Here is a 52803-nt window from a genome sequence, read left to right as displayed (position 1 = left end):
GGGGAGGGGACCACGCCCCTCATTGGCCACATCAGCCCCAGTGGACCTGGGTGGCCGTTTTTGCAGCTTTTGTGTCTCTGTGATCAAGATACCCAACAAGAACGACTTGGGGGAGCTGCTCTGGGGTCACAGTCTGGAGGTCTCAGTCCATCGCCTGCCGGTTCCATTGCTGGGCCCAGGGTGGGGCAGAGCGTCCTGGCCCAGGAGCCTGGGAGCAGCAAGCCCCTGGGTCACGGTGGCCAGGAAGCAGAGAGAGAGCAGAGGAGGGACCACAGGAAGAGGCACCCTCTGGGCACGTCCCTAGTGACCCACTGCCTCCAGCCGCGCGCCACCCGCCTACAGTCACCCCCGGTGAGTCCGTCCAGACGAGGGTCAGGTGGCAGCTCTCGTCATCTAACGCACAGGCCAGGGAACTGGCTGCAGGGAACAGAAAGAGCAGCAGCCGTCCCCAGCCCTGGGGTCCTGGCCTCGTCCTGCTCATCCTTCCCTTCAGCTGCCCCCAGATGGTGTTGCCTGTGCAGAGCCAGGAAGGGGGTCGTTGGCTCAGCGGAGCTTCACCTACTCGGTCACCCAGGGTTGGAGCCTGGGTGTCACTGTGTCACCTGCTCCTTCACTGGGCACTGGGGCTGCTGAGAAGAGCCAAGCACCAACCGCAGGGAGTCCCCAGGCTTTTGGGGCAGAGAGAAGCGAGAAGAGAGAAGCCGTCTCTGCTCCCAGATGGCCTGGTGGGCCCACCAGGGTTCTGTCTCTGCCCATTTGCTGTTACCATATCAAAATGCTGGAGGCTGAGGCTCGGGAGGCTGAGGCTTGGGTGGCTGAGGCAGGAGGATCACGAGTTCAAAGCCTGCCTCAGCAAAAGCGAGGTGCTAAGCAACTCAGTGAGACTCTGTCTCTAAACAAAATACAAAATAGGGCTGGGTGGTCATGTGCCCTGGGGTTCAATCCCCAGTACCCGCCCTGAAGTGACACCCCCTTTCTCCACTGAAAAGTATTAACTGGGCCTCTCCAGAAATCTCCACCATGGCTGATTTTAGGACTGTCAGCAAAAGAGTCTCTGCAAGAGCTCAATGTAGATAAACTTCCTATTTTCACGTTGCCCTGTTTTACTTGGCCACTGGCCGGGAAGATACCAGCACTCCAGGAGCTGGACACCCCTTACTAGTTGTTCACAAACGTATCCAGTATAGGACTTTGAGGAACTGTGCAAACAAGTCCCCTGGCCTGGAGCTGGGCTTCACAGAGATGTCTACATTTTCAAGATAAGTTACAACTGGGCTCCATGATAACAGCTGGCAGGGGGGCACAGAGGGGAGAAGCAGCTCTCCCCTTCTCAGGTGCTGACCTTGAAGGGTTAACTTGCCCAGAACAGTGAGAGAAAAAGCTGCTTTTATGTGAACTTCTGCAGACTGGGAACTCCTGAGGCCCCCCTTACAATAAAACTCTGAAACTGCCTGAACTCGGGGTTCAGGGGGCTGATTGATTACAGTAAAAGCTGTGCCCCCTGAACCTGGCTGCAGCCAATTAAAACTGTTTGCTGCTGTCCTCGGTGTCTTGCCTCGTCTGTCCCCACAACAATCCCCCCAAAACAAAATGCAGAGACGGGCGATGGGTAGAGCAGCTGTCCTGGGGCAGCGGGGAGCCCAGGCTGTTGGAGCTGGCAGGGCGGGACCTTCCTGCAGCATGGTGACGCGGAGGACCAGGGCCAACGTGCCAGCTCAGACTGTCCTCCCCTCTCATGAAGCCACCAAAGTCACCGTGGGGCCCCACCTTGGTGACCTCATCTAATCCCCAGGCCCCCTGAGACCCCACCTCCAGGCACCGTCACCACATGGACTTCGGGGTCACACCCAGGTCACAGCGAGCTGGGTCAGGGGGCAGTGTCTTTTTTTTAGGAAACCTGAAGGAGAAGGCCCTGCTTGGCCCGAGGTGACTCACGAGCAGCTTCAGCGGGGACCGAGGTGTGGCTCTGACCTGAGTCCCGAGCTCGTCCTGAGCGTTTTCTGAGGGTGGGACGTCAAGGACACAGCCAGGAGGGCCTCCTCTTTCGCTCTCTTGGCCGCCAGGGGCAGTGTCCACCGAACAGGAGGCCAACCCTTGCGTGGTCAGCCGCGGGCCTCTGGCTGGCCACTTCTCCCTCTGAGCCCGTCTCTGCCACAGTTACCCAAGCCACCACGTCACTGAGCCACTCGGTGAAATCCGAGCTCACCGAGATCCTGGGGTTCAGCTCCCACCCAAGGTCCTCCCCGCCCGACACCCCCCCCCCCCGCCCCGTGGCCTCTCGCACGGTGCCAGGGCCCTCTCTGCAGGACGGGAGTTAGTAGCATCCCCGGTAGCTACCTGCCAGATGCCAGTGGCTCCCCCGATTCTGTCCAACTTGTGAAAACAGAGTATATACAGACATTGCCAGATGTGCCCTGGGGGACAAAGGCCACCAGTCTATCCCTGTGATTCTGTCCTTCCCCTTCAGCCCTGGAAAGGACGTTAACTTCTGTCCTGCTGCATTGGAAGGGCCCTCAGGAATCACTGGGCAGATAGAAACGTGGGGCACAGAGAGGGAAAGCGAGCAGCCTCCTGCCACCCAGCATGGTATTGGTAGATTGAGGGGTCAACAGAGAGAAAGCACCCCTGACGGGACTGTGAAACGCAGGGGTCTCTGTAGCAGTTCACGCCTTTCCTCCACAGAGCCCCTGGGTGGGTGGGCAGGCCGCTGAGGACGCTGCGCCCACACCGGGGTCTAGGCCGGCTGCTCCAGTGGTCCCCAATTCCAACTGCAGAGAAGAGGGGATCCCAGGAGGAAGAGGAGGGACCCCTTCCTTTTTAAGCACAAATAGACCCTGCGCCTCCCTTCTGTGACAGCATTCGGCCACAAGGGAGTCTGGGAGATGCCGTGGCCTCGGGGGTACTGTGCCCCACTGAAACTTGGGAAGCGAAGAGAAGGATGAACCCTGGGGACAGGAAGCAGCCTCACCTGTCCAGTCAGGGTGGACGCCCAGAGGGCCCTGGGTGGAGATTCTCTCTCTCCTGCCAGTCCTTTTCTAAGTCGATCAACAAACGCGACAGTAATGTCACCTCAGTCAACGGAGGCTGCCGTGCGTGCTGGGCTCGCGGGGTCTGGCCCTGGTATAGCACCTCCTGCCCCTCGGCTCCTGTAGCCCAGGGCCAGCGGGGGTGAGGGTGACAGGACTGACTTCCCAGGGCAGCGACTTGCCCGAGGTCACAGAGCTAGCAAGGGCAGGGCCGCCCCCCACGGCCACCTCCTGGCTGCCGCCTCCAGGTCCGTGAGGGTCACTGACACGTGGGAGGGTTGGGGTGGGTCAGCTGGAAGGGCCCTGAGGTGACTGTCCCCGAGGCCACCCTCCTCAGACAGGAGGCCCTCACTGAGACTCAGTGGGGACAGGCCCCATGTGTCCCCAGGCCCGAGCGCCGTCGCCCTCCTGGGGCCACGGGAGCTGCGAGTGGGCTGCTTGGCAGAACGGACAGAGGTTCCTGGGGTCCTCCTGGAGGAGAGGCCATCGGGCACTAGCATGTGGCCCATGTCACACCCTGAAGAGTCCAACGTGGCTACGAGGCAGGGGCAGGGTCCCTCCCTGAAGAGGGGACGGAGGCCAGGCCTGGGGTGAGGTGGGGGCAGGAGGACAGCCTCGAGGTGGCGCCTCTGTCCTGGGACAAAGGAAGCAGGGACGGGGACGTGGCCCAGCTGGGGCCGGCGGGAGAGGTGGCCCTCGGGCGAAGTCAGCTCTCCGAGCCGGGGCCACTGTCTGGGGTCCCACCGCCATGAGCTCGGGCCCCAACTCTGACACTTGCTCCTTATAACCTGCGTGGGTCACTCTGCCCGTGCGCCTCGGTGTCCCCCTGGGACGGGGGTGTGCCGAGGAACCCAGACACCAAGGCTTGTTCGCCACGTGACGCTGCCTGAGTCCCCGGCACCGCCCGGGTGGGCTGAGTCCTGGGGCGAGGGTGGCTGAGCCCTTGGCTGGAGACTGGGAGCACCCAGCGCTGGCTCCGGGGGACCCTGGCCCCTCGGAGGGCAGGGGGCAGGCGAGGCCAGCACCGCCTCTGACCCCTGGTCACTCTGCCCTGGGCTCCCGAGTCCTCCCCGAGTCCCCAGGCCCCTGCGGGGGCACGCTGGCCGGGGTCACCTGCAGAGCAGGACTGTGGCCCCTCCTGCTGGAGCCAGGCGCTCAGCACACACCGCGGAGCGTGACTGGGGACAGACCGGGCTCCACCAGCTCCTCGTCTGTCTGTGTGGCCGGCTTCCTGCCCTGTCCTTGCCCCAGCGTCCCCACTCGTAACACAGAAGGTGGTGACCTCCATGTCCCTTCCAGCTCTGGATTCAGCAGCGACCCTGAGCCCCCCCCCACCAACGCCGTCGGAGACACTGCAAGGGGCCACACGGGAGGTGCCAAAAGGGGCTTTTATTGTCACCGCCGGGATAACAGGGTAGAGGCCACTGTCCTGCTGTGAGGAGAAGTGTCCCGAGGGTCCTCCGCGTCTCGGGCCTTCACTCTGGCTGGACGGTGGCAGCACCGTCCCCGAGAGCAGAGGCCATAAAGCCAGCCGCCACGGATCAACCTGCAATGCCACCCACGGCAGGTCAGGACCGCGCCACAGCAGCGACGGCCCCTGCCATCGGCTGGACGCCCGATGGAACCCGAGGCGACCTGGCTCCTCCGGTCCCACCGTCCCCACTCCACTCTGGGGAGTCTTAGGTCTTGGAGAGAGGAGTGGCCCCTGGGCTCCCCGTCTTTCTCTGGCCTCTGGGGCTCAGCCATCGTCACTCCTGTCACCTCTTTGGGACAGAGGCAGGTTTGAGAGGACCGAGCAGAGCCCTGGGCTGGAGCCAGGGTCAGGGTGCAGTCCTGGTCAGGACCACGGATCGGTCTGAATCCAGGATCAGGGCTCAGTCTGTGGCCAACGTTGGGGCTCAGTCAATAACTGGGATGAAGCTTTGGTTTGTAGCTAGGATCTAGGCTCAGTCTGCGAGTGTGATCGAGGCTCAGGGCTGAGTGTATTCAGAGTGGGGACACAGTCTGGGGCCGGGCGGGCCTCCCTCTATGAGATGAGGCTCAGTCACCGGTCGGCGACAGGAGAAGCCCCGCCTTGCGTCTGCTCTGCCTCAGGCCCCTGTGCCCCGGGGTGCAGAGCCTGGCCTCACCTGCAGGTGGCAGCACCACAGGCCTCCTGGCCCGTCCTCCTCAGACGTTGATGGGCAGGTTAGACAGGTTGGCTGAAGAAATAAAACCAGTAACAGGCCTCAGGCTCTGTCTCCAGACCCCAAAAGCCACCGCTCTGCGGTGGGCCAGTCTGACGGTCTGGGGGCACCTCAGGCACATCACACCACCTCTCTGACCTCAGTTGGTTCATCTGCAAAATGGGTACAATGACAGCGCCTGCCCCACAGGGCTGCCGTGAGGACCCACTGAGTCAGCCCAGGCAGGGGCTGTTGTCATAGAAAAGCCACCTCCAGGGTCCTGACACTCTCATGGCCCCAGCCACGTCAACAACCCTGGCCAGGTCTGGTGACCTAAAGGCTCAGGAGTCCCCCAAGGGTCAGGAAGAGAAGCCGCAGCCCCAGGCCACGCTCAGGATGGAAGGTCCTGCTTCCCGGAGTCCCCAGCAGGTGTGCCTGGGGTGGGCGCAGAGGGGCGCCTGCCCTGGGGACCGCCCCCCCGCCCCCCGGGCTGTGACTTACAGAGGAGGTTCTGAAGAAGATCCTCATTCAGGGTGCTGAGGAGGTCTTGGATCAGCGGGCACACCTGAGGGCCAGAGAGGGGACGGAGGGGACGGGAGGAGGGGAGGAGGGACGGCTTCAGCCCACTGCCCCCACAGACAGAGGCTCATTTCCAGGGATCTGAGGACCTGAGACTCTCAGGATTCTAGAACCACGGGATTCTAGTAGCCTAAAAGTTGTGAGGCCCAGGGAGCCGGGATCCAAAAACCTTCTCACGGAGAATTCTAGAACCTCAAGAATCTAGAGCCAGGAGTGTGAACATCTCTGGGCCAGGCCGAGATCTGACACAGCACGGTGCCGGGGAGGCTCCCTGGGGACTGCCCTTGGCATGCTGGGGCTTTGGCTTAGTGAGTCCCAGGGCCACCTGAAGGTGGCTTATAAACCCAGATTCCTGGGCCCCTTTCCGGAGTGACTGGTCCAACGTCTGTGGAACTCTGGGCCCAGGAATCCTGCACATGGTACCCAGGGTTCTGGATGACGCACATACGGAAAAAATAGACCCATTCTTTACTAGGTCTAGGTTTATTTTTTCAACTAATTAGAGAATGTGGTACATGATAGTCATTTTTCTTTGATGGTAGAGTATAAAGTTTCCTTTTAAAAATAAATGCATTTAGGGGCTGGAGTTGTGGCTCAGTGTGAGCACTTGCCTGGCGTGTGTGAGGCCCTGGGTTCAATCCTCAGCACCATATATAAGTGAATGAATGCATGAATGAATGAATAAGTAAAAAAGATCCATTGACAACTAAAAAATATTAAAATAAATAAATAAATGCATTTAGGGCTGGGGCTGTAGCTCAATGATAGAGCGCTTGCCTAGCATGCAAGAGGTACTGGGTTTGATCCTCAGCACCACAAAAAAAATAAATTAATTAAATCAATGCTTAAAAAACAAACAAACAAATAAATGTTTTTAGATATGGGCATGGTGTTACACTCCTTTAATCCCAGCAACTTGGGAGGCTGAGGCAGGAGGATTGCAAGTTCGAGGCCAGCCTCAACTGAGAAAGTGAGCAAGACCCTGTCTCAATATAAAAAACAAAAAGTGTTGGGGGTGTAATCATGGTAAAGTGCCCCTGAGTTAAATCCCCAGTCCCCCCCAAAAAAAATAAACCAAAAGACTTAAATTTGCTTTTTTAGGTAAAATTGGGTTGATTAAAAGGGAACATTGGCTAAAAAGGCGAATTGGTAGTGCGTGGATATAGCAAATGGCTCAAGTTGGGGACCGGGTGATTTCGCTTGTGTGGAACCCTGCCTCGGCCCCCGGCTGGGTCACAGAGGAGGAAGCTCCAGCCGAGTTCCCAAAGAGGGTCTGCACCTCGGGGGAGACATGTCCCTGTCCTGCTAGTGCCGCCCCGCCCCGCCCCCAGGCTGGCTCTGGACCCCCGGGGAGGGGACTCACTATATTCTGCAGTAAAGGGGACACAGTCTTTTCCAGGAGACCAGTCACACTGTCCAAGATCTTGTTGACCAGGTAGATTTGTCTGGAAAAAACAGGAAACTGATAACCCGGGCAGGGGCGTGGGTCGGCCCACGGGACACCTGAGGGGCCTTTCTGACCCCAGAGGGAGCCCACGTGACCAGCTGTTCACCCAGCACCTCAGGAGATCCTCAGCGAGAACCCGAGACCACTTCACTTACTCATTCATGCTGTGTGTCCAGAGAGAGCACCAGCTGTATGCACCAAGCACCCAGCTGGGTCCTGAGGACAGGGATGGACCCAGACAAACAGCCTCTAGCCCCTAAACAAGTCTCACCCAGGAGGCTCCCAGCCTCAACCCTCAACGTGACTGCCGCCCCCTCCGGGCAGCCCTCCCAGATTGCTTGGAGCTCCGGGAGGGTTGGCTACCGAGTGCCCTGTTCTGTGCGGGACCCCTTGGTTTCCTTGAGAGTCCTTCATTAATGCCCTGAAGCTTGTCTGCCTGCCCCTTTTTCTGGGGGTGAGTCCCACGAGAACAGGGGACCTTGTCTGTCCTGGTCCATCCATTTTCCAGAGCTTAAACAGTGCTGGCCTGGCTCATAGCTGGTGCCCAATGTAATTTTTGGCTAAAAGAATGGAAAAGGTAACACGCACATACATGTGACAAGTTCTCTGAAGGGCAACAGGGGACTCTTATGAAAGAGAATTGGAGGAATCTTGCTAAGATCCTGAAGGATGAGAAGGCACACTGGGGTGGAGTGAGGAAGAAGGTGTAGAGCATCCCGTGCAAAGGTCCTGTGGCAGGAAAAAGCCAGCATGTCTGGAGCAGGGTGAGGTTGAGCCCAGATCATACGGAGTCCACATGGCCATGACATTGAATCCAAAGTGCAAAGAAAAGCCCTGAGAGGATTTGGAACCTCAGAGTGTGTGGACATAGAGGCAGATGACAGGTTGAATTTCCTGGGGCTGCTTAGCAAGGCCGCGAGCGTCTGGATTTGCATCCTGGCATTTCTAGCTAACATCTAGCTGTGGAGCCTTTCTTTGGGTTTAGAGGTTCTTTGGGCAACCTGTGGTTGGATTCCTTGGTAGGGGGAGGTGGGGTGACCTGTGGTCATGGCCATCAGGATTGAGAGCCAAGGACCCAGCCCCAGCACTCAGCTTCCAGACTATTCATCTCCCCCAGCCACCAGCCAAGGTCACCCTTTATCTCTTACCCTTTTGTCTGGGCCAAATCTGCTTTTTTAAGCACACAATTTAAGATGTAGGTTTTGTGGATTAACAGGGAACAATGATTTAAATAGAGGGATTAAGGTTTCCAGATCTCCTTTCAGTGATTTTCTAGTGGGTGGAGAATGATTTGGGGACAGTCTGAAATCAGTCATTCAGGCATTTATTCCCTCCCTCTCTTCCTCCCAACCAGAGGCAAGAAGGTAAATACAATTTTAATTGTTATCATTACTGAGGGACATTTCATAACGATAAAGGGGGTCAGTTCTCCAAGAAGACCTGACTCTCTTAAACATGTATGCACCTACCAACAGAGGTTCGAAGGCATAAAGCAAACACAGAGTCTAAAGGCAAAATAGGCAAACTCATGATGATGGTTGGAGAGGCCAACACTCCTGTCTCAGTGATGGAACCCACCAATCAGCAAGGCAGCATGGGGCTGGGGATTTTGGAGAGCCCTCATTCCAGGCTCTAGGCAGACATTTGTATTTTCTCATCTGTTTATCTCAGAAACCTATGAGCAGGGATCATTATCGCCCCCGTTTACAGATGTGAAAATAGAGATTTACGGAGTTTAGGTTGGTCTTAAGTTACAAATTAGTGGCAAAGTAAGACATTTGAATCAAGGCCAGTCTGACCCCAGATCCTGAACTCCCCCAACAGCCTACGCCACCCGCCAGTATTGGCTGAAGTTAGGGGTCCTCAAGCCCCCTGAGAGCCCAGTCCTGCCAGGGGGACAGGCCTTACCTGTCCAGCAGGGAGATTGAGATGCTGTTTGAGTCGATGGAGCACTCTTCAATGACCTTAACGGAGAGGCCGGAGCTGATGTCAGTGTCAAGCCTGATTCCAGTCAGGAGGTCCAAGGACACCTGGAGGTCGACCACCTTGCCAATGAGAGGCCTGCGGGAAATAGGATTCACAGTGGCCAGAGGCCTGGAGGCCACTGGGACGCGTCTGACCATCATCCAGGTTTACAGGGAGTGTGGGCGCGGCCTGGGCGATGCCCCCCGGGCCGCGTTCTTTATGGGACTTGCACGTGTGTATAGGGCTTCTTCTCTGGGCCATGGTGGATTCCCGGGTTGGGGTCCGTCCACCACGCTGTCTCTCTCAGCGTTGACTCTAATGAATACTCACAGCTTTACAGAGACATCAGCGGTGATCGGGATCCTCAGGTGGACGCCTTTGCCGTCACTGGACAGGTCAGCACGGATGTCCAAGATGGAGAGCTTGCCGAGTTTCAAGCTGCTCAAAATCCACAACCCACCCTTGTTATTCATCCCACAGCCATTCCCTGAGAACTCGTCCACGCCAGCAAGAATGAGCCTGGCCCTCAACTTTGTCCTCTTTGGTCTCACTGTGGCCCTGTTCAGAGTCCACTTCTCTCCGTTTAGGGCACAGCAGGCTGAGGCTCAGGCAGATGCCACCTCCTACCCCCACCCAGTAAGGGCCAGAGCCAGAAATCGAATCCAGAACTCTCTGGCCTCAAAATTCCACATACCAAGCTGCTACCTGGGACTAAGTGGCGGAATTCCTCTCCCCTTACGGGGATTTGGACTTGGATCCCTGGCTGTATTTATGAAAACGAAAAGTCTTGTTCTTTGCAAAAGGGACTTTAGGCCCCAGGAAACAGGTGGACGGATCAGTATGTGGAGGATGATGAATAGGGACCTCCTCACCTTGACCCTAAAATCACAGAATGTGGGACCCCAAGCCCCCAGGATGCCCAGGCCAGCCCTGCAGCCCTGCTCCTGTGTCACTCAAGCGCTGGTGGGTCTGGCCCCTGAGGAGGAGAACCAGCCTGTCCCTCTGTCCTCAACTGTCCTTAAACTGACCTCCCCACAGATAAGTATTCCCCTTCAATCGAGTAAAGATCACCATGAGGCTCCAACGCACTTCAGCAGCTTCTGCTGACCGGAAAGCAAGCCGCTCACCAAGTCCTGGGAATTTGAGGTCAGTTTCGAAACTACGGATTCCTCCAGGTCAGTCTTGAGTTTGGAAAGGAGACCTGCAAAAGTTGGTCACCGTTTACCTGATGAGGCCGCTACTGTGCTCCAGGACCCATAAGAAAGTTCACTTGGTCGTCTAATCCATTCAGTGAGAGGGACATTGTCATTCCCTTCAGTTTACAGAGGAGGAAGTAAAGCTTCAAAAAGGTTAACAAATATGTCGTGTCACATCCAGGGAACCCCTTGTCCCCCCTCCCCCGTGATACCTCCCTACTAACGTAGACTCATCATTTATCAATGAAGCAGTCAATCAATTGGCTGGGCAATTGATATTGATTTTATACCCCTGTTTCTACGGGTGACTTCGGAGCATATGGCTGTAAGCGAGATGATCCCAGAAGTTTGAAAACAAGTCAAACAAAACAAGAGAATAAACTCAGAAATGGGAAATCTAAATTGAAGGGGTGTGGGGGAATATGGCCCCAACCCATCAAAGTGGCAGACAGAGGTCATAGAATGACAGCTCTGTAGTAGGCCCAGGGAGCAAGAATTTGCACAGGAGTGAGAGGGCCAGTGTCATATACTATACTCAGTCTCCAGAGTATAGAGGGATGAGACAGAATAAATGACATGATAGATGTTGAATGGTACCTATGAAAATAATTAAAGATAAATATGTAGAAAATCATTCAAATGAGAAACAGCAAAGCAATTACTAACTCAAGGAAAAACCGAAAGCTATATAAAGAAAAGAAATGTAATTGTAGTACTTCAAGATGGCTCTGCCTTGGACCGTATCTACCAGTTAGATGATGCAGAGATGCCAATTTAAATGAAACTGGTGGTGTGACTACATCTGGTCATATAACTCACTAGGTGACCTTGATCCAGACACTTGTACCTGTGACCCTCAGTTTTCCCAGCTGTGAAATTAGAGAATGGGCTCTTTATGAATCTTTGAAATTTGCCCAAGTGTTGACAAAGTTTGGAAGGCAACCGTTTGCAAAAGTTACCTCTTCCTGTAAAAACTACTTGCCAGTGTGTTGTTAGTGTTTCCAAAAGATAAAATGTTATTTGGACAAGTCAGCATAAAATGGAGGTATGATTCAATGTAAAGGTAGAGCTAGGTTTATAGATGTCTGGACCAGGTAGGACTACTTTCCTTAACTTCTACTGAGTTAACACAAATTCATAAGCAAAGGTCAAACACCCAACAGAAGAATATGCTCAAAATATGGACAAAATACTTAAGTTCAAATACATGAATGGATAGCAAATGCATGAAAAATGGAAAGACTTTTGTAATAAAGAAGTGCAGAGTGAAATAAGTGATAATCTTTCGTCTATGAGCCTGGCAAAGCATTTCAACTTGTCCAGACCTGGTGCTGGCAGGGGAGTATAAAAAAAGATACTCTCACAGCCTGTTCCAGAAAGTGTTAACAAGGAAGGTTATTTGTTAGCCTCTGTCATTATTTAAAATGTGCATTCTTTTTGAACCTTTGAAATGTATCCTAGGCATATAGGCTAACTTTTCAAACGGTAACTTTTGCCTAAGGTTGTCTTCCAAACTTGGTCAACACTTGGGCAACTTTTAAAGATGCACTTTGAAGAATGTATCCTATGCATATATGGGCAAACATTTATCAGGACATTGAAAGGATATTTGCAGCACTGTTCCTAAAAAAATAAGAGAACCAGCCAGGATTTGACCAGCTCTACCTTTCTTAGCAAAGGACTTACAAAGGGCACCCCCTGGGGGCAGCCTCTGGTATTGCAGGCAGAGTGTTCTGGGGGCTGGTCTACGGTTCACTGAAGGTCACCCACCAACTCACTTGAGGTGCATTCTGAGGTCCCCAGACCCCACCTGGTGAAAGGTAGATACCTACCACCGCCCACATCCTCAAGAAGAGATGCCGAGGCCCCAGCGAGCAGGCCGCACAGGAGAACGAGTTTCCAAAGCTGGAACATCTTTAGTTGTGACCCCTAGAAAGTCATGGGAGGGACAAGAGTGAGAACTGCCAGGAAGAAAAGGGACCCTCAAGGCACACCTGTCGCCGCCTCCCTGGACCTTCCTCTAGGATAGCCGTGGCCATCTCCTGGTTGACGATGGGCAGCCAAGGTCAGGAAGCTAGAGGGGCTCGCTCAGGCCTGGCTGGCGGGAGGAGCTGGATCCGAAAACCCAGACGGGACTGAGTCCAAGCTCTTACCCACGGGGCCGGGGGTGGGGGGGTCCTTTTGCCCACGTCTCTACCACGTCTCTTCTCTTCTCTGATTTGTCACCTCTGTCCATCCTCTGGGTCTCTGGCCTCAGTAGGACATCCAACCTCTGCCCTCGGCCTCTTCCCAGAGCCGAGGTTGGGGGTCCCCACCCCATCCCCTGGCTGCCTTTGTTCTCTAATTGGGGTCCTGGGGTCTGCCTCTCCTCCCAGACTGTAAGCGCCTTCGGGGAAGACCCCACCTAGCAAAGGGGCTTCACCTACCACAGTAAGACAAAGGAACTGGTTGTCTAAAGTGTACACAGACCAGTGGCCACCACCTCGTGACTGTGCCCCCCCCCGTTGGTTGGCCCTTCTCACGAGCTACATTTCTCTAACGTTGCCATATTTGAAATGTCGCTGCTCCAGGCAGCCCCGTCCCTCCGCCTCTTGTCCCCAACGCTGCCTGAAGACGCCCGGGTGGAGTGTCGCTGGGGAGAGCCCCACTCACAGGTTGGGAGGAGGATGCTCACGAAGCACTTGCTCCCCTGCCCGGTCTCCCTGGATCCTGCTGGGCGATGGTGGACCTTATATAGCGGTGACAAGAGGAGAAGTGAGTCCTGGTTCCGGGACCATCCAAGAAGACTCCAAAGAAAATAACCCAGAAGGAGCCAAGATGCTTCCAACTCAAAGGTCACCCAGGATGCTTGAGTTGCGCTGATGGATCGAGGAGAACCTTCTGCCAAGTCCAAGACCAGGTCCCCATGAAGCCTGGACGCCGCCCAGGAGGTGACAGGTGCGGGTGGGGGATGGGGAGAAGACGGAGAAGGGGTGCTCCGGCGTCACTTGGACACAGGCTCAGAGAGGGGGAGCCTGAGGCCTTCCAGCGGGAGCCAGGCCGAGGTGCAGCACGGTCAGACCTGCTCTGCCAGGTCCCCCTGCGTCTGCGCCCCGGCAGCCCCTATGGGCAGAGGCGACCTCAGTTGAATGTGGCCATGACCAGGAGGTCACCCCACCCCCGCCGGCCTGCTCCCTCTGGTGGCTGGAACCTTCTTCCTGGGAGTGGACGTGTCACCCCAGGTGGGGCCCTGGGGCTCTCCTTCCTCAGGGCCTTGAGGTGCTGGCCTGTCCCTCGGACCCTCAGCATCTCCCTCTGGCGTTCTTTCAAGCCAGCCCCGAGCTGGGGTGGAGGTGAGACGTGTCCCCAGAGGCGCTCAGCAGTGGTCGAGGGGCAGCTGGACGGCCGCGAGCCGCGAGACTGCATTCTGAGCTCAGGGACATGCTGCCTCTTGAGGTCCTTCCCCCATGAGGCCTGCCCTTTTCTTTCTCACCCTCTCCCCGTCCCAAGACCCCAGCTTCGCCCTCTTGGGGCCACTGTGGGGGGGCTGGGAGCTGCTTCTCACAGGGATCACCCAGGACATGGCCACCCCCCCACCCCCCCACCCCCGCATCAGCCGCCTCTCGCGGCTGAGCTCTGCAGTGACACTGACTACACGCTCTAGTCCCCTTGGGCGGGCTGGACCCAGCAGGTGGCACAGAGGAGGTGACGCAGGCCAAGGCCGTTACCCCCAGGAAGCTCCACGGCCTGTTCCTAAGGAGCGTGTCCCAGGGTCTGGCAACCCGCTTGGCCCCAGCGACATGAGGACCAGTCCTCCCAGGCCCTGTCAGGGGCCCTGCTGTAGAGCACGGGACGCCCAGCGGTGGCCTACACCTGCTGGACCTGCCGTGGGGAGAGACCACGCTCCTTCTTCCTCCAGACCCGGCAACTGGCAGAGTCAGACTCCTCCCACTAGCTGTGCTCCTCGTTCAAGTCCTCCCCTGTGGATGGGACCAGGCCGCACGGCTCCGCCCCACGGAGGGAACGGGCCTCTCCCACGCCGTCGGGACGTGCCAGCGTCTCTCAGCCTGACGGGTGGGACTGAAAGAACTCTCCCCCACAGGGCACTTGGTCTCCGTGGACGCCTGGGTTTGCTCTCACCCTTAAAGGCTCCAGATGGAACTCTGACGAAGCCACCAGAGAACAAGCTGATTCTGGGGAAGTGGGTCAATATACATTTTTGAGGGGACAATGGAATGATACATATTTCGAGGACAACATCTATCATCTGAGAGCCTGGATCCAGCAATGCCTGAAGCCATGTCTAACTCCTGGGATTTTCAGCTCAAATAAAATCCCTCCTCACTCCTTCGTAGCCTTGAACCCATGTGCCTTGGATGGCAGCCACCGAGACCTCGGCGGCTCTGACCTCGGCCCCTGTGAACCCACATGGGCCTCCCCCCTGGAGACGTGGCAGAAATGAAGGTGGGGGCGCTCGTCCTGTGACCTCCTTGCTGGGCAGTAGGGAAGCCGAGTCCCTGAAGGGAGGGGACCAGGCCGGGCTGCGCGCTGACCCTGCACCTGCTTAGTTCCTCTTTCATTGCTTTTTGTTGTTGTTTTGCTGGAATTTTCTACTCTGAGCAAAAGACACAAACGAAGAAAACCAAGAAAGGATTCGACGAAATCCCTTAGGAAAAAGGGTTCAAGCGCAGATGCCTGGGTCCCGCCCTAGATAATTTCCCAGGGGCCCTGGGGTGGAGCCTGTGTCCAGGCTGCCCAGGGTAGGTGACCAGGGGTAGGTGACCAGGGTAGGTGACCAGGGCTAGGTGACCAGGGGTGGCAGCAGCTGGACCCAAGACTCACAGGTACTTTCCACCCTGGGTTGGGTGAGCTCCGTCCCCACCGGCCTCCAGCCCCGGCTCAGCCTGGACACGCCCCTCAGCCCCACGGCTCATGGACACAGCCCTGTTCCACGTGACCTGTGGAGGCACAGGCCCACACGAGGGGACAGTAGGTGATGACAGCTGCCAATTATTTGTCCCCAGATGCTTTTCCTGCTTCGTCTTGTTTCACCCCTGGGCACCCTCACAGGAGTTACTGCCTCTGTTTTTTAGCTGAGGAGGATGAGCCTCAGATGGTGGGGGCGGGCCTTGCTCGAGGCCTCAGACAGGGAAGGACCCAGCTGGGAAGTGAAGCCGGTCTGCCCCTAGTCCAGGGTGAAAATGCCTGTTCTAGGCTCAGGCTGCTGGAGCTGCAGTGAGTCACCCCCTTCTGTCCCCAGGGTGTGCAGGCTGGTGCCTGGCAGCCGTTTTGTGCCTGACACTGGGCTTGATGCTGTAGCTGCCCTCTTGCTGGCCAGGGCACACGACGACTCCGCGGTTGTTGAAGAGTCTTGTTTTCCAGTTGGGAAATCTGAGGTTCAGAGAGGGAGGTGGCCGGCCCAGGCCTCCCAAGGGCAGAAACAGGGCATTTGGGCCCCAGGGAGGGCCTTCCGCCCACATCAGGTGGCGGCCAGCTGGCAGGGCAGTGGTGCCCCGAGGCTTGAAGATCCTGTTTTGCCCTGGCCGCTGGTGTCTGACTTGGTGGTAACGCCTGGTGCTCTGGGCCCGCGTCGACCGGAACAGCACAGGAAACTCAGCCTGGTGCCCTCTTGGCCTGGAGCTGCGGGGTCTCAGGGTCCCTGCCCTTCTGCTCACCGTCCCCACCACTCACAAGGGCCTGTCCTCCCTGTGAGCAGGACGGCCCTAGGGAGGCCAAGGCCCCGTGGCTCCGGCAGCTGGATCTCCTGGAGCTGACCACGCGTCACACTGGGACACACAGCAGGTGGCGGCCGGGACCCAAAGCCCAACCACCAGAGCCCAGGTGGCCAGCTGAGAGGGCGAGAGGACGTGGGGACCTCGGTCGCCTCGTCTGTAAAACACCCCGTGTGGGCTCAGTGGCATGGGGACAGGCAGGACCCTGGGACGGGGGCTCTGAGGGGGCTTCAGCACGGGCCCTGGCTGGGCAGGCGGCTGATGACCCAACTCAGTCCTGACCGTCGGGCGGCACTGACCGGGAGACACGTGGCCGAGGCCTGGCACGGGGCAGCCCCTGAGGACCAGAAACCACGGTGGTGGGGGTGGTCGGGATGGGGTCAGCACCCTGGGGCCCTCGGGGGCGGGCGGCAGGCGGGTGCTGTCAGAGGCCCTCTGAGGCCCAGGCCGCTGGTCTGAGTCATCCCAGAAAGAGCAGTGAGACAGGTCCCTGCGTGTCCCTCCTCCTCCTCCTCCTGTCCCCTCTCCAGGACAGGAAGTCTCCTGCTTGGAAGGCGCCTGTCTCTCAGGGACAATGGCCCCAGCCAGGGGGTCGTGGGATGGACTTCTCTTTGAAAATCTCCAGTGAGGCATTAAGGATTAGCTGTCCCAGGCCCAGGACATCCTGCAGCTTCCTGGTCCCACTGGCTGACCCCGCCCTTAAATGAGGAGCTGCTAGTTCTAAACACGGCTCAGCTGCCTGACTAGAAAGGGTCTAGGAAGTCATCCAGACCATTGAGACCAGAGAGGGTGAGCCACAGGGCTGAGGCCACACAGGACCTGGCGCTGGGCTGGACTGGGGCTCAGGGCTCCTGACTGCCGCTCTGCGGCTCTGCCCCTCAGATTTCCCTTCTCCCTGAGGACAGAAGCCACCCCAGCCCTTCTCCAGCCGATGACAACACACAGACCTGCACCCAAACCTACCCATCGAACGAGATTCATTTCTTTTACTATAAATAGATCAATAAAGTCTTGTCGACGTTTGCTTTTGAAATCAGGCAGGTATAAGAAAAGCACCCAATTTATAATAAGTCCTGGTTTCTCCCACCTGAACCACCCTCCAGGGAATTCTTTGCAAAACAAAGTCCAAAGTATCGCAGCTGTTCAGACACCTGGCGGTCCCACAACGACGAATTCGGCAAACGACCTGACGCTCACGATGTCACAGTCTGAAGACCGTTAAGTAAGGTTTCAGCAGTTTTGACAGCGTTCAGCCTTCTTTTCTTATTTTGGAGGTGACACATTTTATTTTTTTAGCCCTTAAACATTTCCTTCAGATCTTGTCCCTAGAAAATGAGGTGTCACCTCCCACAGACTGACTGGTGGGCAGAGGATCGTGCCCCGCCTCAGGCTGTCCCCTGGAATTATTATTATTATTATTATTATTAGGTCCCTGGGATTGAACCCAGGGCACTTATCCACTGAGCCCCATCCCCGGCCATTTTTTATGGTTCATTTAGAGCCAGAGTCTCGCTGAGTGCTTAGGGCCTTGCTGAGTTGCTGAGGCCGGCCGTGGACATGCCATCCTCCTGCCTCAGCCTCTGGGGCTGGGACCGCGGTCGTGGGCGACAGATTTTCCCCTCCTGCTGCTCTGACTATCACGGAGCCCAGCCTTGAGGAAGGCCCTTGGTAAGCACTGAGAACCTGGGCTCTTGAAAAGTAAAAGATATGACATTAGGGAGGTGGAGGCAGACCACACTGAAGAGAAATGAATCCTAAACCTTGGAGTAACTCTGAGTGTATTTGTCTTGCAGGGTGGAGAAGTGGGGGGTTGTAATCAGGGTTTAAGAACTTTCTAGCTGTGTGGCTTTGGACAAGTCACATCACCTCTCTGAGACTCCTTTTCCTTATTTGCAAAACAGAGCCCAGGACAGCCCACCTGCTGAGGCTGGTTTGAGATTAGAGTCCAGTGCCTGGCACACAGGAAATGCTCAGGTGAGAACTCAGCAGCCCATGGCTAGGGGCAGGACCAGGGTTGGCAACAAGGCAGGGTCTCCATCTGGACTCTGCCGCTTACCAGCTGAGTGACCTTAGGCAAGGCAAATCACCTCTCTGATCTGCTATCTCCTCCTTTCTAAAATCAGTGCTCATCCTGGCCAGGAGGGACTGGGTGCATTAATAAAGGAGCACCGAGAAGAGTTCTGGAGCCTACGATGGTGGCCACACAATTGCAAGGGGGCAGAGAAGCCACAGGAGAATATCAAGGCCCCGTCCCTCCCCAGGGGACTCTCACAGGACTCCTGCCTGTGGCGGCTCAGTGCTCAGACTCCTCTGTCTCTTCTGAGCATCCCCGTGGCCTTCTGTCTGTCTCCAAACTTTCTTTGCATCAAATCTTCCTGACACCAACAGCCAGGCCTCCAGACGTCCCATTGCTGCACACTCTCCCTGTCCTTCAGAGGCCTCTCACAGGACGCCCTCCCTGACTCACCCACCCTGCCCTTCCCACTGTCTCTCCCTCCCTCTCCCTCTCCCTCCCCTGCCTGCCCCCACACCTCATCATTGCCAACTCTGGGGGGCCAAGCTCTGTCTGGGATTCATCCCTTATTTCCCATCATGGATTACAGAAAAGGAACAGAAATGTGTTTGTCCATTGCATCTGTCAAGATCCTTTGGGTTAATTGTAGTGGAAAATACAACCCAAACCGACTTTAGTGTGAAAGGGATCACTGGTTCAAGTAACCTGAAGGTCTGCGGATTTCAGGCATGGCTGCATCCAGGAGCCTGAAGGAACCTTCGCGACCATGTCTCTCTCCATGACTTGGCTCTGCTTTCTTCTGCACTGGCTTCATTCTCAAACTGACTTAGCCTCAAGAGATGGCAGAGATGGCCAGCCACAGCCCACACCTGTTTCCTGACATCTCTTTAAAAGTCCTTGAACCGATTCCCATTGTCCTGCTGAGGTTACACACTCAGCTTGAAATCGATCGCAGTGGCCAGGGCGAAGGAAGACACGTGTCCTCAAAAGAGCTCTGCAGAGGAAGCGGAGCTGGGATGGTCAGAGGGCAGGAGGGGCCAGGGAGCAAGGCCAGGGACAGGCTGCTTTCAGAGGGGAGGGGTAAGGTCTGTGCTGTGGTCAGAAAAGACCAGGCCGCCGGGTGCGGTGGCGCACACCTGTAACCCCAGCAGCTAGGGAGGCTGAGGCTGGAGGATCACATTGGAAGCCAGCCTCAGCAACTTCGTGAGGCCCTAAGCGACTTACTGAGACCCTGACTCTATAGAGTCTAAAAACAGGCTGGGGGTGTGGCTCAGTGGTCAAGTGTCCCTGGGTTCAATCCCTGGTACCAGAAAAAGACAGGCGAGGCTCACCAGGGCCCACGGTTTCACGGGTGTTGGCCTCTGAGGACCTGCCCAGGTGGGTTTGGTGGGGTGAACAGAGGAACGGGGCGAGTGGCGGGGACATGTCCCAACATGTCCCAGCTGGAAGGCTGGCCCCTGACCAGTTGTCCTGGCCTCTCCCGCCCAGCCTGGCCCTCTGCCCTTGACCCTGCATTTTAATAAGAGGCCCCAGTTGGTTCCTGGGTGGGTTCAAAGTCGAGAAGCCCATTTCAGGGACACTGGCCCAGAAGGGGGAGACGGCAAGAGGGAGCCGGAGGCAGGGACCTCGCCCCTCCTGAGCCGAGGCCGGCGCAGTCCCAGCGGCTGGGCGGTCTTTATTCTTCGCAATGAAGCATGTGGGGGGTGGGTTTGTTTGACCTTCTGTCAGGGGGTGACACGCGGGACACTGTGTCGGGTTGCAGAAGCCCGATTCCCATCCAGTGAGGCCCGGCTGTTCTCACTTTGGGAAAGAAGGACGGTCCTGGGGAAATGCTCCCGGGGCCTCCCTCACGGGCCTCAGCCTCCTTCCTGCCTTTATTGCTGGGCCTCGAGACTCGGCCAGCTCTCCTGCTCCCCCGTCCTCCCCCTCGTCCCTGCCTGGCTCCAAGATGTCCCCCGCACAAGGAGGCTGAGAAAGCAAGTGTTCTCCTGTGTGTTCCTGGCACAGGCCCGGGGTGCCAGGCTCAGTGCCAGAGGGGACGGAGGACATCCTCTCCTTGCAGAACCTGAGACCCCGCCCTAGTCACCTCCAGAAGGCGGCCTTCTGGGGACACTCCATTTCCCCCAGGTCTGCGGAGGAGAACCGGGGGGAGCTGAAGGAGCCCCACAGTCCATCTCCATCCCTTGAGGCACCAGGGGGGAAGCCCAGGTGAGAACATGGGGACTCAGCAAGGACACAGCAGGGTGCCCGAGCCCCCGAGCCCCCCACCCCTCTGACTCCTGCCTTCTGCAGAGAGAACAGGGTCCCAGGCCCAACCCTGACTCCTCCAGCTGCTGGAAGTGGGCGGGGCCACGCACCTCGCTGAGCCTCCGTTTCCTCCTCTGCCAGGCAGGGGCCAACAGCCCGCCTCAGGCTGGGGTCCCAGGAAATGACCCGGGCTGGGCGCAGAGTGAAGATACGCAGTGGTTGCTATTGTTAGCCTGGGACTGAGGCACAGTGGGGTAAGTGTCATGCCCACCAAAGAACAGGATTCAAACCCAAGAATTCTGCTTCCCCAGCCCAAGGTTAGTCGTGCCGTCCACTCTGAGCCCCAGTCTCCTCATCTTCAGAGGAGAGAGGACCCCACAGCTGATGGGGACAACTGAGAATTACATGAGCTCATGAAAGGCAAGTGCCCAGTTTAATGCCCCGTGCAAAATCTGCTACTACAAAAAAGGGCTGAGGATGTGACTCGGTGGTTAAGTGCCCCTGAGTGCAGTGCCCAGTGCCAAAAAACAAAAATAAAACAAAACCCCCCTGAAAACTACTGCTCTATGCAAATAGCCTCATAACCTCCGTGGGAGAGGCATGATTGGCAATGCCATAGCGCCACCTGATGTTCAGTCTCGTAACTGCACCCGTTCCATTCGCTAAGCCCCAGGGGCTCTCCCCATTGCCCAGAGCAGCCCCAGTGGCTTGGGGCCTTGCTAACTTGCTGAGGCTGGCTTTGAACTTGCAATCCTCCTGCCCCAGCCTCCTGAGCTGCTGGGATTACAGGCGTGCGCCACCGCACCTGCAGTTTTCCCCCTCCTGCTGCTGCGACGGGCAAGGAACCCAGTCGTTGGGCTGAACTGTGTCCCCAGCACTGAGTGCCTTAGAGTAGATGTCCAGGTCACCGCAGCGGAATGAATGGGTGAAAAGGAAAACGAGGGAAAGAAGGAAAGAGCTCAATCAACCACTGAGAACAAGAGGGGCCAAAGCCACTCCCACTGTCAAGGGCTCCTTCAAGCTGGGGTGCCTTCCCCTTTCTGAACATCCCTTGTCCCCCCTGAAACACGGGGAGGTCGGGCGACAGCAGTGCTTTTTCTAGTATTCAACCTACAACCGAGATCGAAGGTGTGGACCGAAGATCAGGGCAGCGAAGGTAAGAAGGAGCGCAGTGAACAACCTCAGAGGTGGGTCGTTCTCAGGGCTCCGTGACAGTGTGACAAGACCAACAGTCACGTTGCCGGACCCCGGAGGGCCTCGGTGACTGCTCAGTATAAACAGAAATGACGCGAGGGGACTTCCAGAACTGGATCCTGAAGGCGTCACGGGCTCCCAGGAGACATTTGCTTTTGAAGCAGAAGCCAAGGCAGGTGTCCCGGTGACAGCCAATGACAGCGGCCAGGCAGGTGAGAGAGGAGGCTCCACGCGATCTGGCCCAGCTGTCAGTCTTCCCAGCTAAGGCCCCAGACGTCTTGGGGGCAGAGAAAAGCTGTCCTGACCCACGGCATCTGCAGGGCAGCCTCAGTCACGTTGACACCGCTAGGTTTTGAGTGGTTTGTCATCAGGATCGGCATCAAGACACCGCGGGCTGCTGAGGTTGCTGTCAGCGACACCAGAATCAGGACAAAGCAGAGGCGCAGGAGATGTCTCGATGCACATTCTGCCACTCAGCGCCCCACGGAGCCCATGCACTGCTGTGCAGATGGCAGGATCGCGACGACGTTGAGGAGCAGTTCTGGTCATCGATGCGACCTCAGCCCCATCCCAAGCCAGTGGAGGTGATTAGCAGCTTTTGCATTTCTGCCACAACCTGCTCGGCCTTTAATTCAGAAACCAGCAAGGGGTGATGGGGGTTAGAAAAGACAGACACACACGCAGAGAAAGCTGAGACCGGTGGGACATCATTCCCTGTAGAGGATAAGGACCCAGAGCTCAGCACGTTTATCATATACGTTTTATCATCAAAGGGTTTTCTGTGAGCAAGTTTCTTCAAAGCAAGCTGGAATAGGGACGGAGTCTAGCAGCCAGTTATAATGATCAACCTGCACTCCCAGTTCTCTAGCCCTGAGCTGGTGTCTGAACTCAGGGTCAAGACTGATAGGCCTGTGCCCTGCACAGAACCTCCTTTAAGCAGAGGGTCACCATAGCAACCGGGCAGTCTTGATCTGCACTCTTGCACAGGAAGTTCCCAGCACAGGTGCAGCTCCTGCTATAGGACAGTCAGAGTCTGGGATTCAAATCACCGCTCCTGGCACATTTCCAATTTTAAAAATCAGAACACCAACATAAGTTCATGTGGCTTTATCGTTCCCAGGCCAGGAAGCCACAGTGGGGGGAGCTGCGTGGTCTGGGCCCTGGACCATCAGGTGTGGTCGGAGGCCCTCTCTCAGGCCAGCAGCAATCCCGTCACCCCCACTCCTCTTCCGGGCCTCCGAGGCCATCCTCCTCATCAGGGCCTCAACCCCGTGCTCCCTGCTCAAGCTCTAAACTGACCAGACCCAGTCTCTTCCCCCTGCCCCACGATCTCAAACCCTTCAATGTCTCTTTGTGACGATGGGAAAGTAGATGAGTTACTTATAACTCAAAATGGTTATTAAAAATTTTCAGAACTTCTCTCAGATATTTAGTAACAGAATAAATCAAACTCATCGAAGGACACACGAGTCCTTCCGTATGGCCCACATAACTGGGTGCAGGGCTTTGGGTGGGAGGGCCTCGCGGAGGACTCTGCTGCCCCTTCTGCAGGTCAAAGAACCAGGGCGAGGGGGGAGTGGGGAAGGAGGCCCGGCCAGACCCTGCCAGGCCTGTGGGAAGTGGTGAGGGGTCCGGACAGCTCTGGGCACCATGAGAAGTCCATGGCGGGGCTCCAAGCAGCGGGGACAGGTGACAGGATTTGCAGTGGGCGGTGGAGAGTAACTAGAAGGAGCCAGGGGGGAACCACAGAGAGGCTGAGGGGTGGTCTCAGGAGAGGTGATGGGCAGGGCCAGGGTAGAGCAGAGCAGGAACTGGTGAGGTCACAGGAGGTGGTCCTGACACAGTGGATGACCAAAGGGGTAGGTCACCAGAGGGACCTGAGGGTCCCCACCCCAGGCACTTCCCTCTAAGGCGGGACTTCCTCCCTCTGGCCCCTCCCTGGCAGTATAGACAGGAAGTCCTGCCCTCCCTCTGCTTAGCTCCTCCCACCTGCGGGGCCCTGGAGACTGGGAGAGGCCAGGCCCCTGGGTGCTGGGGACTTCGAGGCCACAGAGGGGACCTGCTCAATGCCGCTCTTGCTCCCTCGTCCTGGACAGGCGTCCCTGTTTGTTCCTTCCCAGTGCTGGGGCTCCACCTGGGCCTCTGCAGGCCAGGCGGACCCTCTGCCCTGAGCCACACACACCCCAACTTGAAAGCACCCCAATTGTGCAAAAGGAACTTTCATATTTCTGGAACCCCCAAGGCTGGAAGCAGCACAGAGCCCGCTGGGGAGCAGCCTGCCTCTGCTCAGCGAGGGACCCGCTGGGCACAACCTTGTCCAAGGGACCACCAAGTGTCCCCCCCACACACACACTCCATCCCTCGTTCTCAGTTCAGCCCTGCTCAGAAGCAGGGTTCCAAAAGCTCATGCTTTAGGAGTCTGTCCACTCTGTTACCAGTCACAGTGAGCACCTCTTGAGCACCTACTGTGTGCAGCCTCAGGGCTAAGTGCGCCAGAAGGAAAGGTCAATGTCCTCACCCCATCTTAGAGCAGAATTATTATCATTGTCCTTTTTTTAGGTGGGGACACTGAGGTTCAGAAACACTCGAGGCACAGTGAGGGGAAGGCGGGGACCGTGGCAGATCGTGGTCCTCAGGGTTTGAGTTGGAGGTTAGAGGCAGGGCCAGCAGCTGGGGGAGAAATCAGGTGCGGAAGGTCATGCTGGCCACAGCCAGTGGGGCCTGGGGACCATGCCCTGGAGCAGCTGGAAATTGAAAGTTGTTTGGAGTCAACACTGATTCCCACCATGGGTTTGCCAGCCTCTACCCCTGCTGTTCCAGTTCAGACCTCAAATGCTTCAGATGAGACAGCATCACCGGCTTCAGGATGCCCAGTGCATGAAGGGAAAATGAAAGGCTGTCCAATGAATGCAGAACCCTCTGGTCCAACCTGTGAGAGCAGAACATTCTCTGTGCCTGCCCGCCGAGATCGTGCATATGAGTGTGTGGAGTGTCCTGTTACAGGCGCTGCTGCTGAGAATAAGGAGGACCTGGATCCTCCAAATCTGATGCCACCACCTCATCAAACACCAGCTCCAGATCAGCGCTCTGCATTGTCTGCCGGAAGAGCGGAGTCATCCATTCCACAAGCAGACTCAGAGGAAAAGTGGGTTTATCCTTCTGAACAGATGTTCTGGAATGCAATGTTAAGGAAAGGGTGGAAGTGGAAGGAGGAGGATATTAGTCAGAAAGATATGTATAATAAATATCATTAAAATTCACAATCAGAACAATGAACAGGCCTGGAAGGAGATTTTGAAGTGGGAAGCTCTTCATGCTGCGGAGTGCCCTTGTGGTCCATCCTTGATCCGATTCGGAAGGAAAGCAAAACAATATTCACCGAGAGCAAGAATTGGTTCCTGGATGGGGGTATGAGCTGCCTTTTGACGGGCACGATTGGACCATCAGTCGCTGTGGCACGGAAGTTGGATATGTGATAGATCATTACGATGGCGGCGAAGTCAACCAGGACTAGCAGTTCACCTGCCTGGACGTCCACCCTGCCTGGGATGCGCTTTCAGCAGTATGGGACAGAATGAAAGTTGCTCGGTGGCGCTGGCCATCATAACCACTGTTTTGTTTGTGATGCAAAGTGGAAACTATTGTTTTTTTCTGAGAGATACATAAAACTATTTTCCCCAAACCGAACTGCACTCGTGATGTGGGTCATACCCTTCACCCTCCACTTAGCAAAGGGCCCCTGCTCCATTCAGTTTTGAGCTGCATTTTACCTTGCGGTTTATAGCAAGTGGTTTATAGCAAATGGTTTAAGTGGGAAGCAGTCCCTCAGTTTGTCCGTTAGCTGCAATATTGCCTATGTAGTTCATCTAGAAAAGTCTGAAAAAGAGTTTTTAGAAAGCGAGGAAAGCCACTTCTTTCTTACTGTTTTCTCAGGAATATTTGAGAGGTGATACCTGAAAGCCAGTGTACTGCTCGTGAGCTTTTACCTGGTCAAATCTCTTAACTAAAATCATTAATAGAAATGAGCAATGTCTTTTTAAGAAGAGACTATTATTTCCGAAGTCCCTACAATTTAGTAGAGACCCTGAACCAAATGCAAAGCCATACCCTTGCACTCCAGCAAGACTAAGGCGTGTCTTGGCTCTCAATTCTTATTTATATGCATTTTTTCAGACTGGGCCTTGTTAAAGAAGTTTCAACTCACCATGAGGTGCTGATGCATATGCTTTGAAACATATATTTTTTTTAATTTTTAAAATATTTTCCTGTTGTTCTAATATGTAACTCTGCTCCCCCAAACAGGTCTCTTCCTTGTCCCTGGAATTTCAAGTTGTCCCAATTTTGAGTTCCATTTCTTCCTCCATTGGAAGCCTTCCTTTGGCTTAATCCAGATTTAAAAGTCTGGCTCAAGTCACAGTGCCAGTGATCATATTTAGCTGAGTATTAACATTCACAAGAAGAGTATTTTTCTCAGATGTAGTTAGGTTTGCATTAATTCACTGTCTCAATTTTCATGTTTTAAGGAAGCTTTAAGCTTGGTGTTGAGATTCCCAAAACTGATTGTTCTAATTATAACAGCACGTTACAAATGACTGTTTTTTCAAGTGTTGATAATATTAAATCCTTTAATTTATCCTGAATACTGTAGTGTCAAATCAGTGGATGAAATTGGCAGTCTGCGAGTGATTAATTTGGTATGGATTTCTTGGGAGTGTCAGTTTTGTGTGGAGTTTCAAAAATCCAAAAAGCTTACGTTCTACATGTCAAGAGTATTTTGTACATTTTTAAATAAAGCGGATAGTTAACGAAAAAAAAAAAAAAAAAAAGAAAAGAGACACTAGAGGCCTCACAAGTGACATGACCAAGTGACAGAGATAGGATTCGGAACCCCTCCTCCTGACTCCAGATCTTGCTCCTGAATGACCTCATGAGGCCACCAACTGACACCTGTGAATGCAAAGCCATAAGCAGGTGGGAAGGGTTATGGCAGCGATCTTTGTTTATATACGCCTCATGGTCGGGTTGCAGACTCGGCAAGCTTTGCTCTTTGTACTCCGAGTTACGTTTATTCGGCTCTTCCACAGTTGCAATGTGCAGATTTTAGGAGCTTGTGTAGCTCTCAAGAAAGCGCATGGTGTAAAGCACCTGTTCCTGGGCAGCACTCAAGAGCAGGCTGTGAGACATTGCGGTGGTCCAGCGGGAGAGCTCCTCTATCCCCAGGAGCTGGGTGCCTGAGATTAAGGTCCAGGTGGTAAGACGCTTTCTCAGAGGCTCCTCATGCAGGGAACCCCACAGCAGCTAGGTCCTGAGCCCTCGCCCTGGAATTCCCAGACCTGACAGTGCTCTGCCATTCTCTGTCACCGCTCCCCACAGCTTTGGTGCCAAGGATTGAACCCAGGGATGCTCAACTGAGCCACATCCCCAGCCCCCCTTGTTTTCTATTTTGAGGCAGGGTTTTGCTAAATTGCGTAGGGGTTAGGGCCTCACTAAGTTGCTGAGGCTGGCCTCGAACCTGTGATCCTCCTGCCTCAGCTTCCAGAGTCGCTGAGACCACAGGCCTGCGTCACCACGCCCAGCCCAGGCTGTCTTTCATAGGAAGAGACGGGCTCTTCCCTCCCGACTGGCACACGGGGTTTCAGGAGCCTTGGGGGGTGTTGCTGTGAGGGGACAGTGATGTGGCAGGATCTAGTTTCCCTCGAATGTCCGGCCGTGGGCCTCATGTCTAGAGCCAAGGACGTGCTCTGAGAGGACGACGGGGAGCCTCCGGGGTCACTCTCTGGCTGTGACTGTGGTTTCACTGGCTTGGGTCGAAGCAGGAGGTGCCTTGAATCTTTGCAAAACCTGGATGGCAACAGGAGCCAGGCCCCCTCAGCCACTGCCCCAGCCCCCTCCTACCAGGAACATGGGGGAGTGCGAAGACGTCACTGTGACCACCCGGGTGTCCAGGCCCTCTCTCTGCCTGGGCCGGTCAGGCAGGGTCTCCTGACTGACCTTGGCCAATGAGAGAGCTGACCCGCCACGTGGTGTTCCTGGGATTCTCCAGGGCCCCCCTCTCCTCTGGGAACTGTAGGATGCTTTTGGGGGCCCCTGGAACTTGTGACCCGAGGCCGCAGGGAGCCATGAGGACACGGCCTGGAGTTATCAGGTCCACACCTCAGCTGGGTGACCTTGGCCCAGTGACCACCGCCTTTCTCTGTGCCTCAGTTTCCCCACTTTGTGTGAACCCTGAGGGTCAGGGAGATCAGGCGGCGGAGTCTCAGTTCAGGGCTCGCCAGGCACTTGGTGCCCAGCAGACGAGCGCCCGCGGGAGGCTGGGGCGAGGGGAGCCGCGCTATCCTTCCCCTTCCACCCTCCTGTGGCCCCGGGGAAGTCGCAGCTGGGAATCAGGAGGGGAGGGGACCCTGGTGTCTGGTGACCTTGAACTTGTGGTTTCTGCGTCCTGGCCCTCCCCGTGGGCTGAGGCGCGGAGGGGAAACTGAGGCAGGAAGGACCCACCCAGGGGAGTGCAGAACAAAGGTGAGGAGAGCTGGAGTAAGCCCTGCTCAGTCCCCGGATGTGACTGAGCAATCCTCCAGCCCCATGCAGCTGCGGCTGCCAGGCCCCAGGGCGCAGCCAAGGAGGGAAGGAATCAGACCCCTAGGCAGCCGAGGGGCTGGCCCGGTGCAGGAAAGGGAGTGTTTTATTGAAAGCCAAGATAACTCCTGGTCAGACCCGGCCTGAGGCCCAGGCCTCAGGGCCACCTCCTCCCCTGCAGAGCCGGGGTGGGGCACTGGGCTGACTGCAGGGTACGGTTTGCCACGGGGCAGTGGCTGGATCCTTTCTGTCAGGTGGAGGCAGGTGGAGAAGAGGATTGGAGGCTGGGAGGGGCCTGTGTGGAGGCCTCAGGGCTTCAGGGCCAGGGACCGTGTCCAGGCCAGTCCTCTCCAGGGCTGGTTCTGGCTTCTTCCAACCACTTCTCTGCCTCTGTCACTCAAGCGCTGAGCACCAGAAGGTCCTTGGGGGGCAGAAGAGAGAACCAGGTGAGCAGGTGGGGCCGGGGGCTCTGGCCTCAGCCTCGGCCAGACACCTGCCTGCTGCCGTGGACAGGGCGAGTGTGACTCAGGGGAGCGGTGACTCCGAATGGACACCATGAAGGGGTCACGTGGGCCTGGGGCCTCCTGTTCAGAGGACCTTGGGCAAGACACAGCCCTCCTTGATCCCCATCCCCCTCCCCTAAATAAGCCCCGCGGGCCTGAGCCCTCCGCAGTCACCAAGGTCCAGTCCACGGGACTACACAAAAGTTCTGCAACAAAATAAGGGATGAAAGTAGAAATCAAACCTCAAAGAACAAAAATAAGTATCCACGAGTTCATACTGACTAAGTCAATAACTGACAAAGTAAATGAATAAACGGGGGAGGAAGGTCAGCCCCTCCCAGTTAGGCCAACAGGACAGTGATGAATGGCAGACAAGAGCCACAGCCAGGGCCCAAATGGGTGGCGAGGGGGGGAGGTCCTGTGCGGGTGTGAGTGGGACATGATGAACCCCGTGACAGATGATCACGGTGCGCCACGGAAAAAGCACTTTTTGAACTAGAACTCGCCTGGCACGTGCGAGGCCCTGGGTTCCATCCCTGGCACCACATAAAATAAATAGATAAAATAAAGGTACTGTGTCCCACTGCAACTGCAAATTTTTTAAAAAAATAATGAAAATTTTTAAAAGAAGGTGGGGGAGAACCAGCTACTGATGGGTGACACAGTGGAAAATTATAGCTTTTCAGTTGGAGAGACCTGGCAGGAGCCACCTCAAGCGAGTGATGGAAACAAATGGGTCCCACACGGTGTCCCTGACAGGGGGCAAGCGCACAGCTCCAAGTTCCCTCCTGGGATGTCCTTGCCAAAAACACATGGCCTCGGTCCAGCCAGAGAGAATGTCACTCAGTCCAAGTGGAAGCCCGTCCCACTCACAGGCCAGAGCTACCAGAAATGTCAAGGTCAAGGACGAGGAAGAGCCAGCAGTGTGACAGGTGAGCCTTTTGCAAAAGGAATTGTCAACCTGGGACAAAGGCCCCTTGGTTCCGTCTTTGGGAGTCCCAAGGATGAATCCTGAACCCAGAGGCAGCCCCCCGCAACCGTCCTTATCATATGCTCACACGGACGTGGCAGACCATTCCAGAAGCTTACCGAGTGTCAGGGCTCAAGGGCACTACAGGAGAGGCACATGTCATCCCAATCACAGTCCCGTGGGTCAGCACTGTGACCAGCTTTTTTTTTTTTTTAATAGAGGAGAAAACTGAGGCCCAGAGAAGTTAAGTAGCCCACCCAGAGTCACCCAGCTGGCAACTGGCAGAGTCGGGATTTGAACCCAGACTGCTGGATTCCAAGCCCTATTCTTTAGCCTCAGGGCTCTGCTGATGCCCTGGTCAAAGCCATCTTTGAAAATAAAACTCCAGAAAGAAAAATAAATAAAACTTCAGAAAGATTGGAATGAAAAACAACAACAAAAAAACATGTTCTAAGGGATGACTTGTGGGCTGCGCGTATACTGAGGATACGCCTGTGTTCGTTTAATGTCCCTGTATTTTCCAAATTTCAGACGCTGAGCACATGTGGTCCTTAGAGTGGTGGCAAGAGCCCTTCTTCTGAACTTCAAGACACCTGCCGTCTATAATTAGCCAATGTCTTCAGGGACGTTTGCCCAAAGTCCTGTGTCCCTGCTGGGTTTGGAAGGCCCCGTATCCCAGGGCCTTGCAAAGTGTCTGGACGTAGTAGGTGCTCAATAAAGGTTTCCCAGTGAGCGACCCACCTTCACCTTTGGGGAAGCCCGTGGCTGAGGAGCCTCAGCTTTCCACCTGGAGCATGGGGCAGCTCTGAGTGGGACTGTGGGCTTGCCTTGAAGGACTCTCAGTGGCCCTTTTCTTTGTTCCTCCGTCTCGTATGTTGGAGGGAGAGGCCTCAGGACCCCCTTCTCTCCCTTTCCCCAATTACTGCTCGGACCTTTAGCTGTGGCCAGAGGTGAGGACAGAGGGCAGCGGGGGACACAGTGCTGTTCCCCTTACCTCCAAGACGTCGATGTCTGCGTTGCTGAAGTCGATGTTGAGGATTTTGGGGAGAGGGACCCCGGAACCCAGCACCGCTGAAAAACAACCACAGCCACACGGGGTCAGGCGAGGTCAGCGCGGCCAGGAGGCCCCCAAGCCTGGCCATCTCCTCGCGCCGGCCGCCCCTCCCGGCCAGAGCACACGGTCGCCCTGCCTCCCTGTGGGTGGAGCGCCGACCCCGAGGCTGTCCTGCTGGCCCATCCTCGCAAGGTTCCCTGACCCAGGTGACTGGGCCACCGCGGGACCAAGTGCCTCCAGCAGAGAGACGGCAAACTGTCACTGTCACCCTGCTGCGCCGTGGGATCCCTGCAGGCAGGACGGTGTCCCCAGCACCACAGAGCCCTGGACACAGCACAGAGGAGGGGACACGTTTGCTAAGTCAAGGAAGGGGCTGCCCGTGGGGACCAGCAAATGACGGGGACGGGGTTTGGTCCCGGGTCTCAAGTTGTCAGGACCAAGTGGACCTGTGACCCTTGTTCTAGAAGGAGGGACGGGAAAGGAGGGAAGCAGGGAGGGGTGGGCAGGGGACAAGGCGCCTGGACCCCGCTGGACTTTTCGGGGGCTCTCGGGCTCTCCCGGTCCCGCCCCTTCTCGGGTATTGGGTGGGGCTGGTGTCTTCTGGACCCACTCCAAGAACCTAAGAAAAGGGACAGATGGCATTTCAGGGAGCTGAGAGGACGTGCCCCAGTGCACCGCCCTCAGGGACCAAGCAGGCCTGGAGCCTCTGTCTCCTGTCCCCTGTCACCTCACCCGGCCCCCGACACCCTGCTGTCGTGCACGGGCTTTGTGACTGCTCTTTCCCTGTCCCGGGGACTCAGCCTTCTCTGGGGCTGGCTCACAGAATAAGGCCCCGTCAGGCATCAGGGTCTCTCTACATGCGCCCTGGCTGGTATGGGAGGTGACATCAACTGGGACGTGCCAGCCCGCTTTGTCCCCAGCATCACAGCGCTGGATGAAGCAGGTTGGGGCTGGGGTCCCCGATCATCTTGGGGTCACCCAGCTATCCCAGCCTCCAGGTGACCCCGCGGTTCCGCGAGAAGCCCCCCAATCCCATTCTAGAGACACTAGGTCTGTTCTACTCTTCAAGACGGGGAGGGAATCTTCTCAGTGATAATGTGGCTTCCCAGGGGACAGATGCTAAGTTAGGAGGTTGGGGACACTGTGGGGACAACCTCAGCTCTGTCTGCACCGACTGAAATTTTTAGAATCAGAATGTGTTACCCGAGCTGTCCCTGCCTAGTTCAGAAGAAATTGTGTTTAAAAAGGAGCCAGGCGACATCTTACCCCTAGAGAAATGGAGGAAAATAGTGAAGAAGGAAGTACACCCGGGTTCAGGTGATCGCCCCGGGAGGTGAGACTTTCAAAATATATTGCTCCAGGATCTGAAGCTGCACACATTCAGTTTTCATGGGTGATCAGAAAAACAAGACGGTCAGCCAGACCAGAAAGCAGCGAGATGGATTTGGAGGCCACACCACGCGATGCCCCGTAAGTACACACAGCTATTATTTGTGAATTAAAGTCAATTTTTAAAGTCGATTTTTAAAAACCTGAAAAATACTTGCATTTGGAAGCTTAAATCAACGTTTCAGGTGCAGCCTCAGAACTGCCTCTGAGGTGGAATGTCTGCGAGTCCCCCGTGTCCTGCACACCTGCTGTCCCCAGGTCCCCAGGTCCCTGGCCCCCAGCCCTCGCTCACCGTTCATCGCGGGCATGAAGGCCAGGTCGAAGATCTTCCCAACCAGCACCTCCATGAGGCCCACCTGCAGGGACAGAGGACTGAGCCGGGGCGGGGGCTTCCCGGCTTGAAGGCCCCGGGAACCTGGGGCTGGGGCCCAAGATGAGACCCAGAGCTGCTCGGGAGCCTCTGGGAGTCCCGGCCACAGAGCCCCGGACCCGGAACGGCTCAGCAGATGGCCCCAAGGCCACCTGGGTCACTGCTCCCTGTGCTGGCGGGAGGTGACGCTGGCGGGGCCCAGGGAGGTGGAGCGGCTCCCCTGGAGGCCGGGGCCTGGGGGGAGGGAGGCCGGCCCCGAAGCACCCTTCCAAGGCCCTGCACCCTGCGGCCAGCACCCCAGGCTCCACCCCAGCTCAGCCTCCTTCACCTCTGACCCTCAGCTCCTGAGGTCAGCCCACAAGGACACAGCCAGGGTCAGGGGAGGCGCCCAGAGGCCCGGCCTCCTGCGCCTTCTGAGCCGTCCTGTCACCCGCGCGTTCTGCACCTGTGGGTCCCACCAACCGCGGATCCCAAATATTTGAAAGCAACTTCCCTCCGTCCTGGATGGCCCCAGGCTCTCTTGTCATCAGTCCCACAGTACACTCTGACAACTGTCACCTGTCACTTAACACCGGGAAGCCTCCTGGGAATGTGGTCCCCATGTGAGCGTCACAGCGTGTTTCATAGACCAAGATGGCTTTAATGTCACTAGGCCGTTTTGCCCTATGAGACCAGCACAGTCTCTGGTCCGTCGTTGACAGGAATGTCCTCTGTGGCCCATGAATGCATTTACGTGGCACTGACATCCTGGGGCCACACAGCCATCCTGAGATGGAAATGCTGCAGTGGAGCAGGCCCCAGACAGACGCCACGCCCTGGTCCACACGGGGACCTTGGTGTTGTGGGGGACCCTGGGCCGATGCCCCCATGGATGGCAAAGGACAGCTGTGTCACCTCCCTTAACGTCTCTAAACCTTGGCTTCCACGTCTGAAGACAAGAGGGACTGACCCTCCCTTACGCTGGTCGGGAAAGTCCTTCACGTCAGAGATCTGCTCAGCGCCCGCCACTCAGTCCCACCGCGACTTCCAGCCCACTGTCCCCTCCGGCCAGTCACTGAACCTCCCTGACGTCAGCTGCCTTATGGGAAAGTTGCCCAGATCCTAAGAAGGCTGTGAGGACCCAGTGAGAGACTGCCCAGCCAGCTGAGCGCCGGGACAGTTCTCCATCTAAAAATGAGTTGGGGACACGGATTTCACGGGCTGCAGATGTCTGAGTTAGAGAAACTCAAAAACAAGGAACAAGAGATGAATCTGCCCGGCTCACCCCAGGAAGCAGGCAAGGGCTCAGCTGTCAGCTTTTCTTAAGAGAGAGAGAGAGAGAGAGAGAGAGAGAGAGAGAGAGAGAGAGACTGACTCTGAGGCCTTGGTGAGGTGCAGGGACCCAAGAACAGAGATGAAACAGGACCCGGCCCTGGAACCTGAATGTCTCAGAGTCACGGCCCTTGGAAAGAGGATTCCAGAACCCGGGAGTAAGAATGAGGATAAAAACAAACCACACCCTGTTGATCTAAGAGGAGGAGACTGAGGCTCAGAGTGGCCGGTAATGCTCAAGTCACACAGGGGTCAGCGGCCTCCTGACTCCCCTAGGACATGGCTGTCCCCACAGATGTGCACTAAAGGTCCCCCATTAAAACAGATCAGTAGGTGGCCGACCCCCTGCCCTCCCCCTGTGTCCCCGTTTCCCCATCTCTGCGTCCACGAGGAGGCCGGCCACCTGCTGGAGTCCCAGCCTCTCTGGCCCCCGGGAGAGGCCGTCCCCAGAGGAGCTTTCCCCAAGCCTGAGATGCTCCCCGGGGCCCGATGTGGCACTTACGTCAAAGTTGCCCACATTCGAGGTCCGGAGGTTGAGGTTGGTCCTGCGGGTGATAAAGCAGCCCATTAGAAGCAGCCATTACTGGGAGCCCGAGGTGCTGGGTTTCCACAACTGTCTGAAGCCCCCCACCCACGACCTCTGGGAGCCCCTGGTCCTGGGGGAGTTGACGGGAATCATGTGGGTCCCGTGGATGGAGCAGTAACCAGACGCTATGCTCAGGGTGGGCAAGGTGCCTGTTGTGGCTTTGCCACCTATCGGCTGTGTGACCTCAGCCAAGGCCCTTCGCCTCTCTGTGCCTCTCTGCAGAGCGCAAGACTGCTCCGACTAAATGACAGCCATGGGTAACAAGAAGAGGACTCGGTGCTGTGAGCGTGTTTTCTTCCTCCGGACGCCGACGCCAGCCCTCCTCGGCCCCTCCTGCCACAACCCCCGAGTGCTTTTCCTCTCTGCAAAGTCAGCACCCATCGCTCTGCCCGCTGGAACCCCGGCCTTCCCACAGCTGGGCCCCTGGCTGCATGTGGCCACCTTGGAACTCAGATGGCTGACGGATACCGTCTCGGAGTCCCCCATGGTTGGACTCCATGAGCTTTGGTCAAAGGAAAAACTTGCGATGACCTAACGCGAGCTGAAAATTTGACCCATGATCTCATTAAATCTCAAAATGAGCACCTAGTACTTATTTCCGTAGGCTGACGTCAACAACTAACCAAAGACACTTCCAGGACTTGGCTCAATGCCCGGCACGTGGAAGGCACCCAGTAAATCATAGCTATCATCTTCAGGAATCTTTTAAGTAGGACTGGGGTCTCCATTTTCCCATGAGAAGACGGAGCCTCAGAGGGGAAGTCACTTGGCCAATGTCATGGGGCCAGACAGCGGTCACAACAGGATTTGGACCCATATTCTGGAGTCCAAAGCCAGCACTTTTAACCATTCAATGCAGCGCGTCACATTCACCTGGGTTGGCTCCCAGCCCCTCTCTGTACTTGCTGTGTGGCCCTAAATAGGTAAATCTACCTCTCTGAGCCCTAGTTTTCTCATCTTTAAAAAGGAGCATCCTAGCCTGACTCCCCAGGTGCACTGGGAGCCCGAGGCAGAGCCTGGTTCGTCAGCGTCGAGGGCTGCTGAGGGCGGCTGGTTCTTTCTCTTTGAGTCGCACTACCTGGCTGGCCCCTGATGGAGCTCTCGGCAGACAGGGGCCATTTTTGCCTCTGTGGCCTCTTGCATTGACCCACCCTGAAGGTCACTCCTGACACTAGGAGACCTCTGGTGCCCCTGGTGGCCGTCTGGGCCAGCACCAGCTACGACAGCCCCAAGATGGCTTCCTGAGGGGGGACCGGGAAGCAAACCCCTTACTTGTCCAGCTTGGCATCGATCATGAGCTTATCCCCTTCCACAGAAAATGAGGCCAAGAGGTCGGTGTCCTGCAGCGAGGAGAAGAGGTGACCGTCACCGCCAGCTCGTCTGACCCTGAGCGTCACCAGGGCTTGCTCCAGGGCCCTGGCCAGGCTCCCTCTAAGCACGAGGCTCCCACACAGTAGGTCCACCCCCCAGAGGGAGCAGGAGTCAGGAATGATAAAGGACCGACATTCACAGTGTTTGCGAGTTAGCTGAGCGAACACTTCCACAAAGACAAACGGCACAGAATCCCCATGGCTGGCACTGGGGACGCTAACCAAGTCTCTCTGAGATGCCTCCGAGGGAGAGGCCTGAAGCCCAGGAAACTTGCTTTAGGAAAGCCATGGCAGATGGGATTGGGCACCATTGCTGCCAATCATTACTGTCCCGCCCCCCAGAATAGGGCATAAAAGGACCAGACTCATCTCCCTTTTCAATCAGAAATTTTGCTGTAGGAAAATCTCTCTTTGCTCCCCTGACCCTCCTTCTAATAAATAAGATCAGATAAAAGTTACATTTATGAAAATAAAAATAAACCCCAACAAATTCATGAAATGGAATTAGCAACAATAATAGGGATTGCATGATGAAGAAGAGCTAGGGGTTCTGGATACCTGTGACAGGGACCTAGTCTGTCGAGAGAAATCATCCTGAGGAAATGGTGTTTGAACTGAGGACTGAAGGCTGTGTAGGCTTTGACTAGATGAAGAAGAGGGAGGGAGAGCCATCCAGGCAGTGAGGAGGGCGTGTGGAAAGGCCCTGAGGCAGGAAGGAGGTTGGCATTAAAAGGAAAGAAAGAAGGTTGGAGATGGAGCCGGTGAGAGGACCCTGTGAGGCTGGGGCAGAATGGCCAGACCAGGCTGTGGGCCAGGAAGTCAGGGCTGCATCTCTGGGGCAATGGAGTCTGGTGTCAGGGTTGAGCTGGCTCAGACATTTGGGCTGTTGATGGGAATGTCACACAGCGGGGTTCAGATTGGGTGAGAATTGGCTCTTCTAATCTGCCATCTGATGATGTCCAAAAGGACCCCACACAGCTGGCCTGTCATGCTCCAGCAGGAAACCCACTTCCCAGAAGCGCTCACTTGATCTCAAGCCCTGGGGGCGGGGACAGGAAGGCAGCGGGTGGGCAGGGTCCTGTGGCAGGGCCTGTGGGGAGTGGTAGGGTCCTGGAGCTCCAGGGGCCCCCGTGGCTCTGGCTTGAGGCCCAGCCGGGGCCGCTGCAGCCCAGGCACTCACCACGTCGATGAGGCAGATGGTGGTCTCCACGTCATTGGGCTGGGATACCACGACCTCAGAGGTGGCGAACACCTGCACCAGCGCCTTGTCCTTCTGCAGCGTCACCGTGGGAGGATTGGGCACCTGGATCCTGATGGTGAGCGGCCGGGACTCGGGGTACTGCTGGAACACCTGTGGGCGGGGCAGGACAGTGGGCAGGGCCCTGGGCCTCTGTCGCCCGGGGTGGGGTGGGGTGTGGGGAGGGGGCTGCCAGCGCTTCCTAACCCGCACCTTCAGGCGCAGAGCCCCTCGGGCCCTAGGAACCGCAGGCAAAGCCAAGGGCTGCTGTGGGGTCAGGGCAGGGGCTCCCCTCTCCACCTCTCCCTGGGCCACCGTGGGAATGAAGGTGACAATCCCAGACACAGGGACTGCTCAAAACCACCCGGCAGTGAGCAGAGGAGGCCCCTGGGGGCTCTGGGCTGGACAGAGTGACCGTCTCCATTTCATTCAGTCATCACCGCCCTGCAGGGTCTCATCCCCAGGCCACAGATTTAAAAACTGAGGTTCAGAGGGACATGTCAGGCCCGTCCAAGGCCAGCGGGGGTGGTGACCCCGTCCCAGGCTGTGCAACTCAGAGCCCGGGTGTCCACCACCCCTCCTGGAATGACAGGCCACGCCCCAGGGGTGTCCTGCGAAGTCCCAGAGCAAGGCACAGGCGACAGACCTGGATTCCCTGGGTCTCACAGTGGGACAGACCTGGGCCTACTGACCGCAGAGTCAGTCCCCCAAAGCTAATTTACCAAAGGGACAATTCACCAAGTGACCTGTTTATCATATTCACTCAGTAACTTGTTCACAAAAAATAACAATAATTTTAAGGCCCCTCTTCTTAAATATATTAACTGGGCACAGATAAGTGTGCAAACCCAGGATGCTACTTTTTAAGAGTAGAGCCAGGCGCGGTGGTGCCTGCCCGTAATGCCACGGGCTCAGGAGGCTGAGGCAGGAGGATCTCTAGTTCCAAGCCAGCCTCAGCAACAGGGAGGCACTAAGCAACTCAGTGAGACCCTGTCTCTAAATAAAGTGCAAAGTAGGGCTGGGGAGGTGGCTCAGTGGTCAAGTGCCCCTGAGTTCAATCCCCAGTACCCCAAAAATAAATAAATAAAAGAGTAGAGAGAAGCTGTTTCCATGGAAACTTTGCCATATGCAATGCTACAGGGCAGGTCGGGTCCTAAAAAGATTCTATTCATTTCTCGAATATGTGCCAGATGAATTCTTCTGTTCAAGCTCCTGGTCAGTGGACAAATTTAGTTAATTCCTCCATTGGGCCCATCCCTGAACTCACCCTTGGGCAGATGGACTTTCAATGACTCAATACTTTACTATTGGCTTTTCGCGGGGTGGGGGGTTGTCTGGGCACTTTTCTGGAGGACTCTGGGGTCCCAACCACCCAGACTGGAATGTGCAGAGTCCCCAAGAATTAGCAGTGCCCCCTTCACAGAGATCCCTGGGGGTGCCTGTCTCAGCGCTGACCACGCCTCCCCCGTGACTCCACCCCAGGTGGGCCTCCAGGACACAGGGGCGTCGCCCTGCCTGACCCCGCTGCAGCGGACCTGTGGCTATCTGGAGGCCTAACGCCTGCTCTGGGGCTGCCTCATTAGATGACTCCCTGGGCCCCTCTTTCCCCATCTGTAAAATGAGGTGCTTGTCCATTTTGGCTGCGTGGGAGGGGGATAAATAGGACCGAATTCTCAAAAGCTGTAAAATGCAGTGCGCATGGGAAGTGGCCCAATAAATAAAAGGCCCGAGATGGAGGACAGCCTAGCCACCTGAGCGGCCACTGCTTCTGACACTGGACGGTGCCTCTGACGTTCCACTCTCAACCACACGAGGGCGATAGCGACCACCTGGTGAGTCCCATCTCTTCCCGACCCAGGAGGAAGGCTTTACACCTGCTTCCTCTGACTCCGCCCCGAACTAGACGGGGCGGGCAGAGTTGGGAAAAGCCCCAAAGGGCTGTAACTCTGAACAGCGATCTTCGTTGCCAGGAGTAAGGGGCCAGCACCAGAGACGGGATCATCAACGGGACAAGAGTGCATTTTTGCTCTTAATAAATAAATAAATTACAACAACTTATAATTATTAAGAGCAAAGATAGTAACCAACATTGCCAAATGCCTGCTCTGTATCTGGCTTCCAGATTCCTGTCGCGGGCCACCCTGCAAGATCAACACTGCTATCCCCATTTTCCAGATGAGAAAAGTGAAGGCTCGGAGAGGTGAGGCCATTTGCCTACAGCAATGGGCTGGAGTGTGCTGAGCCGGGTCCCCTCCAAGGACCTGGCTCTTCCCCTCCAGGCTGTCACAATTCTCATGTGCCTGGTCCTGTGTCAGCACTTTGACCGCCTTATCCCTTCTCCTCCCCTAGATACCAGAACCCGTGGAAGAGGTGTCAGCGGGCATTTTTTGTCAGATGAGGGAATAGAGCTCAGAGAGGTTACAACTTTTGTCCAAGGTCACACAGTGAAGGAGTGGACGGCCAGGACCAGAACTTCACCCGCTGTCCACAGACAGAGCTCAGGCTCCTTCCCCCTCCTTCCTCCGCACCCCTCAGTCCAGGAAGGCAGGCGGAGCAGCTGCCCCAGTGCTGGGCATCCTCCCCAGAGCCTGGTACCTGGGACGGCTGGTGGGGGACAGTGGAGGACAGTGGCGCCTGCCTGGCTTACGTACCTTGGGAATCAGGGCTCCCAGTGTGGACGTGGTGAGCGGAGGAAGCTCTTCAAACTGTAGGACGAGGAAAAGGGTCATGTGAGTCCCGAGGTGACAGGGACAGACGGGCATTGCCAACATGGTGACCAGAACCATCTCCTTTCCCTGAAGGACCCCTTGGGAAGCCCCGCCTGTCCAGCAGTGGCCACTGTGTAGACCAGGCTCACCACAGACCCCACCTGCAGAACGGAGGCGAGGCCCGAACCATTCTTCTGCAGACATGGGACTCTTTGCTAAGGCAAGGGGAGCGCCGTTGGGCCCCTTTGCAATGTCTGGGTCCCTGGCCCATGACTTCTGCCGTATCCCTGATACTGCCATTGGTTTCAGATCTTCCCTAAACCAACTCACTTTTGTGGGGAGGTACTGGGGTGGAACTCAGGGACACTCAACCACTGAGCCACATCCTCAGCCCTATTTGTATTTTATTAGAGACAGGGTCTCACTGAGTTGCTTAGCACCTCGCCTTTGCTGAGGCTGGCTTTGAATTCACAATCCTCCTGCCTCCACCTCCAGAGCCGCTGGGATCACAGGTGTGCACCATGGTGCCCAGCTTAACTCACTTCCTAAGACCTCAGATACTAATAAGAGTGGAAAGCCAGCACCACTTGACAGAAAGAGGCGGCAACCGTGAAGCCAGTGTCTGTTTTCTCCTAGTTAAACTGCAGGGGCGGAGGGTATAGGTCACTAAGTGGAATCTAACAGCGCCAGCGTTTGTATGGGCTTCTTGTTGCTTGTTTTGTTTGCGGACACCTGTTCTTGGAACAGGGAGGTGGTCTGTGGAGCAAATCCCATGGGGCCTCATGAAGCCCCAACTGTTCAACAGATAGGTGGGTGGATGGATGGTTGGATGGACAGATATCTAACAGATTGTGGATGGATGATGGATGGGTGGATAGGTGGGTGGGCGGCTGGATGAATGATAGGTGGGTGAGTGGCTGGGTCAACAGGACAGTGGACAGACGACGGACAGGTGGTCAGGTGAAGATCATGTGAGCACACATTGTCCCACCTTGAAACTTTTCTTAAGGTCTGACATTTTTCAAGTGAAAGTTTGGACAGGAAATGACCAAGGAGCGCGCTCTGGGTGGTGTTTTGTCCCCACCTAACTTAGTTCCCTAAGTGCCAATTGGCCAAGGGAGTCTACACGTTTATGCGGAGAGACATACGGGTGACTCTGCGGTGCCTCTTTTAGACAGGACAGAATATTAAACAGACTCCGCAGGCTCATGGTGCCACAGTGCTGCTCAGGGTCTGGTCTGTGAGCACAGCCCAGCGAACACGAGGAAGCTGACTTGGAGGTGGGTGGAGCCGAGCGGGTGGGTGGAGCCGAGCAGGGTGGGTGGAGCCGAGTGAAGTGGGAGGGGCTGAGTGGGTGGGTGGAGCCGAGCGGGTGGGTGGAGCCGAGAGTGGTGGGCCGTCTGGTTCTCCCTCCAGGGCGCTGTCCCAGCCCGCCCCTAGGGGGCGCCACTTACCATGCCGTCGGTGATGTCGATGTCCAGCGCCCCCTGCTTCTGCAGCAGAGTGAGCACGGAGCCCAGGAAGTTGGCCGAGATGGCCAGCTGCGAGTTGGTGTTGTCGCCCATGGGTGGCAACTCGGGCATCCTCTGCCTGGGAGACACAGCCGGCCGCCCCAGCGGGTAGTCGATGAGCTCTCCGCCGGCCTCGCCCACCAGAGTCTGGGCAGCGGGGAGGAGGGCAGGGAGAGGGAGAAGAGGGAGGCTGAGGGCGGCCACCGGGCCCTGAACCCGCGCAGGCAGCCCCCTGGACCAGAGCCCTGGGTCTCAGCACTTGGTGTGGCGCGTGGCCTCTCACCTCCAGCCACTCTGCCCTCACCTTCCTACTGCAGCCACCGGGGATTCGCCACCCGCAATGGGCCTTCCCGCAGACCTCCCCGCACTCTTCCTGTGTGCCTCAGTCATCTTAGTTCAAGACCACCTCCTCCAGGAAGCCCTCCCGGACCTCCCTGAATGCATCACGCGCCCCACATTAGGCTCTATTACAACATTAGATCGTAATTGTGTATTTATTGAGTGACCATTTCTCTTTTTCTCTCTCAATCCCCCCTCCACACACACACTTTTCTTTTTTCTAGTACTGGGGTTTGAACCCAGTGCCTCTGAACCAGGAACTACACCCCTAACCTTTATTTTTAAATTTTATTTTGAGATGGGATGGGGATCTCACTAAGTTGCTGAAGCTGGCCTCAAACTTGTGATCCTCCTGCCTCAGCCTCCTACATCACAATAGATCACAGGTTCCCTCAGGGCAGGGACTTGTCTTGTTCACTGCTGTACTGGGTCCTTGGTACGCGGCAGGTAACTACCAAATGTCTCTGGAATGGGTGTGTTTAGAGCACCTCAGGTGTGCGCGGTGTGCCTGGGGCCTCAGGAGCGGGGTGCACCTGCCGCTCTGAACTGCTGGGGGGAGTGAGGAAGCCTCCAGGTCTGTGGTCTCAGAGGACCCACGTAAGTCTGTGTGCCTGTGCACAAGCAGGGCCAGGCTGGGGCCATGTGGTGGCACAGCTCACCTTAGAGTGCCACATGTCTTCCAACTTCCCTTTCAGTGATGTCCTATGGGTAGCTTGAAGTTGGCTCTGGGGGAGTGTTTGTGCCTTGGTGCCAATTGGACTTTTTTTTAATCACCGGGAGCCCTTGATAACTGCCTACAGCCCTTTACTGTCAGGGTCAAGCCCAGGCTCCTGGGTGCAGCTCCACCAGCAGGGAGGTGGCCTGACTCGGGCCCTGGTCCACGTTATTAGCTGTGTGGCCCTGAACCACTGCCTTAACCTCTCTGTGCCTGTATATTCTCAGTCGGCGTGCCCCCTTCCCTGTGGCTGCTGTGAGGACAGACTGGATGAATCTGCACACGGCATGTAAAACATGGCTGCTGCACAGCAGGCTTTGCAGACGGGCCGGCTGTGACTGCATTCCTAACAGGGCTCCTAGAAGGTCCCCATCTAATTGGAAAAGGATCCCATTCAGACATCGCTCCCCAAGGACCCAGTGGGAGCCACAGGGCCCCTCCTTCACCCCCACCTCCGGGCAGGAGGCCACCCCCTGGGCCAGGCCAGCACTCACGTTGAGGTCCAGCTCCAAGAACTCCCCGGTGACCAGGGGCAGGCTGGAGAAGGTGTACTGGACGCTCCCCAGGATCCCCAGCGGGACCAGAGCTGCAGGCAGAGGCGGGGGTCACGGGCGGCCCGGGGGCGCAGCCAAGGCTCCAGGTCCAGGCGCAGAGGCCAGCAAACCCCCAGCAGGATGTCGGGACAGAGGGAAGGCCAGGTCACAGGGCCCTCCTCCCAGGTGTGGCATGTCCCCGGGTGGGGCCCTGAGCTGCCGTTAGCAGGCCTCGGCCAAATGCAGCCGGGAGGAAGGAACTCACAGTCCACGAGCCCCAGCTGGTCATTGACGAGACCCAGGACCACGTCCACGATGGGACAGAGCTGCAGGGAGTCGTCACAGAGCTCTGGTGACATCGGGAAGCTGGGGAGGGAGCCGCCCCCCAGTGCCCACGGCTAAGGCTGTTCTGCGCCCGGCGCTGTCCTCCCCCTGCCCCGGGGGGAGGCTCGGTCAGAATGGCCACCTCGGAGACCCAGGGAGGTGACTGACCTCGTCGTCACACAGTTAGAAGGAGCTGGAGCCGCAGGGAGCCCAGGGCTGGGTGGTGCCAACCCTCGCCCTCCTGTCCCTCTCCTCATCTGTCCCCAGGAGCCTCGCGTCCTTCCCAGGCCCCCAAGAACGCGTCCTGGCTCCTGGTTCCCTCCATCTCTCGGGGACACCTCTGTGTCACTGGACTGTGGCCCTGGTCTGCAGGTGCCCGTGCCCTCCCACCCCGTTCTTACCAAGTCAGGGAGGACGTTGGCCAGGACCCGGTTCACTAAGTTGTCCACGAGGTTGGGAAGAAGCCTGGGGACACGGGGCAGGGTCAAGGCCAGGCGCAGACCCAGGGGCTCTCAGGACTGTCTGCCCTGGGGCACCTCTGGGCAGTGAGACCCCTGGGCTGGACAACTGGGCCAGCAAAAGAGAGTGCGGCCACCCGGAGCAGGCTCCCGGTCAGCAGGGGCCGCGCATTCATCCGTCCACCCCTCCAGACAGGCTGCCCACTCCTGATTCCTAGTCCTTCCCCTGTTCCCGCGCCCTCTGTGGGGCTCCTGGCTGCAGAGGTCAAAGGAGCTCGCTGCTTTATCACAGCAGGATCTAGAACATTCCAGGGGCTCAGTAAGTGTGTGTGGAAGGGACAGAAGAAGAAATACTAGCCAAGAAACTATGCTCCTGGGGTTCACACCAAAGGGTGCCCAAGGGCAGAGCTGCTATCCAGCGCCGAGCTGAGGTGACTAAGAATTTCTCGAGGTAAAGCCCTAATTAAGAGTGTTCCCGGAAAGCTCACCCTGGGACCCCTTCAGGTGGATCCACCTTCAGGAGACTAAGCCTGGTTCCGGTTCTCCTTGATGATGGCCCTTGAGGACAGTCGTTCACACACTAGGGGGCTTGTGCGCCTGCGTGTGTGTCGGGGGACAGTTTGCCATTAATCTATGTATACTCGGGGCACAGACCCTTTTCTCCCCTGGGAAGTTACCTAACAGATACATCAGGTCATGTGTGAAATGACATCAGCAAAAGGTAATTCATTGTCACAGCAGCAGGTTGGACAAACTGAAATGCCCAGCCGTAGGGGACTGGGCAAATAGATGGTGGTTCACCCAGACCATGGAATATTATAGAGCACTGCAAAATGAAGCAGCATTGACACGCCCCGTGTCTGGATGCAGAATATCCTCCTGAGGGAGGGGTGGTTACAGCGGGCACCCATCAGCATTAAAACCAGGGGCAGATAAGAAAGTATGAACATGTTTGCTTCATTTAAACAAAGAAATTGGAAGGAAAATTAAGAACCGAATAACTGCAGTGAGCAGGGTGGGAGGACAGAGGAGGTGGGGTGGGAGGGACAGAGGAGGTGGGACGAGGACGAGGGTCCCTCCTCACCTTTCTGTCATTCTACAGTTTTGAACTGTGTATTACAGAATAAGTATGATGGTAAAATGTAAATTTAAAAGTCCCCGAGTTTTCTATGTTCTGGACCCCAGCACCCGATTCCCCCTGAAGCAGAAACAGAGGCTCAGAGAGGCCCCCGTGAGCCAGGATGTGGGGCTCAAGTGGCTCAGTGACTGCCTCCGACCCTGAAGTCCAGATGAGATGGAGACGGGGGCGCGTGGCCAGGGGTTGGTAAGACGGGGAGAAGGGGGACAGAGAGCCCCGAGACAGGCTGGAGCAGGCACTCCCACCGTGTGGACGGGGGTAAAGGGGAGGGAGCTGGCTTCCAGCCGTCCTGAGTACGCCCCCGTCCAGGACCTCCACCTGGGGACGCGTGCTGGCCAAGACAGGCGCCTGAAGACCTCTGTGGTCTTGGACACTTTGTGGAGAAGGTAAAATCGGAAAAAAAAAAAAACAAAAAAAAACGCAAAACCCTCACTCCCCGACCGGGGATACACTGAGCAGAGGGTGGATGTCCAGTGTGACTTGTCACTGCTCTGTGACATCACTGTCCCCTCCAGGCACATGCGCAGGTGAGTGGCGCCGTTTGTTTGCCAGAGACGGCTGTAGCACCCCCCGGGCACAAGGCGCCTGCTGGACTCACCCCCGCAGCAGCTTCACTTTGATGCCCCCCAGCAGGGTGTCACAGCGCTCGATGACCAGCCGCGGATAGCCTGTGCGGTCCATGGTCAGCCGGACCTTGGCCGTGATGTTCACCTCCACCGCAATGTCCAGGAATCCAATGAGACTGGAGCGAGCCAAGGACACCGGGAGTCACACCCCGGCCACCAGGGGGCGCACCTCTCACAGCCTGTGGCCCTGGCCCTTCCTGTCATCTGCCATGTCCCTTGCTCACCCTGTCCCTTGCTCAAATCAGGAGGTGTCCCTGCTCCCTCCCCCTCGGCCTAAGAAAGCTCCAGAGGCTGGGAAGGAGGGTCCTATCTGGTTTCCAAGGTGACCAATCACCCGCTGCAGGCATGACCTCATCTCGGGGTAATGGATGCAGAAGCCTGCTTCTCTAGTCCCCCGCGGCGGAGCACCTACTTTGTGGCAGGCACCTGCTGCGCCCGGGAAAGAGAGGTGGGCTTACTATTCCAGTGCAGGTGCTGACACTAAGGCTCAGTGACATCAAGAGTCCCCTCCAAGGTCAGCAGCTTGTAGGAGTCAGGATGGAGCCCAGGCCACCCCCACCCCACCCTCCCACCTCGACCGTGGCGCTGGGCCGTCCTCACTGCTGGCAAGACCGCTGGTGACTGCAGTCCCTAACTGGGGCTCCCGGCGTCACGGATACAGGGACCAGGTGGAGCGAGGGCAGCCCCTGGCCCTCCCGCCCAGCAGGGACCCCCAGGGCCCAGGGCACACACCTCTTCCCATTGATGGCCACGCGGGTGTACAGGCTCAGGTAGACGCCCACCCCGGGCAGCAGCCTCACGGACACCCGCGGGAGGGTCAGCTCCACAATGCGCAGCCTGCGGGGGCAGGGGGCTGGTGAGGAGGCTGCCCCCCCCACCCCTTCTTTGCTCCCCATCCATCCCCTCCCCCGACTGGAAGGAGACCTGGGGTCCAGGGGCAGAATGTGCAGCTCCCAGAGATGTCAAGGTGGGGGACGCCTCGCCCCCGGCCCCAGGCCAGCCCACTGCGGGTGTCTCCAGGAACTTCCCGCGAACATTTTCCACACCAAGATGCCATCCCTTCTGCGTGTCCCCACCCCCTGCCTGGTTCCCCCTGTACATTCTCCAGCCTTGGGCCAAGGTCCTCCTCCTCCAGGAAGCCTCCCCTGACCCCCCGGAGGAGGCCGCTCATAACTGGATCAGTCTCCAGGCTGCTCTATCCAAGCTGCTACCCCACCCGCGGCAGGCTCCCTGGAGACGGGGATGTCATCGTGGCTAACCGCTGGGTCTGGTCCCAGTGTCAAGGAGCCCTGCGTGTTGTTGAACCGAGTGGCTCTGGGCTGGGTGAAATCATGAGGGACGTGAGGTGAAAACGGAGGGGACCAGACACGGGCTGCTGGTCGGGAACCTGGGCCCATCCTCCTGGCTTCATTCCGTGACCTTCCCACAGAGGAGGAAACCGAGCCTCGGGGACAGGAAAGGAGACTCAACAGGACACAGGCAGACCCCGGTGGAGCAGGGTCCAGGCTCTGGGCTCTTCTACACCAAGCCCCCAAACCACGGGACTTGGGGCCCTTAAGACCCCAGCCCTAAGGCCATGTCCTGGAGACCAGGCACCCCGCCCCAGCCCTGGGGTGCAGGCTCCCCCGGGCCACAGGGCGGCCCCTGTCCTCACCCCGTGATGCCTTGCACGGTGCTGAGAATCCCGCCCTCGCCGAGCACACCCAGGACGCCGCCTCCTCCAAGAAGTCCTCCGTCACCGAGGAGACCGCCTCCGCCCAGCAGGCCTCCTTGGCCCGACAGGATGCCTTCGTTGGCCAGCATGCCCCCCGAGCCCAGCAGGCCCCCAGGGCCCAGGGCCCCGGTGGCCACCCCAGCTGGGATCTCCCCAGGCCGCAGCTCTCGCCGGTGACGGTGATGCCGGTTGTCCCCGATGGCGGCACCTTCCGCGGAACGGTATCTGCCGCGATCGTTGCCGCTGCGGAGGTCGCGGATGCTGCCGTCGGGCTCCAGGATCTCTCCGTAGCGGTACTTGCCCCCCAGCTGGGCAGTGTTGTCGTTGGTGTCAATGTGCCCGTATTTGTAATTGCCACCAAGCTGTCTGCCATTGGTGTACTTGGGGGGAGGCTCTCGGACATGGAAGTCATTGTAAGGGACACCACCGACACCTCGGGGGAATTCAGCGCTTCTGTAGTCATCATAACGGTGACGGCCACCACCCAAGAGGCCACCACCACCGCCCAGCAGGCTCCCGCCACCGCCACCCAGCAGCCCCCCACCACTGCCCCCCAGCAGCCCCCCACCACTGCCACCACCACCCAGCAGCCCCCCACCATTGCCCCCCAGCAGACCCCCACCATGGCTCCCGCCACTACCACCCAGCAGCCCCCCACCACTGCCCCCCAGCAGACCCCCACCATGGCTCCCGCCACTACCACCCAGCAGCCCCCCACCACTGCCCCCCAGCAGACCCCCACCATGGCTCCCGCCACTACCACCCAGCAGCCCCCCACCACTGCCCCCCAGCAGACCCCCACCACTGCCACCACCACCCAGCAGCCCCCCACCACTGCCCCCCAGCAGACCCCCACCACTGCTTCCACTGCCACCCAATAGACCTCCACCCAACAGGTCACCGCTGTCTCCTCCGCCCCCACCACCAAGCAGGCCCCCCAGAAGGCCCCCTCCCCCACCACCTCCACCTCCGCTTCCACCAAGTAACCCCCCCAGCAAAGGCCCGCCACCGTCACCACCAGCTTTACCCATGGGCACCTCCCTCAGGGCTGAGCGGAGAGCGTCACTCTGCTCCAGTGTGCCGGAGATGGCTGCGGAGAGGCGGAGCGTCAGCCAGGGGTCCCCACCCCCGCCATGGCCCTGCTCCCTGGCTCTGCAGCCCGGGGGCTCCCATGGCCGCCTGCACCTGGTGTCACGTCCCTAGATTCCATGGCCCCTAGGTTTTGACACCCTTCAGCCAAACCCTGATGGCATCCCTTTGTCACCCTCCTTCCCAAGTGTTCCACGGCTTTAAAAAGTCCATCTCCTCGTGCTCATCCGTTCCTGGGAAACCGTCAGGGCCAAGCACCATGGAGGAAATCGCCCGGGGCTGGGACAGGCAATGTGTCCTCATATGCCAGATGACAAAGTAAAAACCTGAGCCCTGGAGGCAGGGATTACAGGTCCCACCCTCGGGGCCCACCAAAAGGTCAGCTTCACAGAGGGGCACCCAGACGCCAAGTCACAGGTCCTCCTCTGAGTCCTTGGAGATACGGACACTGTGCCCACTTTTCAGACGAGGACACTGAGGCTCAGGGAACTCAAGTCAGGGATTCAAGGTCACTTAATCAGAATTGGAATCCCAGGAAGGCCGACTCCAGAACCCAGGTCCCTGACCACCTCTCTACTGTCCGGCCACTTGATGTGGAGTCTGCCAGTCAGGGAGGGTCCTTGGGTACCTGAGCCCACCCTGCCCAACCGAGGCTACCCCGGCCCCCCTGGGCTGGACTCACCATTGCTCAGCACGTCTTTGGTGACCCTGAGGACTGTGTTTGTCTCTTGGCGGATGCCACCCACAGCGGTCACAAACAGGGCAGCCACACACCATGCTGTCCACATGGCGGTACAGCTTCCTCCTGGGGAGAAGGTGCACCCTGTGACAGTGGCCCAGCCGTGCCATCCCCCTGGCCAGCAGGCAGCGTTAGACCCTCCTCGGCCAAGACTGGGATCCAACCCGAGACCCAAGGCCAGGGGAACTGACGGGGAAGCTAACACAGCAGAGAGGACCAGAATCCCCCACGCCACCTTCCAACTTTTCCAACTGAAATGAGTCTGGAGACACAAAGCAGCGCCATGAACTGAACCATCCCAGAGCAGGGACGTCTGATTGTCTCCCAAGATGTGGTCCACAGACTGAGTTTCCGGCAGAGGGACAACGGGAATGCCAACAAAAACAGAAAACTGTAGCAGACAGGCTCTGGGGACATGTGTCCAGGGTTAACCCATCTGTCCACCCACCCACCTCTCCACTCACCCATCTCCTTCCACCCACCCAGCCAGCCACCCATTATCTACCCATCCACCCATCCATCCATCAATCATCCGTCCTTCCTTCCTTCCATCCTTCCATCCACCCATCCACCCATCCATCTTGCCTTGGGGCCATCCACTCACCCACACATCTCTTTGGCCACCTTCTGAACCTCCTGCCAGCCAACAAACACCCCTAAACCTCCTTGGAGAACTCAGTTCTATTCCACGTGGTTAAAACCCTTGAGCAAAAATCTATACCTCTTTGAGCGCCTGCTTGCTAGTGGCCGGCACGCTGTGTCTAGTACACAGTGACCTCCAGTCCACCGCAGCTATTGCTTTTGTTTGGGGACTATCCTACCAGACCTGGGCAGGGAATGCTCTGAGCCTGGAGGGGTCACACATGTGTTTTGGGGGTGAGCTGGCTGGCGTCCAGGGACCTCCGTATTGCTGCCCTCTGCCCGCCTCTCCCACTCCCTCTTCCCAGGCTACATTTTCCAGCCTCGGAGAGCAGAGTCAGACCAAACTGAAATGGTTGGTTTCAGTCCCTCCGCGTGTCTACTCTCTCCTCTTTTCCTTGTTTCCATTCTTTTGAATTCCAGGGAGTCTCACGCTTTCCCTTCCATCTGCTCCCAGGAAAGTTTGGGAGACGCTTATTTATACTACAATGTGAAGGGCTGACATGTTCAGGTGGTTCCTCACCTCCCCAACCCAGAGAGCTCTCTACTCCAGACACAGTTAGAGAGATGGGCACCAGGGCAGGAATTTCCAGCATCAACCAGCAGCTGAGGAGTGTCAGGGAGGTAGCAGGTGTCCCGGGAAGTCAACGTCCCTGGGGAAGACCCGCAGGGCCCTGCTCACGCAGATACCTGGCCGACTCGGGCCTTTTGTAGGTACCTTTGAGGTTGTAGGCAAGATGCCCAAGCTCCGAGAGGGCTCACCCTGACATGTCCCCAGTCTGGGACATTCTCCTGGTCACCTCCCTGGTGGCCTTGGCCTCCCTTGCTGGCCTGGACCCAGGAAAGGGAAGGGAGTCCTCCTTACCCCTGGGGGCCCCAGCAGCTCGGTCCTGAGGGTCCGGGTCACCAGGCCCTCTGCTTTGGAATCTGGCCACCATCAGCCCTTATATAGCAGCCTCCTGGGCCCGGAGGGGGGCGCACCGTGTGATCATGGGATCAGAATTACGAGAGACCGGAACTCTGCAAATTGAGCATTCAGCCCCCAAACCACAAGGGCTTGTGGTTTGTGGCTAATTCCAAGACGTGTCGGCCCCGGATGGTGTCACATGAGCCGGGCTTTATCATGACCGCTCCTGGTCTGGGCCGTTTCTGGGAATCCTGGGTAGGCCCCAGATGGGAGGCTGCGGATTCTAACCCCAAGACAGGCTCTGCCCGCTCCAGATGGCATGGAGGGCTGCTGGGCTGCTCCAGACGGCACTCAGCGCCGGGGACCCAGGCTCCAACCCTGCTCAGCCCGACCCAGCTGCGTGGCCCTGGGCCGGCCGTTCCCCTCTGAGGGCCTCTGCTCCTCGGTCAGCTGGGGGACCAAGGCAGACGGACATGGGCCAGCTCCTCACATTTAGGGCTGATCCGTGCACAGGCAGGTGTTCGAGGATCTAGACACCGTCACGCAAACAGCCATCATGACACTGTCACGCAAACAGCCAATGAAAGAAGTGTCCGGGGGCGACCCGAGTTCCCATCAGCCCACACCAGCTGGCCACAGCTGCCGTTTGTCCTGTCGCGTGCCCGGTCATACTGTCCACCCGTCCTTCAGCCCCTCTTTTATTTTTTATGCATTTCAAGGTCAGGTATGGACACCGGCCTTCGCCCCGTGGTTGATCACACCCACACGCACGCGACGTCTTCCCTTCTGTGTCAAGTTCCCAGACTGTGAAATGTAGAGACCCTAAGCGGCCATTTGCAGAGTTTTGACAATTGTATGTCTCTGTGTCACCCACGCTCCTGTCACCACAGAGAGCATCTCCCCAGAAGGCTCCCTGCTTCCTGGTCCCCTCGATCCAGCTGCCCCGGGGGCATCCACTGCCCCTCCAGGATCTGCAGGGACGCGGCCCCGGCCCTCCCTTGACATCCAGGGCTGTCCCCGCTGCCGCCCGCTCACTCCCCCGGTCCCCTTCGCGGCACCCCGGGCTCCCTGCAGTCCTGCCCTCTGGGACGTCCTCCTTCAAATTCCACTGGTCAAGTTGTCACCCGCTACACAAAGCTTCCCACAGCGGCTCCCTGTCCTCTGGGCCATGGGGTCCCCTGGGCCCCCCACTGAGGTGGCCTTTCTCCAGGCAGACCAGGTGTGGCCTCCCCCACAAGTGTCCCACCCTCCCTTGCTCTGAGGGTTCCCCGAGGCCCCCTGGGTCCCACCCCCGACTCCGGCCAGCCCCTGTCCCTGGGTTTGCAGGATACTCCCTCTTCTCGGCCTCCACTTCTGAGGGACAGAGTGCTCTCTGTCCCCACCAAGGCCGGCCCTCAGGCTGCACCGAGTCTCGTGTTCCTGCCAGCCCTCCCCAGGCCACTTGCTCCCGCTCCCAGGGAGGGTCTCCGAGGGCCCCGCCGGGCTGACGTCACCACCAGCCTCCTCTGTCCCTGGGCTAGCCTCGCTCGGGCACGCAGCTGCCCCGTTGGCAGGGGGCACATCGATGGCTGCTGTGCCTGCTGCTGTCCCTTCTCCGCTTCAGGTGACAAGATGGCGTCTGGGACCGTCCTGTCCTGCAAAGCTCTGAGAGCAGGCCCTGGCCTGCGGTGGGGCTCGGTGGGTGGTGTGTCCTCGCCACCCAGGTCCCTGCTGGCTCTGGGGAGGCTCCGGGGCACGAGGAGGAAGCCCGGGCAGGGCTGCCTTACTGTCCCTGCGGGCACTCGAAGGACTCTGGGCACAGGCACCTCCAAAGTCACACACGCCACCTGCACTACCCTTTCTAGCAGGGTTTCAAGGATTAGGTAGGAAACTTGTAGAATGTTCCTGAAGCCGCAGTGAACTATAGCCCCTCTCAGCTCTGCAGAGGGGTCAGTTCTGCCCGACCTGCCCTGAGCATCACCCGCACGGCTGACTGTCCTCTGCACCTGTGCCCACAGGAGAGGAGCGGGCACCTCGCAGCCACCATGCTCTCTGAGTCCGCTGACCCGGGGCTCCTCGTTTAATGTCCCCGCGGCTCCCCATTGCAGGGCACTTGGTGTGACGAAACGGCTTGCTGAACAAACATTGCACCTTCTAAACCAAAGTAAAACGCAGAGGGGCCTCTCCCCAACTCCGGGAGCAGGGACCAAGTGGCACTACAAACAGCAGAGGGCAGTGTGGGCACAAAGGGCGTGTCAGTCACCAAGGCTCCGTCCACCCCGGCCCTGAGACCTGCCAGTCCCTGGTGGCCATCAGCTGATCTGTCCCCTGGGCTGGCCCTGGCCATCCTGAGAGGATTAGCACAGCCCTGGCGCCAGGGAGATCGCCCAGGCTTAGCACCCCAAAGGCCCCTTTGTCTGGAGCTGAGGAGCCGTGGGGGCTGGCAGAAGGACTTCCAGGTTCCCTGGGAGGTGATT

At 57.4% G+C, this 52803-nt stretch overlaps 1 protein-coding gene and 1 pseudogene across 1 annotated transcript; one reads left to right on the top strand and one right to left on the bottom strand.

Moving 5' to 3' along the window:
* The first annotated feature begins 24330 nt into the window (after positions 1-24330).
* On the top strand, positions 24331-25151 carry LOC143394408 (holocytochrome c-type synthase pseudogene; annotated as a pseudogene).
* A 3363-nt stretch (positions 25152-28514) lies between these two features.
* Positions 28515-48850, bottom strand: Bpifb4 (BPI fold containing family B member 4). The gene is made up of 16 exons (XM_076849044.1): positions 48745-48850; positions 48001-48063; positions 46914-47406; positions 45992-46096; positions 45232-45375; positions 43439-43502; positions 42979-43039; positions 42675-42766; positions 41070-41273; positions 39559-39612; positions 36851-37021; positions 35573-35640; positions 34217-34259; positions 32326-32389; positions 30585-30661; positions 28515-28538 (listed from the first exon to the last, which is right to left on the bottom strand). Exons 1-16 carry the CDS (start codon positions 48848-48850, stop codon positions 28515-28517), a joined length of 1833 nt encoding a protein of 610 aa, XP_076705159.1.
* Between the last annotated feature and the right edge of the window lie 3953 nt (positions 48851-52803).

Source organism: Callospermophilus lateralis, chromosome 3 (genome assembly GCF_048772815.1).
Source record: "Callospermophilus lateralis isolate mCalLat2 chromosome 3, mCalLat2.hap1, whole genome shotgun sequence".
In the NCBI taxonomy this organism is placed as follows: Eukaryota; Metazoa; Chordata; class Mammalia; order Rodentia; family Sciuridae; genus Callospermophilus; species Callospermophilus lateralis.
This window is presented reverse-complemented; position numbering and strand designations above follow the sequence as displayed.

Bases quoted from the DNA above. Each gene is read 5' to 3' on its own strand.
- Bpifb4 (XM_076849044.1), bottom strand. From the start codon at position 48,850: ATGTGGACAGCATGGTGTGTGGCTGCCCTGTTTGTGACCGCTGTGGGT. The intron at 48,064-48,744 runs GTGAGTCCAGCC...GCCTCTCCGCAG, and splicing joins CAAAGACGTGCTGAGCAATG to CCATCTCCGGCACACTGGAG. The intron at 39,613-41,069 runs GTAAGTGGCGCC...CTCGTCCTACAG, and splicing joins TCGACATCACCGACGGCATG to TTTGAAGAGCTTCCTCCGCT.